Below are 72,089 nucleotides of genomic sequence, written 5' to 3'. Positions count from 1 at the left end.
AAAATAAATACTGGTTATAATTTTCCTTAATTGGTACGACCGATAATGATATCTAACTTATTTAGAGACAAAAATAGATTTCGTTTACAATATTGATGGCTATGGGTAATTGAATTAGATTCCACAATTATACGGCTAAGTTTATATAATATTTATTAATAATTAATAATTATAATTATATATAATAATCTAAATACAAATAATAATAATAATAATATCTATAATAATAATAAGAGTAATAATAATAATAATTCATATTATTCTTAATGAAATTAATAATAATAATATTACTTATAATAATAATAATACTAATTATATTGATTATAATAATACCTATTTTAATATTATTAAAAATAATAATATAACAATTTATATATATCAAATTTTATTTTCAAATAATAATAATAATAACATTATATAACAAATTACACGTATTAAATTTTATATTTATATGTAATATTGACATATTCATAATATTAATAAAGTAATGATAATATTAGTATTCAACTATGTTTTATCGTGTAGTCATCTTTATATATTAATATTACAATTTATTAATTATAATATTTTGTATTATATTACTCATTTGAATATTTAATATTTATACTTTTTATATATATTACAATATATATATGATCATCAATAATTTAATAAAAAATCATATATATATATATATATATATATATATATATATATATATATATATATATATATTCATTTTAATAGCAGTTTAATTACTCTGTATATTACTTTGACATTTTTAGTTCAAATAATTATATTATATTTTATTAATTCAAATTATTAGATATGCTTTATATTTGTTTTTACAATATATATATATATATATATATATATATATATATACAAACAATTGTTCCGGGGATAGTTAAAGGTCAGATGATTTCATAACATAGTCCAAACATTTTGAGATTCAGTTTTATAGGCTTTGCTTTTCGTATCGAAATCATATAAAGATTAAGTTTAAATTTAGTCGGAAATTCCCGGGTCGTCACAACCTTTTGGTTGACACTTTAAAGCATGTTTATTCTCAGGTATGAAAGAAATCTTCCGCTGTGCATTTGCTCATTTTAGAGATATTACTTGGAGTCCTTCATGACATATTTCAAAAGACGTTGCATTCGAGTCGTTGAGTTCATCAAGATTATTATTAAGTCAATTATAGTTGGCTATATTATGAAATGGTATGCATGCCGTCAACTTTCGATGTAATGAAAGTTTGTCTTTTAAAAACGAATGCAATGTTTGTAAAATGTATCATATAGAGGTCAAATACCTCGCGATGTAATCAACTATTTTGAATCGTTTATAATGTATATGAACGGGTCCTTTCATGTGTTCATCTGATGAGGAAGATGAACACAGCTACAGGTTTAACTCAAAATTCGCCATTTCTTACTCTAGAGCTCGTTTCTTACCTCAAAACTGACCAAATCGACTACACTATTCTTCAATAAACACAAACCCACAAGATTTTGACTCTAACAACATCACAATAAACCATTTTGACCTAATTTGCACTTTTAACAAACTTGACACAAAAATCTCAGTTTCTCAAAGATTAGAGCTTGAAACTCTTTGATTCTTACCTCAATAGACTCTGTAAATTGTAAAGAACGAGATGATACAGCCGATTTGAGCTCTAGAACACCAACTGGAAATCTAGGGTTTGAGAATGAAGAAGAAATGGGTACGGTTTGTTTTAGGAATTTTCTAGAGAGATAGAGAAAATAAGAGAAAAGAGCTGCACAATACACTTAATTGGGGTTAAAATCCCATACCTCATCACACACGGGTATTAACCAGTTATCTAATATCTTTCGTACTTAATTTGACTGCCCTAACGGAGTCCAAATTAAATAAACGAACCTGTTCTGTGACCTTTGTCACAAACTGGTCTTAACTAAATAATAAAATAATATTACACATACAAATAAAATAAAGGCATAAATAATCGCACAAATACGCCTAAGGGTACAATAGTCATCTTACTTCTAGGCCCGATCTGTGGATGTTACAATATTACTACCATAACTAAATCATATACTTTAAAGAGAACAGTTTAGCAGATTGTATGTATTAATAACTTTGACGTAGTAGATCGTAAGTTTTTCAAATTTACCAATCGACCACGTTTCATTTAACATCAGATGAAGATACTCTTAACTAATAATTGGAATTTCCTTCACAAATTATGAAGAAAAAAAACATAAAATAAAGAAATACTCAAGTTAAAAGCTTATGTTTCTATAAGCAGAGAACTTACTTCAAGTGCATAAGTATCAACTCTTTCAATCCTGAGTGGGATCAAAATGTGTGATCGAACATTAAATCTGACACTGTCTCCAACAGAACCTAGTGCAAGCACGCCGCTTTCCTGTATGTACCAAATCATCTAAAACATTAATAAAAATAAATATAAACTGACCCCTAGGATCAGTAGCATCCACAAAGCAGTCGTACCATTTTTCTCGCCATTTAACATGAGAAGATCTCCATTTGGGAGGTGTAAAAGGTCACCAATGACTCTTGACGATGGCATATTTTGTTCCTTACATTTTTTTCACCTTCTTGTGAACCTGTCAACCCAAATTGCGACTGCTACAGACGATGATATTCGTTTAAAATTTAAAACTTCAATGGTTAAGTAACTGAAAGAGATGAGATACTTATGTTAACTATAAAGTAGTGAAGAACGAACAACAACAACAAAAACGTAAAATAAATTCATAGATGACACATTTACCTATAAACTACAAATATACATGCGAATTTTAAATATAAAAGATCCTTATGAGCACTTATAATGTACTCCGTATTAATAATACATATAACGAAGCCATCATCATCATTTAAATTAAATCATTTCTTGATATATATCAGAACCTAATTTTGTATTGTTCAGACTTCAGAGTATTTCCTAAATTAAACTCAAAGTTCAAACTTAAATTATTCTTCAATTAATAAAACACTGATTACAATTTTCCATATTAATTTATCAATAAAACACAAAAACAACCATATTATCATTATCATCATAAACTAAACGGAGAATAAATACATCAAAAATGCAGTAGCAATACTAATAAAAATAAATATACAGCCTAAATCTCAACATTGCACGTAATATATTTGAAATACTTTTATAACCATATATTCTCCATCTTCAAAAGAAGATTGTAATAGTAAAACTAATACCTTTATTCGGTTGATGAACCGGGATAACCGCCTCGTCAGACATTCTCCTTTTTGATCTTGAATATTAAAGCGCTAACAGCGAGTGAAAATCCCTAAGGTTAGATGATAATCGCACAACAAAAAGCCACATAATCCAATACCTTAGGGTTAAATCGAAACCCCCGCTACAAAAAAAAGCGTCGGATCAAATGAGGGTTCACCCACGAATTCAAAGAAAGGCAAGGTTAATTCGAACTGTTTGGTAGGGGATTGAAAACCCTAGATTTAGCGGACAATCGGCTAGAGAAGAGAAGAGAGGAGAGGAAGAGACGATTGGGGGTGGGGAAGGTTGCTGTTGCTATTTTTTAGAATAAAAGGCGGAGTTGAAAATTGAGAAACAATTAAAGGGTTTTGAATTTTATAAATTGTTTTAGCAGGATTTTTTTTTTCGTTTAACAAAATTATTTACACCGTATATCTTTTACGTAAAATCTACGGGTGTTCAATATTTGGTTTAAAACCATTTACACCGTATACTGAACCGAAAACAATTAAAAACAAAAGAAATCAACCCGAATTTGAAATCGGTTTCTCGATTCGGTTTTTGATTTTGAACATTTCGAATTTGATAAACCGAAAACCCAAACGATGTTAAATAAATATGTGCGCGATATATGATTTGAATAGATAATAATGGACATAATACGTGATCATTGACTATCAATTAAAGGTAAGGAAAAGAATTAACGACACCAAAAAATAATTACAATATAGCAAGAAATCAATGAGAACAAATTTTTTGGAAGAAACTCACTTGGCGAAACAATAAACCATAGCGAAGAGGGTGACGATAAGGGTTTGAGAAAAAAACCTTTGATTTCGCCGAATCAGCAAACTAATTTTTTTAACATTTTATTGAATTTTACGTCGCTACAAATAAGTTATATATAATTTCAGTTTTGTTTCGATGTAAACCAAATATTAAAATATATAAATTGTTAATAATAAATGTAACTAATCAAGGTAAGAACTTATAACTTATAATAACTCACTGAAATAAAATGTTAAATATTACATTTAATTTTTTTAAATTTATCAAAAAAAGTACATAACCACCCGGGACCACCACCAACTACATCACCGCTACATCCCAATTACCACCACCACCTTCGACCACTACCACACCACCCATCACCTACCACCACCACCATTTTCCACCACCACACCACCCACTACCACCACCACCACTAATCACCATCCCTCACCACACCTACCAACTACCAACCACCACGACCACAAATCACCACCACCTACCAATAACCACCACCACCACTACACACCTCCTACCAACTACTAACCATCACGTCCACAAACCACCACCACTTACCACCCCCACCTACCCATAAGCACCATTTAAGCAATAAATCTGATAGCCTAAATTCATTCTCTATCACTATTTAAGCAATAAATCATTTATTTGTATTTATCTTACTCTAATACCCTTTTAAATATTTTAAAACAAAGTATTTACATTAACATCCCTGTTTAAAATTACAATGCCTAAATCCTAACTTTCTGATCGTGAACCCTAAATTAACTATCCATACTGTTCATATCTTATTCATTCTAAATCAACTGATCATCGCCTTTCTCTTTGCCTAAATTGTCAACCCTAACAATTGTGAACAGGTATGTTGTCAACAGAAATTACAATTAGGGTTTTCAGCTTGAGATGAAACAGCCTTAATCTTCTGATTTCTTGAAGAAATGATCTTTATAGTATCTGTAGATGAGTTTCTTATCCCACATATCTGTTTTTATGTATTATGATTCGATTTACAATAATAGATTCTTAAATCAAATTATTTTCATCTATTTAACCATTTATTGTTTTTGTTCTGTTGTTATAGTGACATCTCATTCGAATAATTCTTAAAAGTTCTTTTTTGGATGCTGGTGATTTTAGTGATGGTATAAATCTAGAACTGAGGTTAGTATGCCTTTATATTTGTTTTGAGGTTTCTATATCTTAAATTAATTTTGTAACTTGATTATATACATGTACTATGGTTTATTGCCTTAAGGTTATTTCGTCGTGAATGAGCTATTGGAGTCCAGTTGTTTGATTATTATTACATGCTAGAGACATGGTGTACTCTATAGATATTATTAAACTAATATGTTTCACTTTTTCTTAAATCAATACGGGAATTAATAATTTTAGTATGAATACCACATATATTATGAGGTTAAAGAACAGCTAGAATTTGTTAAGTTGGTTCAAATTATATTCTCATGGTGGTTTAGTACTAATTATCAATAGTTTAAGTTTTGGATCCAGTTTTAGATAATTTAGATATGTGGTGCGTTGCAATAACCACTTGTCGTATGCGAGTGGTTGCAGTTTTTTCTACCAATATCATCGTAGTTTTATGTATTATATGTATATGTATAAAGTCATTTTAAACCACAATTCTGAACCTTATGTAAACATAGTTTCTTATCAGATCCCAAACGTAATCGTGAACGGAAAAAAATGCTTGTGATCTTGACTGCTCTACTGTTGGAGACATAATAATCCCAAACGTATAGTTTCTACTGTTAGAAAAATAAGAAATCGATTAGCAGAGATTGAAATGTCCCGTTCTTATTGATTAAAAACGTTCCATATTAATTGATTTCGTTGCGAGGTTTTGACCTCTATATGAGATGTTTTTCAAAGACTGCATTCATTTTTAAAACAAACCATAACCTTTATTTCATAAATAAAGGTTTAAAAAGCTTTACGTAGATTATCAAATAATGATAATCTAAAATATCCTGTTTACACACGACCATTACATAATGGTTTACAATACAAATATGTTACATCGAAATCAGTTTCTTGAATGTAGTTTTTACACAATATCATACAAACATGGACTCCAAATCTTGTCCTTATTTTAGTATGCAACAGCGGAAGCTCTTAGTATTCACCTGAGAATAAACATGCTTTAAACATCAACAAAAATGTTGGTGAGTTATAGGTTTAACCTATATATATCAAATCGTAACAATAGACCACAAGATTTCATATTTCAATACACATCCCATACAAAAAAATCATTCATATGGTGAACACCTGGTAACCGACATTAACAAGATGCATATATAAGAATATCCCCATCATTCCGGGACACCCTTCGGATATGATATAAATTTCGAAGTACTAAAGCATCCGGTACTTTGGATGGGGTTTGTTAGGCCCAATAGATCTATCTTTAGAATTCGCGTCAATTAGGGTGTATGTTCCCTAATTCTTAGATTACCAGACTTAATAAAAAGGGGCATATTTGATTTCGATAATTCAACCATAGAATGTAGTTTCACGTACTAGTGTCTATTTTGTAAATCATTTATAAAACCTGCATGTATTCTCATCCCAAATATATTAGATTTTAAAAGTGGGACTATAACTCACTTTCACAGATTTTTACTTCGTCGGGAAGTAAGACTTGGCCACTGGTTGATTCACGAACCTATAACAATATATACATATATATCAAAGTATGTTCAAAATATATTTTTTACAACACTTTTAATATATTTTGATGTTTTAAGTTTATTAAGTCAGCTGTCCTCGTTAGTAACCTACAACTAGTCGTCCATAGTTAGATGTACAGAAATAAATCGATAAATATTATCTTGAATCAATCCACGACCCAGTGTATACGTATCTCAGTATTGATCACAACTCAAACTATATATATTTTGGAATCAACCTCAACCCTGTATAGCTAACTCCAACATTCACATATAGAGTGTCTATGGTTGTTCCGAAATATATATAGATGTGTCGATATGATAGGTCGAAACATTGTATACGTGTCTATGGTATCTCAAGATTACATAATATACAATACAAATTGATTAAGTTATGGTTGGAATAGATTTGTTACCAATTTTCACGTAGCTAAAATGAGAAAAATTATCCAATCTTGTTTTACCCATAACTTCTTCATTTTAAATCCGTTTTGAGTGAATCAAATTGCTATGGTTTCATATTGAACTCTATTTTATGAATCTAAACAGAAAAATTATAGGTTTATAGTCGGAAAAATAAGTTATAAGTTGTTTTTGTAAAGGTAGTCATTTCAGTCGAAAGAACGACGTCTAGATGACCATTTTAGAAAACATACTTCCACTTTGAGTTTAACCATAATTTTTGGATATAGTTTCATGTTCATAATAAAAATTATTTTCCCAGAATAACAACTTTTAAATCAAAGTTTATCATAGTTTTTAATTAACTAACCCAAAACAGCCCGCGGTGTTACTACGACGGAGTAAATCCGGTTTTACGGTGTTTTTCGTGTTTCCAGGTTTTAAATCATTAAGTTAGCATATCATATAGATATAGAACATGTGTTTAGTTGATTTTAAAAGTCAAGTTAGAAGGATTAACTTTTATTTGCGAACAAGTTTAGAATTAACTAAACTATGTTCTAGTGATTACAAGTTTAAACCTTCGAATAAGAGAGCTTTATATGTATGAATCGAATGATGTTATGAACATCATTACTATCTCAAGTTCCTTGGATAAACCTACTGGAAATGAGAAAAATAGATCTAGCTTCAAAGGATCCTTGGATGGCTTGAAAGTTCTTGAAGCAGAATCTTGACACGAAAACAATTTCAAGTAAGATTTCCACTCGAAATAAGATTGTTATAGTTATAGAAATTGAATTAAAGTTTGAATATGATTATTACCTTGTATTAGAAAGATAACCTACTGTAAGTAACAAAGGTTTCTTGATCTTGGATGATTACTTGGAATGGATTTAGAAAACTTGGAAGTAAACTTGCAATCTTGGAAGTATTCTTGATTTTATGAAACTAGAACTTTTGGAATTTATGAAGAACGCTTAGAACTTGAAGATAGAACTTGAGAGAGATCAATTAGATGAAGAAAATTGAAGAATGAAAGTGTTTGTAGGTGTTTTTGGTCGTTGGTGTATGGATTAGATATAAAGGATATGTAATTTTGTTTTCATGTAAATAAGTCATGAATGATTACTCATATTTTTGTAATTTTATGAGATATTTCCTGCTAGTTGTCAAATGATGGTTCCCACATGTGTTAGGTGACTCACATGGGCTGCTAAGAGCTGATCATTGGAGTGTATATACCAATAGTACATACATCTAAAAGCTGTGTATTGTACGAGTACGAATACGGGTGCATACGAGTAGAATTGTTGATGAAACTGAACGAGGATGTAATTGTAAGCATTTTTGTTAAGTAGAAGTATTTTGATAAGTGTCTTGAAGTCTTTCAAAATTGTATGAATACATATTAAAACACTACATGTATATACATTTTAACTGAGTCGTTAAGTCATCGTTAGTCGTTACATGTAAATGTTGTTTTGAAACCTTTAGGTTAACGATCTTGTTGAATGTTGTTAACCCATTGTTTATTATAACAAATGAGATGTTAAATTGTTATATTATCATGATATTATGATATATAATATATCTTAGTATGATATATATACAGTTAAATGTCGTTACAACGATAATCGTTACATATATGTCTCGTTTCGAAATCATTAAGTTAGTAGTCTTATTTTTACATATGTATTTCATTGTTAATACACTTAATAATATATTTAATTATCATTTAACATAATTAACCAAGTGTATCAATATCTTAATATGATTCATATGTACATAGTAAGACGTTGTTATAACGATAATTGTTATATATATCGTTTTCGAGTTTCTTAAATTAATAGTCTCATTTTTTATGTATATAACTCATTGTTAAAATACCTAATGAGATACATACTTATAATAAAATCATGTTAACTATATATATAACCATATATATGTTATCGTATAGTTTTTACAAGTTTTAACGTTCGTGAATCACCGGTCAACTTGGGTGGTCAATTGTCTATATGAAACCTATTTCAATTAATCAAGTCTTAACAAGTTTGATTGCTTAACATGTTGGAAACACTTAATCATGTAAATAACAATTTCATTTAATATATATATAAACATGGAAATGTTCGGGTCACTACAGTACCTACCCGTTAAATAAATTTCGTCCCGAAATTTTAAGCAGTTGGAGGTGTTGACGTATCTTTTGGAAATAAATGCGGGTATTTCTTCTTCATCTGATCTTCATGCTCCCAGGTGAACTCGGGTCCTCTATGAGCATTCCATCGAACCTTAACAATCGGTATCTTGTTTTGTTTAAGTCTCTTAACCTCACGATCCATTATTTCGACGGGTTCTTCAATGAATTGAAGTTTTTCATTGATTTAGATTTCATCAACGGAATAGTGAGATCTTCTTTAGCAAAACATTTCTTCAAATTTGAGACGTGGAAAGTGTTATATACAGCCGCGAGTTGTTGAGGTAGCTCCAGTTGGTAAGCTACTGGTCCGACACGATCTATAATCTTGAATGGTCCAATGTACCTTGGATTTAGTTTCCCCCGTTTACCAAATCGAACAACGCCTTTCCAAGGTGAAACCTTAAGCATGACCATTTCTCCAATTTCAAACTCTATATCTTTTCTTTTACTGTCCGCGTAGCTCTTTTGTCGACTCTGGGCGGTCTTCAATCTTTGTTGAATTTGGATGATTTTCTCGGTAGTTTCTTGTATTATCTCCGGACCCGTAATCTGTCTATCCCCCACTTCACTCTAACAAATCGGAGACCTGCACTTTCTACCATAAAGTGCTTCAAATGGCGCCATCTCAATGCTTGAATGGTAGCTGTTGTTGTAGGAAAATTCTGCTAACGGTAGATGTCGATCCCAACTGTTTCCGAAATCAATAACACAAGCTCGTAGCATGTCTTCAAGCGTTTGTATCGTCCTTTCGCTCTACCCATCAGTTTGTAGATGATAGGCAGTACTCATTTCTAGACGAGTTCCCAATGCTTGGTGTAATGTCTGCCAGAATCTTGAAATAAATCTGCCATCCCTATCAGAGATAATAGAGATTGGTATTCCATGTCTCGAGATGACTTCCTTCAAATACAGTCGTGCTAACTTCTCCATCTTGTCATCTTCTCTTATTGGCAGGAAATGTGCTGACTTGGTGAGACGATCAACTATTACCCAAATAGTATCATAACCACTTGCAGTCCTTGGCAATTTAGTAATGAAATCCATGGTAATGTTTTCCCATTTCCATTCCGGGATTTCAGGTTGTTGTAGTAGACCTGATGGTTTCTGATGTTCAGCTTTGACCTTAGAACACGTCAAACATTCTCCTACATATTTAGCAATATCGGCTTTCATACCTGGCCACCAAAAATGTTTCTTAAGATCCTAGTACATCTTCCCCGTTCCAGGATGTATTGAGTATCTGGTTTTATGAGCTTCTCTAAGTACCATTTCTCTCATATCTCCAAATTTTGGTACCCAAATTCTTTCAGCCCTATACCGGGTTCCGTCTTCCCGAATATTAAGATGCTTCTCCGATCCTTTAGGTATTTCATCCTTTAAATTTTCCTCTTTTAAAACTCCGTGTTGCGCCTCCTTTATTTGAGTAGTAAGGTTAGTGTGAATCATTATATTCATAGATTTTACTCGAATGGGTTCTCTGTCCTTTCTGCTCAAGGCGTCGGCTACCACATTTGCCTTCCCCGGGTGGTAACGAATCTCAAAGTCGTAATCATTCAACAATTCAATCCACCTACGCTGCCTCATATTCAGTTGTTTCTGATTAAATATGTGTTGAAGACTTTTGTGGTTGGTATATATAATACTTTTGACCCCATATAAGTAGTGCCTCCAAGTCTTTAATGCAAAAACAATCGCGCCTAATTCCAAATCATGCGTCGTATAATTTTGCTCGTGAATCTTCAATTGTCTAGACGCATAAGCAATCACCTTCGTCCGTTGCATTAATACACAACCGAGACCTTGCTTTGATGCGTCACAATAAATCACAAAATCATTATTCCCTTCAGGCAATGACAATATAGGTGCTGTAGTTAGCTTTTTCTTCAATAATTGAAACGCCTTCTCTTGTTCATCCTTCCATTCAAATTTCTTCCCTTTATGCGTTAATGCAGTCAAGGGTTTTGCTATTTTGGAGAAATCTTGGATGAATCTTCTGTAGTAACCAGCCAATCCTAAAAATTGACGTATATGCTTCGGAGTTTTTGGGGTTTCCCACTTTTCAACGGCTTCGATCTTTTCCGGGTCCACCTGGATACCTTCTTTGTTCACTATGTGACCGAGGAATTGAACTTCTTCCAACCAAAATGCACACTTTGAAAACTTAGCGTACAGTTTTTCTTTCCTCAATAGTTCTAGCACTTTTCTCAAATGTTCTTCGTGCTCTTGATCATTCTTTGAGTAAATAAGTATGTCATCGATGAAAACAATGACAAACTTGTCAAGATATGGCCCACACACTCGGTTCATAAGGTCCATGAACACAGCTAGTGTGTTAGTCAATCCAAACAGCATAACCATAAACTCGTAATGACCATAACGCGTCCTAAAAGAAGTTTTTGGAATATCATCCTCCTTTACTCGAATTTGATGATATCCAGAACGTAAATCGATCTTCGAATAAACCGACGAGCCTTGTAGTTGATCAAATAAGTCGTCAATTCTCGGCAGTGGATAACGGTTTTTGATGGTAAGTTTGTTCAACTCTCTGTAGTCAATACACAACCTAAATGTACCATCCTTCTTCTTGACAAACAAAACAGGAGCTCCCCATGGTGATGTACTTGGTCGAATGAAACCACGTTCTAATAGTTCTTGCATTTGGCTTTGCAGTTCTTTCATCTCGCTGGGTGCGAGTCTGTAAGGAGCACGAGCTATTGGTGCAGCTCCTGGTACAAGATCTATTTGAAATTCAACGGATCGATGTGGGGGTAATCCCGGTAATTCTTTCGGAAATACATCGGGAAATTCTTTTGCGACGGGAACATCATTGATGCTCTATTCTTCAGTTTGTACTTTCTCGACGTGTGCTAGAACAGCATAGCAACCTTTTCTTATTAGTTTTTATGCCTTCAAATTACTAATAAGATGTAGCTTCATGTTGCCCTTTTCTCCGTACACCATTAAGGGTTCTGCTTCTTCTCGTACAATGCGAATTGCATTTTTATAACATACGATCTCTGCTTTCACCTTCTTCAGCCAGTCCATGCCAACTATTACATCAAAACTCCCTAACTCTACTGGTATCAAATCAATCTTAAATATTTCACTACCCAGTTTAATTTCTCGATTCCGGCATATATTATCTGCTGAAATTAATTTATCGTTTGCTAATTCGAGTAAAAATTTACTATCCAACGGTGTCAATGGACAACTTAATTTAGCATAAAAATCTCTACTCATATAGCTTCTATCCGCACCCGAATCAAATAAAACGTAAGCAGATTTATTGTCAATAAGAAACGTACCCGTAACAAGCTTCGGGTCTTCCTGTGCCTCTGCCGCATTAATATTGAAAACTCTTCCGCGGCCTTGTCCATTCGTGTTCTCCTGGTTCGGGCAATTTCTAATAATGTTGCCCGGTTTTCCACATTTATAACAAACTACATTGGCATAACTTGCTCCGACACTACTTGCTCCGCCATTACTCATTCCGACACCATTTGTTCCTTTCGTTCGGTTAACTCCTGGTCCGTAGACCTCACACTTCGCCGCGCTATGACCATTTCTTTTACACTTGTTGCAAAATTTGGTGCAGAACCCCGAGTGATACTTTTCACACCTTTGGCATAGCTGCCTCTGATTGTTGTTGTTGTTGCAGTTGTTATTGTTGTTGGGATGATTGTTGTAGTTGCTGTTGTTGTTGTTGTTGTTGTTGTTGTTGTTGTTGTTGGGCCGTTTGTTGTAGTTGCGATTGATGTTGCAATTGTTGGGATAATTGTTGCGATTATTATTGTAATTGTTGTTGTTGTTGTATTGGTGATTCTTATCACCGTTTTCCTTCCACTTCTTTTGACTTGCTTCACATTGGCCTCTTCAGCCGTCTGTTCTTTAATTCTTTCCTCAATCTGGTTCACTAGTTTGTGAACCATTCTACATGCCTGTTGTATGGAGGCGGGCTCGTGTGAACTTATATCTTCTTGGATTCTTTCCGGTAATCCTTTCACAAACGCGTCGATCTTCTCTTCCTCATCTTCGAACGCTCCTGAACACAATAGGCACAATTCTGTGAATCGTATTTCGTACGTAGTAATATCAAATCCTTGGGTTCGTAACCCTCTAAGTTCTGTCTTGAGCTTATTGACCTCGGTTCTGGGACGGTACTTCCCGTTCATCAAGTGCTTGAATGCTGACCACGGTAGTACGTACGCATCATCTTGTCTCACTTGCTCTAGATAGGTATTCCACCATGTTAACGCAGAACCTGTGAAGGTATGCGTAGCGTACTTCACTTTGTCCTCTTCAGTACACTTACTTATGGTAAACACAGATTTGACCTTCTCGGTCCACCATTTCAATCCGATCGATCCTTCGGCTCCATCAAATTCCAAAGGTTTGCAGGCAGTGAATTCTTTGTAGGTGCATTCTACACGATTTCCTGTACTGCTAGATCCAAGGTTATTGTTGGTATGTAGCGCAGCCTGTACTGCGGCTATGTTTGAAGCTAGAAAAGTACGGAATTCCTCTTCATTCATATTCACGGTGTGTCGAGTAGTCGGTGCCATTTCCTTCAAAATAGTCAAATGGAACAAGTTAATTATACAGAATATTAAGAGTAGTTAATAGTATTTCGTAGCATAATATGAACTCATTTATAAAAGCTTTTTCTTCAAATTAGCGTTTTATAAGTTTAAATTCGGGTAGTACCTACCCGTTAAGTTCATACTTAGTAGCTAATATACAATTCAACTACTACAATTCTATATGAAAAACTGATTATAATAATATTTCGCGTTCAAACTTTTATACAATATTTTACAAACTTACAATACCGCTTATTTTACATAAAGCATGAAATATAGCACACAATAACTTTGATACAAGATAGTTGTGAAGATAATTCTAGCTAGTACACAAGTCGTTCAGCAAAGGCAATAAAGACACGTAATTCATACGTCCAGAAACAAGTCATGCATTCTGGTTTTACTAGGACTACTTCCCATCCTTGGTCTTGTGGAACATAACTGTTATGGCCGTTGATAAGACAGCGTGTTGTAATGTCGTCAAAGGGACGAGGGTTACGTAATGACCAACAGTCTCGTAATAACCTAAAAACCTCATTTCTTACCCCAATTACCGACTCCGTCACTTGTGGGAACGTTTTGTTTAATAGTTGTAGCCCGATGTTCTTTTTCTCACTTTGGTGAGAAGCGAACATTACTAACCCGTAAGCATAGCATGCTTCTTTATGTTGCATGTTAGCTGCTTTTTATAAATCATGAAGTCCTATATTCGGATACATTGTGTCAAAATAATTTCTTAACCCGTTGCGTAAAATAGCATTTGGGTTCCCCGCAATATATGCGTCAAAGTAAACACATCGTAACTTATGGGTTTCCCAATGTGATATCCCCCATCTTTCAAACGAAAGTCTCTTATAAACCAAGACATTCTTGGAACGTTCTTCGAATGTCTTACAAACTGATTTCGCCGTAAATAGTTGTGCCAAGAATTCTGACCGACTCTAGACAAGATTTCATCAAAGAATTCTGACCGACTCTAGACAAGATTTCATCAATCATGTCTCCGGGTAGGTCTCTTAAAATATTGGGTTGTCTATCCATTTTGTGTTTTTATACTGTAAAATAGACAAGAGTTAGATTCATAAAAAAAATACTTATTAATACAAGCAATTTTTACATATATCATAAAGCATAAGCACACTATATTACATATATTACACCACACGAATACAACTATATTATTCCGACTCGCTCGTTTCTTCTTCTTCGGTTTTAGTTCGTTTTGCCAAGTTTCTAGGGATATATGATGTTCCCCTAATACGAGCTGTCGTTTTCCACAACGGTTTAGAAAAACCTGGTGGTTTAGAGGTTCCCGGGTCATTGTTACAACTTAAGGGCTTCGGGGGTTGACGATACATATAAAGTTCATCGGGGTTGGAATTAGATTTCTCTATTTTTATGCCCTTTCCTTTATTATTTTCTTTTGCCTTTTTAAATTCAGTTGGGGTAATTTCTATAACATCATCGGAATTCTCGTCGGAATCCGATTCATCGGAGAATTGGTAATCCTCCCAATATTTTGCTTCCTTGGCGGAAACACCATTGACCATAATTAACCTTGGTCGGTTGGTTGAGGATTTTCTTTTACTTAACCGTTTTATTATTTCCCCCACCGGTTCTATTTCCTCCTCCGGTTCCTCCTCTTCCGGTTCGGATTCTTCTTCCGATTCTGATTCTTCTTCCGGTTCTTCTTCGGGAACTTGTAAATCAGTCCAATATATATTCGACTCTTCGTTATTATTAGGTGAGTCAATGGGATTTATGCTAGAGGTCGACATCTATCACACAATATCAAACATGTTAAGAGATTAATATATCACATAATATATACATGTTAATAATATATAGTTTCCAACAAAAATGTTAAGCAATCATTTTTAAAGAAAACACGGTCGAAGTCCAGACTCACTAATGCATCCTAACAAACTCGATAAGACACACTAATGCAAATTTCTGGTTCTCTAAGACCAACGCACTGATACCAACTGAAATGTCCCGTTCTTATTGATTAAAAACGTTCCATATTAATTGATTTCGTTGCGAGGTTTTGACCTCTATATGAGACGTTTTTCAAAGACTGCATTCGTTTTTAAAACAAACCATAACCTTTATTTCATAAATAAAGGTTTAAAAAGCTTTACGTAGATTATCAAATAATGATAATCTAAAATATCATGTTTACACACGACCATTACATAATGGTTTACAATACAAATATGTTACATCGAAATCAGTTTCTTGAATGCAGTTTTTACACAATATCATACAAACATGGACTCCAAATCTTGTCCTTATTTTAGTATGCAACAGCGGAAGCTCTTAGTATTCACCTGAGAATAAACATGCTTTAAACGTCAACAAAAATGTTGGTGAGTTATAGGTTTAACCTATATATATCAAATCTTAACAATATACCACAAGATTTCATATTTCAATACACATCCCATACAAAAAATCATTCATATGGTGAACACCTGGTAACCGACATTAACAAGATGCATATATAAGAATATCCCCATCATTCCGGGACACCCTTCGGATATGATATAAATTTCGAAGTACTAAAGCATCTGGTACTTTGGATGGGGTTTGTTAGGCCCAATAGATCTATCTTTAGGATTCGCGTCAATTAGGGTGTCTGTTCCCTAATTCTTAGATTACTAGACTTAATAAAAAGGGGCATATTTGATTTCGATAATTCAACCATAGAATGTAGTTTCACGTACTTGTGTCTATTTTGTAAATCATTTATAAAACTTGCATGTATTCTCATCCCAAATATATTAGATTTTAAAAGTGGGACTATAACTCACTTTCACAGATTTTTACTTCGTCGGGAAGTAAGACTTGGCCACTGGTTGATTCACGAACCTATAACAATATATACATATATATCAAAGTATGTTCAAAATATATTTTTTACAACACTTTTAATATATTTTGATGTTTTAAGTTTATTAAGTCAGCTGTCCTCGTTAGTAACCTACAACTAGTTGTCCACAGTTAGATGTACAGAAATAAATCGATAAATATTATCTTGAATCAATCCACGACCCAGTGTATACGTATCTCAGTATTGATCACAACTCAAACTATATATATTTTGGAATCAACCTCAACCCTGTATAGCTAACTCCAACATTCACATATAGAGTGTCTATGGTTGTTCCGAAATATATATAGATGTGTCGACATGATAGGTAGAAATATTGTATACGTGTCTATGGTATCTCAAGATTATATAATATACAATACAAGTTGATTAAGTTATGGTTGGAATAGATTTGTTACCAATTTTCACGTAGCTAAAATGAGAAAAATTATCCAATCTTGTTTTACCCATAACTTCTTCATTTTAAATCCGTTTTGAGTGAATCAAATTGCTATGGTTTCATATTGAACTCTATTTTATGAATCTAAACAAAAAAAGTATAGTTTTATAGTCGGAAAAATAAGTTACAAGTCATTTTTGTAAAGATAGTCATTTTAGTCGAAAGAACGACGTCTAGATGACCATTTTAGAAAACATACTTCCACTTTGAGTTTAACCATAATTTTTGGATATAGTTTCATGTTCATAATAAAAATCATTTTCCCAGAATAACAACTTTTAAATCAAAGTTTATCATAGTTTTTAATTAACTAACCCAAAACAGCCCGCCGTGTTACTACGACGGCGTAAATCCGGTTTTACGGTGTTTTTCGTGTTTCCAGGTTTTAAATCATTAAGTTAGCATATCATATAGATATAGAACATGTGTTTAGTTGATTTTAAAAGTCAAGTTAGAAGGATTAACTTTTATTTGCGAACAAGTTTAGAATTAACTAAACTATGTTCTAGTGATTACAAGTTTAAACCTTCGAATAAGATAGCTTTATATGTATGAATCGAATGATGTTATGAACATCATTACTACCTCAAGTTCCTTGGATAAACCTACTGGAAATGAGAAAAATAGATCTAGCTTCAAAGGATCCTTGGATGGCTTGAAAGTTCTTGAAGCAGAATCATGACACGAAAACAATTTCAAGTAAGATTTTCACTCGAAATAAGATTGTTATAGTTATAGAAATTGAATTAAAGTTTGAATATAATTATTACCTTTTATTAGAAAGATAACCTACTGTAAGTAACAAAGGTTTCTTGATCTTGGATGATTACTTGGAATGGATTTAGAAAACTTGGAAGTAAACTTGCAATCTTGGAAGTATTCTTGATTTTATGAAACTAGAACTTTTGGAATTTATGAAGAACACTTAGAACTTGAAGATAGAACTTGAGAGAGATCAATTAGATGAAGAAAATTGAAGAATGAAAGTGTTTGTAGGTGTTTTTGGTCGTTGGTGTATGGATTAGATATAAAGGATATGTAATTTTGTTTTCATGTAAATAAGTCATGAATGATTACTCATATTTTTGTAATTTTATGAGATATTTCATGCTAGTTGCCAAATGATGGTTCCCACATGTGTTAGGTGACTCACATGGGCTACTAAGAGCTGATCATTGGAGTGTATATACCAATAGTACATACATCTAAAAACTGTGTATTGTACGAGTACGAATACGGGTGCATACGAGTAGAATTGTTGATGAAACTGAACGAGGATGTAATTGTAAGCATTTTTGTTAAGTAGAAGTATTTTGATAAGTGTCTTGAAGTCTTTCAAAAGTGTATGAATACATATTAAAACACTACATGTATATACATTTTAACTGAGTCGTTAAGTCATCGTTAGTCGTTACATGTAAATGTTGTTTTGAAACCTTTAGGTTAACGATCTTGTTGAATGTTGTTAACCCATTGTTTATTATAACAAATGAGATGTTAAATTGTTATATTATCATGATATTATGATATATAATATATCTTAGTATGATATATATACAGTTAAATGTCGTTACAACGATAATCGTTACATATATGTCTCGTTTCGAAATCATTAAGTTAGTAGTCTTATTTTTACATATGTATTTCATTGTTAATATACTTAATAATATATTTAATTATCATTTAACATAATTAACCAAGTGTATCAATATCTTAATATGATTCATATGTACCTAGTAAGACGTTGTTATAACGATAATCGTTATATATATCGTTTTTGAGTTTCTTAAATTAATTGTCTCATTTTTTATGTATATAACTCCTTGTTAAAATACCTAATGAGATACATACTTATAATAAAATCATGTTAACTATATATATAACCATATATATGTCATCGTATAGTTTATACAAGTTTTAACGTACGTGAATCACCGGTCAACTTGGGTGGTCAATTGTCTATATGAAACCTATTTCAATTAATCAAGTCTTAACAAGTTTGATTTCTTAACATGTTGGAAACACTTAATCATGTAAATAACAATTTCATTTAATATATATATAAACATGGAAAAGTTCGGGTCACTACAGAGATTTTTTTGTTCGAATAAAAAAAACGCGATATTTATAAATGGGTCAAAAGTATATTAAAATGGTAGATGGTCTAAACGTGATTAGATGTCCCAAAGTATTTTATGTTTACCTTTGTTGTTAATGGCAGATGGCAGTTCAGAATTTGATTAAAATGTCTCAAAGTATGTTATGTATATAGCTTTGATGTTAAGGGTAGCCGAAAGTTGAGAAGTCGATTAAAATGTCCCAAAGTATATTATATTTATTGTACATCGTGAGTCATTAACAATTTGTAACTTCAGACATGGGTCAAAACTGCTCCGGTAAACATAAAGGCTATATGGGTCAGAGTCGTTTCATAAAGGCTATATGGGTCAGAGTCGTTTCATAAAGGCTATATGGGTCAGAATTGCTACATAAAGGTTATATGGGTCAAGATTAGTATTATTTTCTTTCAGCTTTTATATGGGTCAATATCAGAATCACAGTGATTCATGATTTTAACTCACAAACGCAAGCTCATAATCTCATCCCAAACACTATTAATCGAAACTTCAATCAGTTTATTGAAAACTAAAATAAAATGGAATCCATCATTTCTCAGTTTCACTCTCACATACATCCTATTTAATCTGTTTCAATTTGAGTTCTATATATAGTTAGTTTTTAAATTTTTATCATATTGAAGGTTACTAAAGGTGGAGGTGCATGAGCAATAAAAAGGCATTAAAGTAGAAACAAATTACTTCAGCGTGACAGATTTAATTGCTTTAATTATTAGTCTTCTTCTTCCTTTCTCGAGATTTCTCAGGTTAATTACATTAATTTATCTATTTATGACTTTAATTGAAAGCTTATTACACATAATGGAAGCCCAATTAGTTTGATACACACTACATAAAGATTATAATTCTCATTTTGGCTATGTTACAGAACTCCTATCAATACTTAAACCCTGTAACGCGACATCACTACAGCTGTGATTTTTTGCAAAGTTACCTACGTTTGTTGTGATAATGGTGAAAAGAATTAGAGTTTGAACATTAATGCGCACGGAATTAACTAATGATATAATTTATTACTATGTATTTTCCAGTTAGCAATCAATGAAGACACAAGACGTTAGGGATTGCAATGCCTTAGTTATGATTTTAGTAAACTGACATCATTTTAGTCTAGAACCACTTTAATATATAAGTTGATATATCATAGTATGAGTTTGTTAAATCTACTCAGAATGTTTTACATATGGTCTTTTCTGAACGCAGGGGTATATATCCTCGCCGTGTAAAGGAAGCGCTTAATCCACGTTATTTTTAACCATCGTCGAAGCAACGTGCGGCCCTTACCACTAGTATCAAAAAACTCATGATGATTATTATCAACCGACTACGAATCAATTCAATAAGCGAAATCCGGCGAAGATTGGTGTTCATTTGTGGATTGCATTCTATTTCTTACTTCATCGAAGGTTTAGTTTTTTTCCCCTGAATTCTTATTTTTTATTTTTTATTTTTTATTATTTGTTGTTGTAGTTCTTGTTTCTTAGGTTTTCCTTTGACTTATTGTGTTTGTTGTTTGATCTGATTTCTGCTGTTCGAAGCCCAAATATTTGAAGGTTTGCTGCAGTTTTGTTGTACATGCTGTCCAACTGGAAAGTATCTATTTCGATTCCAGTGTTACTTTATGTGATTTCTACCCTTTCATGATGTCAGAGGTGATTTTGCTTTTGGTGTGGTGACCTCCTGTTTCGATTGCAATTTCTTTGCTGTAATTTTGGCCTTTTGATGTATCTCAGCATCTAAATTTCATTTGTGATCTTCAAAGGTATTGGTCTTTGATTGATTTAAGTTGTGGCCTTAACTAACCTCATTCCTTGCTAAATATTGTTCCACCGATCCAAGTTTCTTATTTTTTTGGGTTTTCAGAAATATTGATGTTGTTCCCTTGACAAATCTTACTGATGCTCCTTTTTATGCAATTGATTTTTCATCTTCGAAGGTTTTGCTCTCTGTTTGATTTAAGTTTAACTTCATGACATATATCATTCCGGTACATCCATCGAACATGATATAAAAACTCGAAGTACTAAAGCATCCGCTACAACGGATGGGGTTTGTTGGGCCCAATAGATCTATCTTTAGGATTCGCATCAATTAGTAGACTAGTTTACTAATTCTTAGGTTACCAAGCAAAAAGGGGCATATTCAGCTTCGATCATTCAACCATGGAAATTAGTTTCATGTACTTGTGTCTATTTTGTAAAACATTTATAAAGCTGCATGTATTCTCATCCCAAAAATATTAGATTTTAAAAGTGGGACTATAACTCACTTTCACAGATTTTTACTTCACCGGGAAGTAAGACTTGGCCACGGGTTGATTCACGAACCTATAACAAATATGTACATATATATCAAAGTATGATCAAAATATATTTACAACATTTTATTACGTTTTAATGATTTCAGTTTGTTAAGTTAGCAGTCCTAGTTAGTAATCTAAAACTAGTTGTCCACAGTTAGATGTACAGAAATAAAGCAATATATATTATCTCGAATCAATCCACGACCCAGTGTCTACAAGCCTCAGACTCGATCATAACTCAAAGTATATATATATTATTTTGGAATCAACCTCAACCCTATATAGCTAACTCAAACATTACTGCATATAGAGTGTCTATGGTTGTTCCGAAATATATATATAGATGGGTCGATATGATATGTCAAAACATTGTATACGTGTCTATGGTATCCCAAGATTTCATAATATGTATAATACAATATAAATTAGTTGGGATATGTTTTGTCTAGATTTGTTACAAAATTTTCGTAGCTAAAACTAGCAAATTTATTCAATTTTGTTTTACCCGTCATTTCTTCGTTTCAAATCCGTTTTGAGTGATTCAAGTTGCTATGGTTTCATAATGAACTGAAATTTATGAAACTAAACAGAAAAAGTGTAAGTTTATAGTCAAAAATACAAGTTACAAGTCATTTTTTAAAGAGGTAGTCATTTCCGTCGAAAGAACGTCATCTTGATGACCATTTTGAAGAAACATACTTCCACTTTGAGTTTAACCATGATTTTTGGATATAGTTACATGTTCATAAGAAAAATCATTTTCCCAGAAGAACAACTTTTAAATCAAAGTTTATCATAGTTTTTAATTATCAAACCCAAAACAGCCCGCGGTGTTACTACAACGGCGTATGTCCGGTTTTACGGTATTTTTCGTGTTTCCAAGTTTTAAATCATTAAGTTAGCATATCATATAGATATATAACATGTGTTGAGTTGATTTTAAAAATCAAGTTAGAAGGATTAACTTTGTTTGCGAACAACTTTAGAATTAACTAAACTATGTTCTAGTGATTACATGGTCAAATCTTCGAATAAGATAGTTTTATATATATATGAATCGAATGATGTTATGAACATCATTACTACCTCAAGTTTAGTAGGTAAACCTACTGGAAGTGACAAAAATTGATCTAGCTTCAAAGGATTCTTAGATGGCTTGAAAGTTCTTGAAGTAGAATCATGACACGAAAACAAGTTTAAGTAAGATTTCCACTCGAAATAAGATAGTTATAGTTATAAAAATTGAATCAAAGTTTAAATATGAGTATTACCTTGTATTAGAAAGATATCTTACTATAAATAAGAAAGATTTCTTGAGCTTAGATGATTACTTGGATTGGATTAGAAAGCTTGGAAGTAATCTTGCAAACTCGATAGTATTCTTGATTATATGAAACTAGAACTTATAGAATTTATGAAGAACACTTAGAACTTGAAGATAGAACTTGAGATAGATTAATTAGATGAAGAAAATTGAAGAATGAAAGTGTTTGTAGGTGTTTTTGGTCATTGGTATATGGATTAGATATAAAGGATGTGTAAGTTTATTTTCATGTAAATAATTCATGAATGATTTATAATATTTTTTGTAATTTTGTGAGATATTTCATGCTCGTTGCCAAATGATGGTTCCCACATATTTAATGGCTCACATGGGCTGCTAAATAGCTGATGATTGAGTGTATATACCAATAGTATATACATCTTAGAAGCTGTGTATTGTACGAGTATGAATACGGGTGCATACGAGTAGAATTGTTGATGAAAATGAATGAGGATGTAATTGTAAGCATTTTTGTTAAGTAGAAGTACATTGATATATGTCATGAAGTCTTCCAAAAGTGTATTAATACATCTTAATACACTACATGTATATACATTTAACTGAATCGGTAAGTCATCGTTAGTCGTTATATGTAAGTGTTGTTTCGGAACCTTTAAGTTAACGATCTTGTTAATTGTAATTGATCCATTGTTATTACACTTAAATTAGATGTTAAATTGTTATGTTAACATGTTAACATGGTGTATTAATATATCTTAATATCATGTAAATATTTGTAAAATACTATTACAACGATAATCGTTACATATATGTATTGTTTCGAAATCCTTAAGTTAGTAGTCTCATCTTACTCGTGTAGTTCATTGTTAATACGCTTAATGATATATGTAATTATCATTTCATGATGTTAAACATAGTGCATTAATATCTTAACATGATACATATGTATTTAGTAAGACGTTGTTGTAACGATAGCTGTTATATATATCGTTTCGCGTTTCTTAATTCACTACTTTCATTTTATGTGTATAACTCATTGTTAATGTACTTGGTGAGATACTTACTCATCATAATATCATGTTAAATATATATATATATATATATATATATATATATATATATATATATATATATATATATATATATATATATATATATATATATATATATATATATATATATATATATATATATATATATATATCATGTTGTTTTTACAAGTTTTAACGTTCGTGAATCGCCGGTCAACTTGGGTGGTCAATTGTCTACATGAAACTAATTTCAATAAATTAAGTCTCAACAAGTTTGATTGCTTAACATGTTGGAAACATTTAATCATGCAAATATAGTTTTAATTTAATATATAATCATGGAAAAGTTTGGGTCACTACAGTATTAGGGTCGTTAAACTCGCTTGAGTGAGACCCGTATGATGTTGGTTGTGTTAGTGTATCTAATTGTGTTATGGTATGAACCAAAGAGCCGATAGTACCATAGCATGTGCGTGACAAATATTATGATGCGTACCAAAGAGCTGGTAGCATCATGGCATATGTGTTGTGGCATGAACCAAAGAGCCGGTAGCGCCATAACATGTGACGTGTGGTGTGAACCAAAGATCCGGTAGCACCATAGCATGGGTATGGAGACCATATTGTGCGAGTGATAGGTGCGTGTGATTGATTTATCGATTGCTTTACGACAAGTGCGGACGACCACTTTAGGGGTTAGTGTTACAAGGCGTATGTACACTTTCAGTCATGTGTGAGTACCAGCTATCATTGTGCGAGTACCATTCCCTTATGTGTCCAGGTTATTAGGTTAGTGTGTACCGGGTGTTATACTACCATGTGAGGGTACGTGACGCGTGTTCGTCTCTTTTAGAGCATTGTATTTTGTTGCTCGTTGTGAGTGAGGTGGCGAGTGACATCCTAACGGAAGGATTCACTCTTCATTAGCCACCTGATGCAGTGTGGTGAGTGACTTCATAAGATCTCACTCTTCGTTCACCATGAATGCGGTTTGAGGTGTGTGTGGCGAGTGTTGTCCACTCTTCGTCGGCCACTTTTGCGTGTGAGATGTGTGACGAGTGTTGTTCACTCCTTGTCGGCCACTTTTCGTGTGTATATCTGTGGTAGTGCCATTCGGGAGGCGCTTTCTTTGACCACGTACGTGTGTGGGTAGTGTCATGGTTGTTGACTAGCTGTGATGTGTGAAGGTAACTGTGAATAGTTGCAATGGTGTGCGAAATGGTGTAAGCCTTGGTGTTTACGATCTTCTCCTTAGTGATGAGTGGAAGGGTTACTAGGCTAGTGGTGCGGCCTAAGGATATTGTGACTAGCGGGTGTCGCTATGAAGTTGTGGGCGTTAAACCGTGACATTCATTGGATATGTGTGACTACGAGTCGTCGGGTGACGTGTGACACCAGAAGTAGACCCCGTAAGGGTCGAGTTCATGAATCTCGGTGGTAGTGATGGGAGTTACATAACACTACTTCAGGTGCCTTCTCATACTTTCTAGTGTAATTTATGACTCCGATGGTGTGATTACTTTGTACTTGGGTACTGGTGAGAAACCTGAAGATACAACTGTGATTAGTTGTGGTATTTAGCATGCGTTAATGATTTGACTGATATGAAAAATCGAGGTTCAAGTACCTTATAGTAAGTCCGCAGAGGATTGGTGTGTATGACCAATGTTGAGACCGATCGTGCGAATTAAAGAAGGTTGAATTCCCTGGGATGTTATCATATTGGCGGTGAGAGCGTAGTGTTAGAACCCTAAGTGGGGGAGTTAAGTACCCGGAGGGTACCGTGTTGCCTCTGTTTGATAGGCGTGTTCGAGCGATTTTACGGAAGTCATCCCATTTGGTGAGCGATCTTCGGGGCATAGGGTGTTGATTTCTGATTGTCTCATGTAGAGACATGTGGATGTTGATCGCATTCGAGAGTGAGTTCTCTAGTGTATTGAGAACTTGTACGTGCGAAGATTTGACGAGGCCATCCTTGATGGACGGTCAAAGCATGGTTCACAGAATAATGGTGAACGAGTTGTGAGTTGTGTAAGTTTGCGTGTCAGTTGGAGTTACCGAAGAGCTTGCTAGAAAATTTCATCACCGTGTGCGTGGTGCGGATGACCCAAATAGATTTTTGGTTGGCGATAATACTCTGAGTCGTAGGTTGGAGTGTGCCAAGAAATCTTAGAGGATTGTTGTATGGTTGGAACATTGCATAACAAGGAAGTGGGACTGACAGGATGCAATGGCGACATCGAAGGGTCCCGAATTTATTTGAGAACTCGAAGAGTTGAGGAAAGTGTACCTTCCTGATTGTCATGGGGTTTAGATCGCGAGGACGCGATCCAATTTAAGTGGGGAAGAGTTGTAAGACCCTGACTTCATTTTCAGAGTATCTGGGCGCCGAGCAAACACACGTGCGCCGCGCATAATTAGCTGGTAGCATGGATTCGTAATTTTGGTGTTTTAATGAGGGGCATTTGGGTCTTTTCACTTGGGTGCTGGATTTTAGGCCTCAAATCTGATCCATTGCTCATCCTTATCCTCATTTCACCATCTTTACACACTTCCACTTAGAGAGTGATAGAGAGAAAAGATGAGCTTAGAGAGAGAAAGCTTGAAATCTTGAAGGAGTTAGAATTTTGAAAAAGTCCAAGTATTAAAGTTGTTCATCTCGTTCCTAGCTACATTTTGGTAGTAGTGATAAGTCCTAACTCTGAGTTTCATTTAATTTGATGTTAGGGTTTGAACCTGCATGTTCTTGAGAAAACTCATCTAGCTAAAAAATGGGAGTTTGAAGCTGGTTGTGGGTATTGTTGATCCTTGTTGGTGGGTTTTGGGTTGAAGACTAATTGGCCATGTTAGGGCTTGTAATTTAGGTATAATCACTAATATTAGTGATTATGTTGGTGTTGAATCCCAAATTGGTGTGTTTGGAAGCTTAATTTTGAATTGGGTCAAAATTAGGGTGTGTGAGTTAATTTAGGGAAGACAGGTGTTTAACACTTGTGTTGTTTGTTATGTGATAAATGGAATACGTACATTCCATTGACGGATTACGGATTTGGTATTGCGTTCATCAAGGCGACAAGGTGAGTGTAAAGATATTATATGCGTATGTATGCATAGGATGGGTGCGGGTGTGGTAGAGTGATCCTTGTGCGTTCGGTTTCACTTTACATGTGTGTGGGATGATAGACCCCGTGAGTTTCGGGTCCACTTGGCGGTTTTTGTGTTTTTTGTTAACACACTTGGGGTAGTGAATCTCGTGAGTTTCGGATTCACATTGACAAGTAGGTCAACCCCGTTGACGTTGTTGAGGTGATTTGGGTAGTGAATCTCGTGTGGTTTTGGATTCACAATGTTGCGTGTGGTTTCAGACATTCCCATTGTTGTTTTGATGGATTAGGGAAGTGAATCTCGTGTGGTTTCGGATTCACAATGTCGTGTGTAGTTTCGGACATTCCCGTTATTGCTTTTATGACTTAGGGTAGTGAATCTCATGTGGTTTCGGATTCACTAGGGCGCATGTGGTTTCGTCCAACCCTATTGTCGTTGAGGTGAAGGTGATGAATCGCGTGTGATTTCGGATTCACTGGGGGCACATGTAGTTTCGGCCAACCTTCATGGATTTGAGGTTAAGGGGTTAACCTTAGGATTTTGGGTATATATATATATATATATATATATATATATATATATATATATATATATATATATATATATATATATATATATATATATATATATATATATATATATATATTGTTGTGTTGTAGCTAATCATGTGGATGTGACATGGTGGTACGTAGTATATAGCTTGCTTAGTTATGCATGAATGCGGTATGTGTTTATTACTTGTGTTGATGAAACCTATTCATTTTAAGCATATGTATGGATATAATATGTTTACATTCACTAAGCTTTATAGCTTACCCTCTCGTTGTTTACATTTTTATAGATTCGCAAGGTGGAGGCGGCAAGGGTAAGTACGATGATTAGTGGACTACCGTGTATTGCTTTACAAGACTTTGCTTTTGTATTTGACTTAGGATTGGGTAGTGCAATCCCAATCACCATGCTCGATCTTTAGATGTAATTAAATGAAATGGGTCGAAATTGTCACGTCATTGTATTTACGGGTCGTTGGAGTCCCGAGGATCTTTTGACAATTAAAATCCGTTTATTTAATGTTCGAAAAGTGTTAAATTTAATTTTGGGCTAATGAAACTTGGTTGGCAAAAAAAATAGGTGGTTTTGTACTAAAGATGGGCTGACCCTGTCTCCTGCTTTAGAGCACGCTGCGCACTGCCTTGCGCGCCGCGCAAATGCGCAAGAACTGGGGGTGAGGCTTGGTGGTAATTTCTGTTTTGAATTTTTGCTATAAACCGCGCAGCCATTTGCACGCCGCGCAAATGTGTCTAGTGTGCAAAACTGTTTTGTTTAAAAAAAGTTTGTTATCTCGTAAAGAGTTTTGGGTCGTTATAGCAAAACTAGTCTTATGGGCGTTATTCGCGTTAGCGGCGATTATGTATCAAAGTAATCTAGATCATCTCGTTGTTTATACCCTTTGATCACCAACTTTTCCTTGTATTTATCAATGGTGCCATCAGGCTTCATCTTCTTCTTGAAGATCCATCGATATCCAAGTGGTTAACATCCCGGAGGAAGATCCACTAGCTCCCAGGTATGATTTTGTAAAACAGAATCTAATTCACTTTTTATGGCCTCCCTCGATTGAGGACCTTCGGAGGAAGATACCGCTTCACGGTACCTTTCAGTTTCTACCCTATAGGTGTAGAAATCAGGACCAAAAGACTTTTCTGTCCTTACTCTTTTGCTTCGCCTAAGCTCAAGCTCTTTTTTCTAGGATTGTTCTAGTTCTTCTTGAACTAGCTCATTTTGATGTCTCATCTGGGGCACCTTCATGTAACGACCCCAAAATATAATACGAGAAAACATGTTTTTTTTTTTACAACAACAACATTAATTTATGCCTGACCAAATGCGCGGTGCGCATTTGAGTGCGCGGCGTGCTTTACAACATGAAACAAGGTCAGTAGTTGACAACAAAACTGATTACCAGCATACGGCCATTTGCGCGACGCGCAGGCCTACATGCGGCGCGTGCTATAGCTGGGAAAAACACTGCAGCTTATTTTAAAACATAACAAACCGTTTTCACCCAAACCGAGATTAACAAATCCCCAAACCAAATCCAACACTTTCATAAAATTAAATAATCCGAGTTTTAAATCGTCAAAAGTACATTACGACCCTTGGGACTCCAACGACCCATAATTACATGAAAGTGCCAATATCGACCCATTTATTATATATTTTAACGGATTAGGACTCTACAACCCAACCCGATACCAAGAGCATAATCCCGGGGACTAACAAATCCCCAATCCGCGTTTAATATCCAAAAGCTAATCCTCCAAGCTTAAGCAACGTCTAACAATCCCTATTCTAGCAACTAGGTAAACTCCGTAAAAATGATACCTATAAAAAGGTAAACAACGAGAGGGGTAAGCATAAAGCTTAGTGAGTGCAATAGTTATTTATATATAACCTACTTACTTGCAACCACTTACACAATACCTCATACAAACTTGTAACTCAAATAGCATGTCATCATACTCGTATTACTACCAAGTTGTACAATATCACAAAACCGCATTAGCATATACTCAACATAATATATATATATATATAATATGCTAAACAATCAACAAACCCCCATATGGTTAACCATAAACGCTATGGTACTACCGGCTCGATGGTTCACACCATACGCATTTGAGTCATACTCTATTATAGTGCTACCGGCTCGTGGTTCACACTTTGTTTTATAGTGCTACCTGCTCGATGGTTCACACTTGATGCTACCGGCTCGATGGTTCACATCATGATTTTATAGTGCTACCGGCTCTTTGGTTCACACTTCGGCGCTACCGGCTCGATTGTTCACGCCTCATTTTATAGTGCTACCAGCTCGATGGTTCACACTTTCACACTCGTCACATACATGTTATGGCACTACCGGCTCTATGGTTCATACCATAACATTCACAAATAAATACGTCATATACACATACGTATAATTACTCCACTCACCTTGGAATGCCGCACAAGTCATGTATAATATGATCTCCGTCCTCAAATCCGAGCAAGTAACCACCTATATCACACATAGGTACAATACACACATAAATAGTCATTCTCTAAACGAGAATCTGACACAATCATCCCTTAGCCGAGGGATCACACCTTGCTTACCAAAACCCGCCCATTTAACACCTAATGGACACAACCCAATTACCACTTCGGGTGGTAATTCAAACCCACTTTACAAAGTACAATTTAACTCAAATTATACTTGACACCAATTATACCAACCTAGGTCTTAACACTAAATTACTACATAGGTAGTAATCATTTCAAACGCCAATTACACCAAAAACCCCAACACGTGCAATGTTGACCCATATTGCTTTTGACCACGTTTGACTTATGTCAAAATATCATTTTAACCCAAAATTACTTCTCGCGAGTAATTACATCCAAAAACATTATTTAACACTTTAACAAAAGTGTTTAACATCCATTTAACCAAAACTTGATTCGAATCTTAGTTTGACACATAAACCCTAATTTTGACCCATTTCAAAATTAGTCAACCCAAATACACCCAAAAGGGTTCCAACACTTCCAAAATCACTAAACTAAGTGATTACACCTAAAACCGAAGCTTAAACATGGCCAAAACGTCAATCAACCCAAAACCCGCCATGTATCAAAATAACTAGATTCCATAAACCCACTTCATCACCTAAAAGGGTTTTACAACTAACAAACTCAAAACCCTAACTTGAATATCAAATCATAAAGATGAAATTCGGAGTTGAGACTTACCAATACTACCAAAATGATGCCGTTGATGAGATGAACAACTTTAACACTTGGACCTTTGATCGATTCATGCTTCTTTTTCCCCAAATCGAGCTCTCTCACTCCTAAACTTGTTTCTCTCACTAGGGTTTGAAAAGAGATGAGAAAGAGATGAAAATGAGAATGAGATAAGCTTTGACCAGATTTGTGGCCTTAAAACCGGCCCCAATGCGAAATACCCAAAATTCCCCTTTTAAAATATTTAAAATCACGAATGGGTCTGTCAGCACGTTTTGCGCGCCGCGCACTTCAACTGAAATCGAAGTCAGCCAGTTTTTTGAAGTTCAGGGACTAAAATTGACTAAGTCTGATTCTGATGCAAAATCTGAAAATGCATAAGTGTTAGGTCCACTTTTAGTGGCACTTTCTGATGCACACATTTACTGACACTTTCAGGAACATTTTCTAACGCACAAAAATCAGGATCTTACAACTCTCCCCCACTTAAACTGGATCACGTCCCTGTGATCTCCATCACTTAACCAACCAAACCCACACTCTATGGTCCTCCGACACACATCCAAACTCGATGTCCATAAAATTTGAATTAACCTGAATATCTCACCACACGCTAATAGTCACTAGCGTGCATTACCGTAACCAACGGTATCTCATGCGCTCAACGTCCAGAATGCCACTTAGAAAATACAGAAAACACCAAATATTCCTTCAAATTCTCTTGGCTACAACTCGCAACAAGCTACACCCACATCTACATCATCAATGCGATCTACTAAATTCACTACGCCATGAACCAAGTCTTGCATTAATCCAAGTCGAGAAGGATTCATGCTGCGTCAAACTCCGTACTTCAACGACTCGTAAACCAGCAATCAATCCGCACACGACCATCGGTCTCTAGATTAATCCAGAATGACAACAATACACCACGAGTTAGACGAAACATCAACACTTCATCACTGGGTTTCTCTCTTAAACCCTACAACATTTATACAATACGGCTTCCTAGTACTAGCATGAAGACTATTCGTATATTAGAATCTCGTCAACAACGAATTATCACCACAATAATTCGCAATTCGTCACACGTCCCACAAAAATATCCACCAACTCCTGGTGAATCCTCTTGCCTCGACCGTCCGTTAAGGATGGCCTCGGCATCTCAATGCAACTAACGGGTTGCCTCACTAGGGAACACACACTCGCAAACAACAACATCCGCGTGTCTCGACGTGAGACAATCAGAACCGGCACCCTCCGCCTTACAATCCTCCATAAAGTGGGATAATCCACTGACAATTTCCACAACCACGTTTCCCGACAGGGAAAATACAGTATTCACCACGATATCGAACTCGTTCTCATTCAATAATACTATTCAAGTTTCACGACAACCCATGTTTTTCACTACGAAGGCACCCGCAATGGCAGCTTCATTCTCTCACTCCGGGATCTCAAACTTCACATTTGGTCTCATACCGCACATTAGTACTACATGACCACCTGACATAGGAAGTCTTACACTTCCTTCGATCCCATCATCACAATCTTCGCGCATAACACTCCAGAATTGTAACACACAATCGTAATGCACGATCTCAAGTCGACATCAAAAACCCGTCACTCTTCCTCGTTAGGAACTCCGAATACCTATTGAAGCTTAGCACGGTACACTTCAACGTTTCACTATACATAACACCACCGGAGTTTTCCTTGGGCGGCAAAAATACTCCCCCACTCAGAATTCAGCTCCACATTCTCACCGCCAAGATGATAACATCCCGCAGAATTACCATTCCGTAACACACACATGATCATTTCATCACTGATCATGATCACTGAATCACCGTAAATTTACTCTAGGCTCTCAGAGACGTCATACACAATCACTAGAGATGTCGTACACGCGACGACATCGCACCTTCATACCACAAATCACAACCAATAGCCCTTCATCGTTCGCAAAGCGAACTCCACCCAAGTCTTACATACACCTATAAGCCTAGGCATATTCCATTTCGCTTGATTAGTCGTGCTTCTTAGTCGAGATCACCCGACCTTCCATTTAATGAACCGTTATCAACAATTGCTCACTCTCATGGAGAAGAGTGACCAATCCGACACAATAATTGCATCAACCGCAATATCAACACTTCATCATAACCTTAGGCCTAACCTACCATTAAGTCCATCACCGGCTCACCGGTCATTGTTACTCGTCTAACACTAAAGAGCAGCGAGTTCGGCTCATCTGTCACTTCATAAGAAGCATTTACCGCAATGCTCTTAAACTTTGACTTTCGCAACTGTCGAATTACTATCGCCCTTCGATCACTATGGTAATCTCCACTGCTCCCAAGGGCATCTCACGGTCACCCTGAGCACAAAGTGATCACACCACTACTTGAGTTGAACATTACACTAGCAGGTATAAAGAGGCACCTGACGTAGTGTCATGCAGACTCCCACCACAATCAACCGAATTTTAGAAACTCGATCTTTAGGTTCCATACACCCGATGTCACCCATCTTTCTATAATAATGACCCAAAGTCATAACTACCCGACAAACCTCACGGTTTATTGTCTTATCGAAAGCTCCTAGCGATCACACGCTACCCGCAATTTCCACATGGCCAAAAGATATAGCCTCACGAAACCTTCCATCTAACACTAAAGAGATGCTTGAAACCACCAAGTCTTACACTCTTCCACACATCGACACAACCACATCAACAAGGGGTATTCCGTTAGGAATGTTACCCTATAATCCACAACACGCTAACACACTGCGCAATCATCGTCACACGGGTCCCACTCCCATGAGTTTAATGACCCGAAGACTCCTCGATTCGCCAATTCCAAGGCGACTCATCGCTGGAATCCTTACACAATTCCCTAACCACACACATTCTACCGAGTGTAACCCAATACCACTATCATTAGACTTGTTGCATCCCATTACGGAATTCAAGTCCTCGACGCACACACACGCACACATTAATCAGTCATCCAAGTTACGATGGGTAACTACAACCATTCACAATCTCAACAATGCACCCACTACTTAGGGTTACTAAGTACGCACGAAACTCGTGAGTTTGCTCACTCACCTTAGCTAACCGGAACCATCGTAACAATTCCCGACTCACAAAGAACCCGATGTGACAACAAGCACATCACTCGAGACTACTATATCCTACGAACCAATAAAAGATTCCTAATTCATCCCGAATCTAGCCCAACCATGCCACGTTTCCTCCGCTTGGTACTCGTCATGTCATGCTCGATGTCAAGATACACTTTCGTAATAATGGTGATCTGTCACTATTACAAATGCGTACCTTACCATTTCCACATGGTTATGCAAAGTACTTTACCCGGATTGATGCAACATTTACACAAATAACACGCGATAACTCCTAGTACCCGAATGACCATAGTCCTTATCGTGAACTTGATCAATCAACCGCCAAATATCTGAATCTCCCCGATAGATTCGTCCCTAGGAAATCGCACCAAAAAGGTACTTGTATATATACACAAATATACAATATAATAATAAATGTACACAAGTACACCGCCACGACAAGTCAACCTACAACCTAGGTGACTATCATTAAAATAACGTTCAAGTCCGCCTACTTACATTAGGCACTAGCTATCTAAGGCACTAATTTACACACGAAATAAGGCCCCACATAATCATACTTGGACAAACGCAAGCCCTAGTTAGTCACCTACTCTAAGGCACTAACAAATCTCAATCCGACCCGTATTCCAACAAGTCCCGCAAATAATACATAACCCCCAATAAGTCTAAGACTAGGCACATATTCCAAGGTTACCTAATTACCTTAGACTATGCTCTGATACCACTTGTAACGACCCCAAAATGTAATACGAGAAAACATGCTTTTTTTTTAACAACATTAATTTATGCCTGACCAAATGCGCGGTGCGCATTTGAGTGTGCGGCGTGCTTTACAACATGAAACAAGGTCAGTAGTTGACAACAAAACTGATTACCAGCATACGGCCATTTGCGCGACGCACAAGCCTACGCGCGGCGCGCGCTATAGCTGGGAAAAACACTGTAGCTTATTTTAAAACATAAGAAACCATTTTCGCCCAAACCGAGATTAACAAATCCCCAAACCAAATCCAACACTTTCAAAACATTAAATTATCCGAGTTTTAAATCGTCAAAAGTACATTACGACCCTTGGGACTCCAACGACCCATAATTACATGAAAGTGCCAATATCGACCCATTTATTATATATTTTAACGGATTAGGACTCTACAACCCAACCCGATACCAAGAGCATAATCCCGAGGACTAACAAATCCCCAATCCGCGTTTAATATCCAAAAGCTAATCCTCCAAGCTTAAGCAACGTCTAACAATCCCTAGTCTAGCAACTAGGTAAACTCCGCATCAACGATACCTATAAAAAGGTAAATAACGAGAGGGGTAAGCATAAAGCTTAGTAAGTGCAATAGTTATACATATATAACCTGCTTACTTGCAACCACTTACACAATACCGCATACAAACTTGTAACTCAAATAGCATGTCATCATACTCGTATTACTACCAAGTTGTACAATATCACAAAACCGCGTTAGCATATACTCAACACAATATATATATATATATATATATATATATATATATATATATATATATATATATATATATATATATATATATATATATATATATATATATGCTAAACAATCAACAAACCCCCATATGGTTAACCATAAACGCTATGGTGCTACCGGCTCGATGGTTTACACCATACGCATTTGAGTCATACTCTTTTATAGTGCTACCGGCTCGTGGTTCACACTTTGTTTTATATTGCTACCGGCTCGATGGTTCACACTTGATGCTACCGGCTCGATGGTTCACATCATGATTTTATAGTGCTACCGGCTCTTTGGTTCACACTTCGGTGCTACCGGCTCGATGGTTCACGCCTCATTTTATAGTGCTACCGGCTCGATGGTTCACACTTTGACACTCGTCACGTACATGTTATGGCACTACCGGCTCGATGGTTCAAACCATAACATTCACAAATAAATACTTCATATACACATACGTATAATTACTCCACTCACCTTGGAATGCCCGCACAAGTCATGTATAATATGATCTCCGTCCTCAAATCCGAGCAAGTAACCACCTATATCACACATAGGTATAATACACACATAAATAGTCATTCTCTAAACGAGAATCTGACACAATCATCCCTTAGCCGAGGGATCACACCTTGCTCACCAAAACCCGCCCAATTAACACCTAATGAACACAACCCAATTACCACTTCGGGTGGTAATTCAAACCCACTTTACAAAGTACAATTTAACTCAAATTATACTTGACACCAATTAGACCAACCTAGGTCTTAACACTAAATTACTACATAGGTAGTAATCATTTCAAACGCCAATTACACCAAAAACCCCAACACGTGCAATGTTGACCCATATTGCTTTTGACCACGTTTGACTTATGTCAAAATATCATTTTAACCCAAAATTACTTCTCGCGAGTAATTACATCCAAAAATATTATTTAACACTTTAACAAAAGTGTTTAACATCCATTTACCCAAAACTTGATTCGAATCTTAGTTTGACACATAAACCCTAATTTTGACCCATTTCAAAATTAGTCAACCCAAATACACCCAAAAGGGTTCCAACACTTCCAAAATCACTAAACTAAGTGATTACACCTAAAACCGAAGCCTAAACATGGCCAAAACGTCAATCAACCCAAAACCCGCCATGTATCAAAATAACTAGATTCCATAAACCCACTTCATCACCTAAATGGGTTTTACAACTAAGAAACTCAAAACCCTAACTTGAATATCAAATCATAAAGATGAAATTCAGAGTTGAGACTTACCAATACTACCAAAATGATTCCGTTGATGAGATGAACAACTTTAACACTTGGACCTTTGATCGATTCAAGCTTCTTCTTCTCCAAATCGAGCTTTCTCACTCCTAAACTTGTTTCTCTCACTAGGGTTTAAAAAGAGATGAGAAAGAGATGAGAATGAGATAAGCTTTGGCCAGATTTGTGGCCTTAAAACCGGCCCCAACGCGAAATACCCAAAATGCCCCTTTTGAAATATTTAAAATCACGAATGGGACTGTCAGCACGTTTTGCGCACCGCGCACTTCAACTGAAATCGAAGTCAGCCAGCTTTTTGAAGTTCAGGGACTGAAATTGACTAAGTCTGATTCTGATGCAAAATCTGAAAATGCATAAGTGTTAGGTCCAAATTTAGTGCCTCTTTCTGATGCACACATTTACTGACACTTTCAGGAACATTTTCTGACGCACAAAAATCAGGATCTTACACTTCATTGTCTATCCTAAACGAACTCACATTTTCTTTTTTACTGCATGGGAATACATTTTCAATGAATGATGCATTTCTTGATTCCATTATCGAACCTTCGTGTTTGTACGGAATCTTGGATTCATGCACGAGGAAGCAATAAGCACTACTATGTTCAGCATATCTAGTAAATTTGCAGTCAATAGTCTTTGAACCTATCTTTTGTGCCTTAGTTAACGGAACAGCTACCTTTGCTAGGCACCCTCACAATTTGAGGTATTCATAAGATGGTTTTCTTTTCTACCATAACTCATATGGGGTTTCATATCTTTTCTTGTAGGGTATCTTATTTAAAAGATAGTCTGCAGATACGATGGCATCCCCCCACATGTTCTGACTTACACCAGAACTTACTAACATGGCATTCACAATTTCTTTCAAGGTTCTATTCTTTCGTTCAGCAGTCCCATTCGTTTGGGGTGAGTAAGGTGCAGTAAATTCACGTCTAATGCCATTTTGTGAACTATAATGACCCGCCAAAATCCTTATTGACGTAGCTCGTTATCATCGGTCCAAAAAGCACGGTCATGACCTCTATTAACAACGGAATCAATATCTAGGTACCTGAGAATAAAACATGCGAGTAAACTGTTAACATAAAAATGTTGGTGAGATATAGGTTTAATAAAACAATTGGATTTCATTAGACCACAAGATTTAATGTTGAGAAACATCTTTAAAATATTATTACATCTATCCCGTGAGCACCTGGTAACCCAACTTAACTCGTTTTATCTACCCTTTTATGGACCTTACACTGTACAGGCGTATCTTCTACGAAGGACTAAACATTCCCCTGAAAACTAGCGCGACTAGGAAGGAATGGGGCGATCAAGCCCGATAGATCTATCATTAGGATTCGTGTCTACGGTACAGAGCTCGTAGTTATGAGTTACCAAACTAAGGTATATTTCCTTACAACCCACAGATGAATAATTTACCATTTTTGATTACTTGTGTCTAACATGTAAAAACAAAAAACATGTATTATCATCCCAAAAAGAATTTAAAAATAGTAGAAAAATGGGACTATAACTCACCTTAGAAAGCACTAAAGATAATTCACAGATATAAGAGTAACAGAGATCAGAGATGATCTAGACTTCAACCTAGTTAATAAAAATAGGTTAGGATATATCTAACTTAGGTCAAGTCAATGTATGATAGTCTTAGTACTTGAAGTGGCTTTGGATTTATGTGACAAAGATTTGACATACATAAGTATTTATTTTTGATATATTATAAGGTTAATTAAATTAGATTAATAAATTTATCATAATCTTAATGACATAGTAGATATATCATAAGTACTTAATTAATAATTAAATATTAATTATATTATAAGTATTTTTAATTAATAATGAGCTATTAATTATAGTATAAGTATATTAATTAATATTAGAATATTAATCATAACCTAAGTTTTTAATTAAATTGTTGTATCATAAGTATTCAAATATATTATTAAATTTCATAAGCATTTAATAATTAAATTATATCATTAGTATTTAATTAATTAAATAATAATAAATTTATATCATACGTATTTTATAATTGATTATTGGAATAATTGAATTCTATAACATAAGTATTAAATTAAAAGATTCATTAAATACAAATCATAAGTTTTAAATAGCAAAAATTATTAATTATTATAACCTAAGTATTGGATGATATTAAGAGATATTACTTTATCCTAAGTTAATTCAAAAAGTTTTATTCAGAAAGTCAACAGTCACGGTCAACGGTCAACTTCAAAAATTCAACAATCAACGTTAAAAGTCAACATGACCCAAAAGTGATCTTTAAAACTCATACACACTCATTATAATGATGTTGCTATAGTATAGGTCCCGATAGTTGATATACTTAACTATAAAACAAAACTTAAAATTTTACAAAAATGACTAAACTGTCCACTTCGGCATTTTCAGTAAATATCAGCGGGTTTCAATTTGACAATTGGACAATGCTTAGAGCTTCTTTTTATAGCAAAGACTCTACAGAAAAATCCACAAAGGTTAACTCGGCCTAATAAACTCAGAGACGATTTTGACATTTCAATGATTTTCTATCAGATTTTCGGAAAACATGTAAAAATGACTAAGTGACTAACTTTGGTGATTTTTAGAAAAAAATATTAGGCCTCGAATTGAAGAACGAAAAATTGCAGGATTTTCTATTTGCATCAAAGATAATTCACAAAAATCATGAAAAGTTAATTCGACTTAGGCAAGGTGTAGTGAATGTAGTGGTTTTTTACTTTGAGTTTCTAATTTTCAGCATTTCAAGAAAATGTACAAATGCGCTCAGGTGACCCACTTTGACAATTTTTACAAAAATCTACAAACCTCGGTAAGACAAACGGGCAAAACCCCGAACCTCTCCTTACTACAAATTTATAAGATGATTTCTTTCAGAAACCCATTCTCATTGAAATGATCATGGCGACTGAAAAGATTTTGACAAATCACACTCTCTGCTTCAGCACTTGCAACTAATATATTTTTTTATAAAATTTTAAAAATTCATAACTAATTCAAGAGAATTGCAAATGACGTGATTCAAAAACCTAAACTTATTAATTTTTCGACGCGCACACAACCGTGAATCCAGAAATTTGATATCGGATCGCACACATACCAAGACTACCCGAACAGACCTGGTTGATTTCGTATTTATTAATATTTTTATTCAAAAACTTGTTTTAATCGTATCTTACAAACCGTTCATCAGATTTTAACGTTCTTCATATATTTGTGATTCGCAAACACAATCCTGACATGATGGTGATGCTATAACAGCACAAAAACATCACGTTTTTCGAGGTCACATCAGCTATAACTATTATTTTATATTTTTAGTTTTTATAAACTTCAAAGATTCATATCTTATCTTGAGTTCTATACATCCGTTTAACACGAATCCTAAACGAAAATCGCACTACTCATCGAGAGGAACACAATGAGCTACGAATTTTCATCAAGAAAACGTGGCACGATTCTCGAAATCAGTGATTCAGTTCTGTCCGAATTATATATTAACCGAAAAACACGTTTTTAACATATTTTAATTATTCAAACAACGCCACAATTAATTTCAAGCACTATAACTACACATGCAATCATAATATCAATATAATTAAGTAGAATTGAAAAATATGGAGTTTCATGACTACCTCAAATCAAGAAACGAGAATAAGAGAACGTAGAGAATCGCGAGATGAATTCAAATATCCAATATGTTTTGAAAGAGGGTAAGGAATGATGAAGTTGATGGAAGTCGATGTTTTTTAAGGTTTTGGATTTTTTTTGGTCGATTGAAAAAACACAGAGAAATATCGATGTATATATATATTTATTTTTTGATAAAGTGAGATAATAAACAATTTTTAGGGATGAAAATTAAATAAAAGAAAATCACCAAAATTTTTGGGAATAAATCCCCTAGAATAGCCTACCCCATATCTATTCTTATTATTTTTATTTATTTATTTTTTTAAATCTTATCTACATATAATTTTCTTGATGATATCTTAATTAAATTTAAATATAAGATTTTAATAAATTTAAAAATGGAAAAATACCAAATTTGCAAAAATTTTGGGGATCACCCCATACGGCCATCCCATATTTTGTGTTTTTTTTTTTACTAACTCATACTTAAACATATTTATCTAGTTAATTAATTATATTAATGAATTAGACAAATAAATAGGAAATTATAAAGTCCAATAGGCCACCAGAATGGTTAGGCCAAATAGGGCTAAAATGGCCCAATTCATTGGCTTGGACCTTGACCCATGCCCGAACGATAAAAAGAACACTATGCGATGAATAAGACGTTACGCGATTTATAATAGGCGAGAAGAATAATAATTCATGAAATAAAACATAAGAATATTTTTCTATTTCGAATGACATAGAAATGTCGTATAAAAGAATTCGGATTTGGAAATCACGAATACATAATCGTTGGTTTGAAAACCAAGACGATTCATCGAATAAAATCGTTATACGTAGGAACATACTAACACGTAATGACACATTTTCATTTAACATGGGAATGCTATTTATATTATATATGATATAATTAATCATTTAGAAATGGCGTGGCAAGAATGCCAACTAACGATAGTTGAAAAAATTAATTACGTTGCAGTTACTTAAATGAATACACACACACACACACACATATATATATATATATATATATATATATATATATATATATATATATATATATATATATATATATATATATATATATATATATATATATATATATATATATATATATATATATATATATATATATATATATATATATATATATATATATATATATATATATAATAACACCTAACAGCATAACCAGGAGTAGTTTTATATATCATAACTCATATTGATTTAAAAAAAAAAATTGGCGTAGAAAAGCATAGTATTTAACTAACGATCGTCAAATATTTAACATAAAGTTAACGAAAAAAGTCAGGTTGTTACATGAACAAAATTCAGTAAATGGTGAGACATATTCACCACCTCTATCACTTCGAATAACCTTGATTTTGCATTCAAGTTGATTCTCAGTTTCGTTCTTGTAAGCAATAAACGTTTCAACAGCTTCATTTTTACTTTTCAACATGTAAACGTAGTAATACTTCGTATTATCATAGATAAACGTAATGACTTAGTTGATTCCATTAGTCGTTGGAATAGACTTTAAATCACACACATTTGATCTGATAAACGTAATGACTTAGTTGTTTCCATGTAATGACTTTTCAACACACACATAGATAAGCGTAATAACTTTTCAACATGTAAACATAGTAATACTTCGTGTTATCATATATAAACGTAATGATTTAGTTGTTTCCATTTCACAGTTATAACACATGCCTTGAAATTTCTTCTTCAAGACACCACCTTTAGGTTTAAGCTTAGACCCTTTCCCCTTGTACTTTTTCTCAGCCCTTCCTTTGACTTTGTTACCCTTAAAGGATTGACCATGTTCAATAATATTAACTTTGGCTGAATTCGGGGTGAAACTCTTTTTCAAAGCAACTTTGTTGTCCTCCTCAATACGAAGACGTACCACAAGATCTTTAATGGTCATTTCCTTTCGCTGATGCTTGAGGTAGTCCTTGAAATCAACCCAGCTGGGCAGCAATTTCTCAATCATAGCAGCAACTTGGAATGTCTCGCTGAGTATCATTCCTTCTGCATGTATGTCATGAAGAATGACTTGCAGTTCTTAGATTCGACTCATAACAGTCTTTGTGTCAATCATTTTAAAATTCAAGAATTCAGCCACCACAAATTTCTTTGTGCCCGCATCCTCAGATTTGTATTTTCATTCCAAAGACTCCCATAATTCTTTGGAACTCTTTATCTTACAATACACATTATAATGTGAGTCCACCAATCCATTAAGGATATAGTTGCAGCACAGGAAATCTGAATGATTCCAAGCCTGAACCGCGCTCACAGTTTAAGCATCCATTTCTCCTTCAACAATTGGGGAACCGTTTTAGTCAAGAACCTCGCAAGGTTCAACGTTGTCAAGTAAAAGAGCATTTTTTTGTTGTCAACATTTAAAGTTCACACCTGTGAACTTCTCGAGTTCGTGTTCGACAGCGCGGCAACCAGCATAGGGGTAACAACAGTAGCATATGTCATCGTTGCAGACATAGCAGTAACCCCAGAAGTAGGATTTGACTAAGATTACATTCTGGCCGAGAATCAATAACACAATTGAGTAAAATATTAATAATGGCTCCTCATTTAGAGGAGGTCAGGAGTTCGATCCCCGTTGGCTACATATTAAAAACACAATTTTATCTCTGCCATGAAGTATCCACCAATGGCACATTTCTCATATCGTTTGGGGGGTAAAGGGGATGGGGGTTTTACTTGGCCATGCCCTTGGATCGGTTTTAAGGTTTCTCCCGGGTAGCGATGGGGCGGAGTTATTATCGCTGTATCGGCATAATCGAAACAGAAGATGATCGCAATGGATAGTTTAGTTCTCCTGGGGTGATCCCAATTGCTGTAAAAAAAAAATTAAATCTCGTATTCAAAACATTCACGTATACAATTTTAGTACTGACCGAGTTGACCAAATTATATTATTCATCATATACCAGTTCAGTACATAAGTTAATTTGATATCACTATTATACATTAAAAGAGAGTCTCGATTAGCTAATAATTGTTTTCAAAACCCCCTTAATTACCGTTAGATTAGAAAATTACAGCTTAATACCCCTGAATTCAACGGTCCCTAATCATCCACTTAAAATATTAGCTAATAAATCATACTTAATCAAAATTATACCCTATATACCCTTAAAAAACACGCGGACCTTAATTCTATTCGGATCCTTACCCGGACTAAATCTCTAAATCAATTCATCTTCTTCATCCATCCTTCGATTCTTCTTCCATCATAGAACAAAATTAGGGTGATTGCATATTCACTTCAAATCCCAAATCGCCGTATCCTTACTACCGCCACCCAAATCCTCTATTCTTTCCCAACTTGTTATCTTCCTTCAATTGCCGATATCATCAGTGTTTGTAATGGTGTGATTATAGGGTTTGGTTAAATTAGTTATCGCATCGACAAATTAGGTTTCATCGATTGGATGACGGTTCCATCGCTGCTAATGGTACACAATATTGGAGAGTCCGACTTACTCACTCAGAAAAGTCGCATACAATCAAAAATTGACTCCAAGATCAACGTGAACAGTTAGTCCTAATATAAGATTCGCGTGTTAGCTTTAATTCGGGATGAAGAACGGTATAATCGATTAATAGTTTAATCTATCGAATCATGTAAATGAAGATGCGTATGATCACTGGAAAAGATATATCTCAAAAAAGTTTATTATATATGTAAACGAAGATGCGTTTGTTGGGATTTTTCAGAAACGAAAAAAGGATGATGGAAAAATGGTTTGCTTCGTTTTTTAGATGCCACCTGTTTTCTTCTAGGTACCAAGTTCATTGATTTGTAATCTTCATCTACAATTCTTATTGTTCTTGGGAAAAAATGTGATTTTTAATTAGGATTAGGATTGCTGCTTATTTGAATGTGGTTCTTTTTCAGGTAGTCAAGGTAATTCATGTAAACATGTAGTTACTGCAATGTCAGCAACTAATGTGATTGTTTTTACTTTAATCAAAGGTTGGTTCTACTTAATATCCTCAACATAGTAAGTTTGGTATTGGATTAGTATTATCATTTTTATATTTAAAGTTGTATGTGTTTGAATGTCATGAACTAATAGGAGTAAATATACAGCAATATGTCAAATCTGAAAATAATCACTCACATGTGCCTGCTGTTTGCAAAAAAAAGTGGATATATAGCAAAGAAGGGGTGAACTTCCAATTCCAGGTGCTCAAAAAAAAAGTGATGATTCTGAAGAGGTAATGTATATTATTTCTCATCTTTGTTTTTTGTCAGCATCAACTAAAAATTGGCTTTATAATTTACTCGGCTAAATTGAATCATACACAACTATTTTGAAACCATAATACAATTCCTCATTGTTGACATTTGAGGTTTAGTCATTTTGTTTTATGCACTGAAAGTGTAACCTTTTTTTCTTTAGTCAAATGGCTTTTGTTGCATCTATGTATTAATTTCAAGTTGCAATCTGAGAATAATACAGGCATCTGCAAACTATGAGGAATTAACTGAAGAGAAAGAAACGTTGCAGCTTTCATATACATATACATTATGTTCAAATTGATGCTACTATACAAACCTTAGAGATGTCGTAAAGTAGACCATAACTAAAAACAATGAAATTTTGCACACCGGATCAAAACAGGCTTCAAATGTTGAAATCAGTTAAGTACTTGCAATGAAAATTCGGTGTTAGAACACATATTCACGAAACAAGTGGTATAGTAGCCATATCAATTTTCAATCTTAAGCTACTATCCAACAAATTTGACCCGCCCATTTTGCAACATTTGTATTTATTTGCTGCAGTGAACACCTAGCATTTCTTGCTATCTAATATGTCATATACAGGTTCTGAATTCTATCCATGGTAGAGATTTATAAGATATTAAGGCAAGAAAAAGTGCAAGAACGAAAAAGACAAAGGGTATGTAGTACGCTGTAATTGTATCACTTAAAATAAAATTAAAGATGCATTGCCTTGTGACTGTTCACTGTAGTTGAGTGTGGGTCATATGTGTGTGGGTCATGCTTTCTTTTCTCGTGGGATTTATATGGGTTTTGGTGATATAAGTTGGAGATGGGTAGAGTCTGAAATATCCCGTCCATATTGATTATAAACGTTCCATATTAATTAATTTCGTCGCGAGGTTTTGACCTCTATATGAGACGTTTTTCAAAGACCGCATTTATTTTTAAAACAACCATAACCTTTATTTTATCGATAAAGGTTTAAAAAGCATTACGTAGATTATCAAATAATGATAATCTAAAATATACCATTTACACACGACCATTACATAATGGTTTACAATAAGAATATATTACATCAAAAATAAGTTTCTTGAATGCAGTTTTTACATAATATCATACAAGCATGGACTCCAAATCTTGTCCTTATTTTAGTGTGCAACAGCGGAAGCTCTTAATAATCACCTGAGAATAAACATGCTTAAAACGTCAACAAAAATGTTGGTGAGTTATAGGTTTAACCTATATATTATCAAATCATAATAATAGACCACAAGATTTCATATTTCAATATACATCCCATACATAGAGATAAAATTCATTCATATGGTGAACACATGGTAACCGACATTAACAAGATGCATATAAGAATATCATCTATCATTCCGGGAAATCCTTCGGACATGATAAAAACAACATCGAAGTACTAAAGCATCCGGTACTTTGGATGGGGTTCGTTAGGACCAATAGATCTATCTTTAGGATTCGCGTCAATTAGTAGATTGGTTTACTAATTCTTAGGTTACCAAGCAAAAAGGGGCATATTCGGCTTCGATCATTTACCCATATAATGTAGTTTCCTTTACTTGTGTCTATTTCATAAAACATTTATAAAACTGCATGTATTCTCATCCCATAATATTAGATTTTAAAAGTGGGACTATAACTCACTTTCACAGATTTTTACTTCGTCGGGAAGTAAGACTTGACCACTGGTCGATTCACGAACCTATAACAAATATGTACATATATATCAAAGTATGTTCAAAATATATTTACAACATTTTTAATACGTTTTACTGTTTTCAATTTATTAAGTCGGCTATCCTCGTTAGTAACCTACAACTAGTTGTTCACAGTTAGATGTACAGAAATAAATCGATATATATTATCTTGAATCAATCCACGACCCAGTGTATACACGTCTCAGGCTAGATCACAACTCAAAGTATATAAATTTTTTGAATCAACCTCAACCCTGTATAGCTAACTCCAATATTACTGCATATAGAGTGTCTATGGTTGTTCTAAATAATATGATTTGTATACAATTGTTACAATATTCCCCGTAGCTACAACAATCAAAAAATATCCAATCTTGTTTTACCCATAACTTCTTCGTTTTAAATCCGATTTGAGTGAATCAAATTGCTATGGTTTCATATTGAACTCTATTTTATGAATATAAATATAAAAATTATAGTTTTATAGTCGGAAATATAAGTTACAAGTCGTTTTTGTAAAGGTAGTCATTTCAGTCGAAAGAACGACGTCTAGATGACCATTTTGAAAAACATACTTCCACTTTGAGTTTAACCATAATTTTTGGATATAGTTTCATGTTCATAAGAAAAATAATTTTCCCAGACGAACAACTTTTAAATCAAATTTTATCATAGTTTTTAGTTAACTAACCCAAAACAGCACGCGGTGTTACTACGACGGCGTATATCCGGTTTTACGATGTTTTTCGTGTTTTCCGGTTTTAAATCATTAAGTTAGCATATCATATAGATATAGAACATGTGTTTAGTTGATTTTAAAAGTCAAGTTAGAAGGATTAACTTTTGTTTGCGAACAAGTTTAGAATTAACTAAACTATGTTCTAGTGATTACATGTTCAAATCTTCGAATAAGATAGTTTTATATGTATGAATCGAATGATATTATGAACATCATTACTACCTCAAGTTTAGTAGGTAAACCTACTGTAAGTGACAAGAAATGATCTAGCTTCAAAGGATCTTGGATGGCTTGAAAGTTCTTGAAGTAGAATCATGACACGAAAACAAGTTTAAGTAAGATTATCACTCGAATTAAGATAGTTATAGTTATAGGAATTGAATCAAAGTTTGTATATGAGTATTACCTTGATTTAGAATGATATCTTACTTTAAACAACAAGGATTTCTTGAGGTTGGATGATCACTTTACAAGATTGGAAGTGAGCTAGTAAACTTGAAAGTATTCTTGATTTTATGAAACATAGAACTTTTAGAATTTATAACGAACACTTAGAACTTGAAGATGGAACTGGAAAGAGATCAATTAGATGAAGAAAATTGAAGAAAGAAAGTGTTTGTAGGTGTTTTTGATCGTTGGTATATGGATTGGATATAAAGGATAGGTAATTTTGTTTTCATGTAAATAAGTCATGAATGATTACTATTATTTTTGTAATTTTATGAGATATTTCATGCTAGTTGCCAAATGATGGTTCTCACATGTGTTAGGTGACTCACATGGGCTGCTAAGAGCTGATCATTGAAGTGTATATACCAATAGTACATACATTTAGAAGCTGTGTATTGTACGAGTACGAATACGGGTGCATACGAGTAGAATTGTTGATGAAACTGAACGAGGATGTAATTGTAAGCATTTTTGTTAAGTATAAGTATTTTGATAAGTGTCTTGAAGTCTTTCAAAAGTGTATAAATACATATTAAAACACTACATGTATATACATTTTAACCGAGTCGTTAAGTCATCGTTAGTCGTTACATGTAAATGTTGTTTTGAAACCTTTAGGTTAACGATCTTGTTAAATGTTGTTAACCCATTGTTTATTATATCTAAAGAGATGTTAAATTATTACATTATCATGATATTATGATATATTCATATATCTTAGTATGATATATATACAGTTAAATGTTGTTACAACGATAATCGTTACATATATGTCTCGTTTCGAAATTCTTAATTTAGTAGTCTTGTTTTACATATGTAGTTCATTGTTAATATATATAATGACATGTTTACTTATCATTTATCATGATTAAACATAGTATAACAATATCTTAATATGATTCATATGTAATTAGTAAGACGTTGTTATAACGATAATCGTTATATATATCGTTTCGAGTTTCTTAATTCAATAAACACAATTTTATGTATATAACTCATTGTTAAAATACCTAATGAGATACTTACTGATGTGCGTAGAGGTGTATACGAAATAGTTATATATTTATTATGAAATACTATTAAATACGATACAATTTTACACAAATTATTTATTTATTTATAGAGTGGATACACCTAAACCTTGCTACAACACTTATAGGCAGTGTACCTAATCATACAGTAGTGTAGTTTTTAGTAAGTCCGATTCATCCACGGGGAACTAGTCAAGTTTAACGCTATATTTTTAAAACTATATTTGTATAAATATAAATATATATATATACATATATATATATATATATATATATATATATATATATATATATATATATATATATATATATATATATATATATATATATATATATATATATATTAAGAGGGGGTTTTTACCGTTTAATGACCGGTTTGTCGATTTTAAAACTTTAGTCGCAGTTAAAACCTAATGTGAAATATTAAAAATAAAACTTAATTTAAAGCGTAAAGTAAATGACAATAATTAAAATGCGATAAATTAAAGTGCGATAAATAAAACGACAATAAATAAAATTGCAATAATTAAAAAGTACGATAATTAAAAGTACAATTAAATAAAGTGACAGTAAATAAAAGTGCGATGAAATATGAAATAAAGGAATTATGCTTATTTAAACTTCCGTAATCATGATGTTTGACGTGTTGATTTTAGTTTATTACCATGGGTTAATTGTCCTTTGTCCTGAATTATTCAATATGTCCATCTGATTTTTATCCATAACAGTCCATCAGTCATAAATATAAAGTGCGAGTGTCCTCGTCAAATTATCCCGCCCATCATTTCTGATCTAGTGTATGTGGTTATTTATAGATACCTCAAATTGTAAATCTCTATATTAAATTAACGAACTATCATTCAGTTAAACAAATATAAAGCCCATTAATAGCCCATAGTCCAATTTTCACAAGTGTCGATCTTTTGTCTAAACTCCAATTATGGTCCAAAGCCCAATAACCCCGTCTTAATATTTAGTCCAACATCACGATTACTTCGGCTTAAATAAACATAATAATAACTTAGCTACGAGACATTAATTTAAAAAGGTTGAACATAACTTACAATGATTAATAATAGCGTAGTGTTACACGGACAGAATTTCGACTTACACTCTTACAACATTCACTAACATACCCTTATTATTATTAAATTAAAATTAAAATTAAAATTATAAATTATATATATATATATATATATATATATATATATATATATATATTACGTAGAGAGTGAGAGATAGATTAGAAAAAGATGTGAATTTTCGTGCAGAATTCGATGCCTTTTATAGGCCCACGTTGTACTGTAGAGCTCCGCGAGTGCGGATGTTTCTTTCACAAAAGCTCCGCGAGTGCGGAGGTCTGGAATCCAGCTCAAATATTTAATCCAAAACGTGGGCTGCGTAAAATTATATTATATAATAATATATATAATTAATTATATATTATATTTTATTCTTATGCATAGTTGACTTGTAATTTTTGGTCCGTTGCGTCACGTACTGAAAGTTGGTTTATGTCTCGGTTCCGGATTTTCGAACGTCCTTGCGTGCTATTTAATATCTTGTACTTTGCGTTTTGCGTCTTGTACTCTTGTAATTTTGAGACGTTTCTCATCAATAATTTGAACCACTTTGATTGTACTTTGTACTTTTTAGCTTTTTGGTCGTTTGCATCTTCAATTCGTCGAATCTGTCTTTTGTCTTCACCTTTTATTATTTAAATGAATATCACTTGTAAATAGAACAATTGCAACTAAAATCTTGTCTTTCTTGAGGGATAATGCAATGAAATATATGTTCGTTTTTAGCATTATCACTTACTTATCATAATATCATTTAAACTATATTTATAATCATATATATGTCATCATATAGTTTTTACAAGTTTTAACGTTCGTGAATCACCGGTCAACTTGGGTGGTCAATTGTCTATATGAAACCTATTTCAATTAATCAAGTCTTAACAAGTTTGATTGCTTAACATGTTGGAAACATTTAATCATGTAAATATCAATTTTATTTAATATATATAAACATGAAAAAGTTCGGGTTACTACAGTACCTACCCGTTAAATAAATTTCGTCCCGAAATTTTAAGCAGTTGGAGGTGTTGACCTATCTTCTGGAAATAAGTGCGGGTATTTCTTCTTCATTTGATCTTCTCGTTCCCAGGTGAACTCGGGTCCTCTACGAGCATTCCATCGAACCTTAACAATTGGTATCTTGTTTTGTTTAAGTCTTTTAACCTCACGATCCATTATTTTGACGGTTTCTTCGATGAATTGAAGTTTTTCGTTGATTTGGATTACGTCTAACGGAATAGTGAGATCTTCTTTAGCAAAACATTTCTTCAAATTCGAGACGTGGAAAGTGTTATATACAGCCACGAGTTGTTGAGGAAACTCAAGTCGGTAAGCTACTGGTCCGACACGATCAATAATCTTGAATGGTCCAATATACCTTGGATTTAATTTCCTTCGTTTACCAAATCGAACAACGCCTTTCCAAGGTGCAACCTTAAGCATGACCATCTCTCCAATTTCAAATTCTATATCTTTTCTTTTAATGTCGGCGTAGCTCTTTTGTCGACTTTGGGCGGTTTTCAACCGTTGTTGAATTTGGATGATCTTCTCGGTAGTTTCTTGTATTATCTCCGGACCCATAATCTGTCTATCCCCCACTTCACTCCAACAAATTGGAGACCTGCACTTTCTACCATAAAGTGCTTCAAACGGCGCCATCTCAATGCTTGAATGGTAGCTGTTGTTGTAGAAAAATTCTGCTAACGGTAGATGTCGATCCCAACTGTTTTCGAAATCAATAACACATGCTCGTAGCATGTCTTCAAGCGTTTGTATCATCCTTTCGCTCTGCCCATCAGTTTGTGGATGATAGGCAGTACTCATGTCTAGACGAGTTCCTAATGCTTGCTGTAATGTCTGTCAGAATCTTGAAATAAATCTGCCATCCCTATCAGAGATAATAGAGATTGGTATTCCATGTCTGGAGACGACTTCCTTCAAATACAGTCGTGCTAACTTCTCCATCTTGTCATCTTCTCTTATTGGCAGGAAGTGTACTGATTTGGTGAGACGATTAACTATTACCCAAATAGTATCAAAACCACTTGCAGTCCTTGGCAATTTAGTGATGAAATCCATGGTAATTTTTTCCCATTTCCATTCCGGGATTTCGGGTTGTTGAAGTAGACCTGATGGTTTCTGATGCTCCGCTTTGACCTTAGAACACGTCAAACATTTCCCTACGTATTTAGCAACATCGGCTTTCATACCTGACCACCAAAAATGTTTCTTGAGATCCTTGTACATCTTCCCCGTTCCAGGATGTATTGAGTATCGGATTTTATGAGCTTCTCTAAGTACCATTTCTCTCATATCTCCAAATTTTGGTACCCAAATTATTTCAGCCCTATACCGGGTTCCGTCTTCCTGAATATTAAGATGCTTCTCCGATCCTTTGGTTATTTCATCCTTTAAATTTTCCTCTTTTAAAACTCCTTGTTGCGCCTCCTTTATTTGAGTAGTAAGGTTAGTGTGAATCATTATATTCATAGCTTTTACTCGAATGGGTTCTCTGTCCTTTCTGCTCAAGGCGTCGGCTACCACATTTGCCTTCCCCGAGTGGTAACGAATCTCAAAGTCGTAATCATTCAACAATTCAATCCACATACGCTGCCTCATATTCAGTTGTTTCTGATTAAATATGTGTTGAAGACTTTTGTAGTCGGTATATATAATACTTTTGACCCCATATAAGTAGTGTCTCCAAGTCTTTAATGCAAAAACAATCGCGCCTAATTCCAAATCACGCGTCGTATAATTCTGTTCGTGAATCTTCAATTGTCTAGACGCATAAGCAATTACTTTCATTCGTTGCATTAATACACAACCGAGACCTTGCTTTGAGGCGTCACAATATATCACAAAATCATCATTCCCTTCAGGTAATGACAATATAGGTGCCGTAGTTAACTTTTTCTTTAACAATTGAAACGCTTTCTCTTGTTCATCTTTCCATTCAAATTTCTTCCCTTTATGCGTTAATGCAGTCAAGGGTTTTGCTATTCTGGAAAAGTCTTGGATGAACCTTCTTTAATAACCAGCTAGTCCTAAAAACTGGCGTATGTGTTTCGGAGTTTTCGGGGTTTTCCACTTTTCAACGATTTCAATCTTTGCTAGATCCACCTGAATACCTTCTTTGTTCACTATGTGACCGAGGAATTGAACTTCTTCCAACCAAAATGCACACTTTGAAAACTTAGCGTACAATTTTTCTTTTCTCAGCAACTCTAGCACTTTTCTCAAATGTTATTCGTGCTCTTGATCATTGTTCGAGTAAATAAGTATGTCATCGATAAAAACAATGACAAACTTGTCAAGATATGGCCCACACACTCGGTTCATGAGGTCCATGAACACAGCTGGTGCGTTAGTCAATCCAAACGGCATAACCATAAACTCGTAATGACCGTAACGCGTCCTAAAAGCAGTCTTTGGAATATCATCCTCCTTCACCCGCATTTGATATTATATATTATATTTTATTCTTATGCATAGTTGACTTGTACTTTTTGGTCCGTTGCGTCAAGCACTGAAAGTTGGTTCTTGTATCGGTTCCGGATTTTCGAACGTCCTTGCGTGCTATTTAATATCTTGTACTTTGCGTTTTGCGCCTTGTACTCTTGTAATTTTGAGACGTTTCTCATCAATAATTTGAACCACTTTGATTGTACTTTGTACTTTTTAGCTTTTTGGTCGTTTGCGTCTTCAATTCGTCGAATCTGTCTTTTGTCTTCACCTTTTATTATTTAAACGAATATCACTTGTAAATAGAACAATTGCAACTAAAATCTTGTCTTTCTTGAGGGATAATGCAATGAAATATATGTTCGTTTTTAGCATTATCACTTACTTATCATAATATCATTTAAACTATATTTATAATCATATATGTCATCATATAGTTTTTACAAGTTTTAACGTTCGTGAATCACCGGTCAACTTGGATGGTCAATTGTCTATATGAAACCTATTTCAATTAATCAAGTCTTAACAAGTTTGATTGCTTAACATGTTGGAAACATTTAATCATGTAAATATCAATTTTATTTAATATATATAAACATGAAAAAGTTCGGGTTACTACAGTACCTACCCGTTAAATAAATTTCGTCCCGAAATTTTAAGCAGTTGGAGGTGTTGACGTATCTTCTGGAAATAAGTGCGGGTATTTCTTCTTCATTTGATCTTCTCATTCCCAGGTGAACTCGGGTCCTCTACGAGCATTCCATCGAACCTTAACAATTGGTATCTTGTTTTGTTTAAGTCTTTTAACCTCACGATCCATTATTTCGACGGGTTCTTCGATGAATTGAAGTTTTTCGTTGATTTGGATTACGTCTAACGGAATAGTGAGATCTTCTTTAGCAAAACATTTCTTCAAATTCGAGACGTGGAAAGTGTTATGTACAGCCACGAGTTGTTGAGGAAACTCAAGTCGGTAAGCTACTGGTCCGACACGATCAATAATCTTGAATGGTCCAATATACCTTGGATTTAATTTCCCTCGTTTACCAAATCGAACAACGCCTTTCCAAGGTGCAACCTTAAGCATGACCATCTCTCCAATTTCAAATTCTATATCTTTTCTTTTAATGTCGGCGTAGCTCTTTTGTCGACTTTGGGCAGTTTTCAACCATTGTTGAATTTGGATGATCTTCTCGGTAGTTTCTTGTATTATCTCTGGACCCGTAATCTGTCTATCCCCCACTTCACTCCAACAAATTGGAGACCTGCACTTTCTACCATAAAGTGCTTCAAACGGCGCCATCTCAATGCTTGAATGGTAGCTGTTGTTGTAGAAAAATTCTGCTAACGGTAGATGTCGATCCCAACTGTTTCCGAAATCAATAACACATGCTCGTAGCATGTCTTCAAGCGTTTGTATCATCCTTTCGCTCTGCCCATCAGTTTGTGAATGATAGGCAGTACTCATGTCTAGACGAGTTCCTAATGCTTGCTGTAATGTCTGCCAGAATCTTGAAATAAATCTGCCATCCCTATCAGAGATAATAGAGATTGGTATTCCATGTCTGGAGACGACTTCCTTCAAATACAGTCGTGCTAACTTCTCCATCTTGTCATCTTCTCTTATTGGCAGGAAGTGTACTGATTTGGTGAGACGGTCAACTATTACCCAAATAGTATCAAAACCACTTGCAGTCCTTGGCAATTTAGTGATGAAATCCATGGTAATGTTTTCTCATTTCCATTTCGGGATTTCGGATTGTTGAAGTAGACCTGATGGTTTCTGATGCTCCGCTTTGACCTTAGAACACGTCAAACATTCCCCTACGTACTTAGCAACATCGGCTTTCATACCTGACCACCAAAAATGTTTCTTGAGATCCTTGTACATCTTTCCCGTTCCAGGATGTATTGAGTATCGGGTTTTATGAGCTTCTCTAAGTACCATTTCTCTCATATCTCCAAATTTTGGTACCCAAATTATTTCAGCCCTATACCGGGTTCCGTCTTCCCGAATATTAAGATGCTTCTCCGATCCTTTGGGTATTTCATCCTTTAAATTTTCCTCTTTTAAAACTCCTTGTTGCGCCTCCTTTATTTGAGTAGTAAGGTTAGTGTGAATCATTATATTCATAGCTTTTACTCGAATGGGTTCTCTGTCCTTTCTGCTCAAGGCGTCGGCTACCACATTTGCCTTCCCCGGGTGGTAACGAATCTCAAAGTCGTAATTATTCAACAATTCAATCCACCTACGCTGCCTCATATTCAGTTGTTTTTGATTAAATATGTGTTGAAGACTTTCGTGGTCGGTATATATAATACTTTTGACCCCATATAAGTAGTGCCTCCAAGTCTTTAATGCAAAAACAACCGCGCCTAATTCCAAATCACGCGTCGTATAATTCTGTTCGTGAATCTTCAATTGTCTAGACGCATAAGCAATTATTTTCGTTCGTTGCATTAATACACAACCGAGACCTTGCTTTGAGGCGTCACAATATATCACAAAATCATCATTCCCTTCAGGTAATGACAATATAGGTGCCGTAGTTAACTTTTTCTTTAACAATTGAAACGCTTTCTCTTGTTCATCTTTCCATTCAAATTTCTTCCCTTTATGCGTTAATGCAGTCAAGGGTTTTGCTATTCTGGAAAAGTCTTGGATGAACCTTCTGTAATAACCAGCTAGTCCTAAAAACTGGCGTATGTGTTTCGGAGTTTTCGGGGTTTTCCACTTTTAAACGGTTTCAATCTTTGCTAGATCCACCTGAATACCTTCTTTGTTCACTATGTGACCGAGGAATTGAACTTCTTCCAACCAAAATGCACACTTTGAAAACTTAGCGTACAATTTTTCTTTTCTCAGCAACTCTAGCACTTTTCTCAAATGTTCTTCGTGCTCTTGATCATTCTTCGAGTAAATAAGTATGTCATCGATAAAAACAATGACAAACTTGTCAAGATATGGCCCACACACTCGGTTCATGAGGTCCATGAACACAGCTGGTGCGTTAGTCAATCCAAACGGCATAACCATAAACTCGTAATGACCGTAACGTGTCCTAAAAGCAGTCTTTGGAATATCATCCTCCTTCACCCGCATTTGATGATATCCAGAACGTAAATCGATCTTCGAATAAACAGACGAGCCTTGTAGTTGATCAAATAAGTCGTCGATTCTCGGTAGTGGGTAGCGGTTCTTGATGGTAAGTTTGTTCAACTCTCGGTAGTCGATACACAACCTAAATATACCATCTTTCTTCTTGACAAACAAAACAGGAGCTCCCCATGGTGATGTGTTTGGTTGAATGAAATCACGCTCTAAATGTTCCTGTAACTGACTTTGTAATTCTTTCATTTCACTGGGTGCGAGTCTGTATGGAGCACGAGCTATTGGTGCAGCTCCTGGTACAAGGTCTATTTGAAATTCAACGGATCGATGTGGGGGTAATCCCGGTAATTCTTTCGAAAATACATCGGGAAATTCTTTTGCGATGGGAACATCACTGATTTTCTTTTCTTCAGATTTAACTTCCTCGATGTGTGCTAGAATGACGTAACAACCTTTTCTAATTAGTTTTTTTGCCTTAAAACTACTAATAAGATTTAATTTCGCGTTGTTCTTTTCTCCGTACACCATTAAACGTTTTCCTTTTTCACGCATAATGCGAATCGAATTTTTGTAACAAACGACCTCTGCTCTCACCTTTTTCAACCAGTCCATGCCAATTATTACATCAAAACTTCCTAACTCGACAGGTATTAAATCAATTTTAAACGTTTCATCCAGCAGTTTAATTTCTCTCTCCCGACATATATTATCTGCTGAAATTAATTTACCGTTTGCTAATTCGAGTAAAAATTTACTATCCAAAGGCGTCAATGGGCAACTTAATTTAGCACAAAATTCTCTACTCATATAGCACCCGAATCAAATAAAACATTAGCAGATTTATCATCAATAAGAAACGTACCCGTAACAAGCTCCGGGTCTTCCTGTGCTTCTGCCGCATTAATATTGAAAACTCTTCCACGGCCCTGCCCATTAGTATTCCCCTGATTCAGGCAATTTCTAATAATGTGGCCCGGTTTTCCACATTTATAACAAACAGCGATGGTATTACTTGCTCTGACACTATTCGTTTCGGCATTACTTGTTCCGACATTATTTGTTCCTTTAGTTCTGTTAAACTTTTGTCCATAGACTTCACACTTTGTCGCGCTATGACCATTTCTTTTACACCTGTTGCAAAATGTCGTGCAAAACCCTTGATGATTTTCTTCACACCTATGACATGGCTGTTTTTGGTTTTTGTTGCCGTTGTTGTTATTGAGGTTGTTGTTGGGATTGTTATTGTTGTTGAAACGGTTGTTGTAGTTGTTGTTGTTGTTGGGATGTTTGTTGTAGTTATTGTTAGGATTGCGGTTATTGTTGCAATTGTTGTTGCGGTTGTTGGGATAGTTGTTGCGATTGTGGTTGTAATTGTTGTTGTTGTTGTTGTACTGGTGACTCTTGTCACCGTTTTTTCCTCCCACTTCCTCTTGAGTTGTTTCGTGTTGGCTTCTTCGGGCTGCCTACTCTTTAATTCTTCCCTCAATCTGATTTATGAGTTTATGAGCCATTCGACTTGCCTTCTGTATAGAAGTGGGCTCGTGTGAACTCACATCTTCTTGAATCCTTACTGTAACCCTTTTACAAACGCGTCGATCTTCTCTTCTTCATCTTCGAATGCTCCCGGACACACTAGGAACAACTCTGTGAATCGTCGTTCATATGTGGTAACATCGAACCCTTGTGTTCGTAACTCTCTAAGTTCTGCCTTGAGTTTATTGACTTCGTTTCTAGGACGGTACTGCTCGTTCATCAATTGCTTGAATGCCGGTCACGGTAGTGCGTAAGCAGCATTTTGTCCTACCTGTTCAAGATAGGTGTTCCACCATGTTAACTCAGTACCTGTGAAGGTATGCGTAGCGTACTTAACTTTGTCCTCTTCAGTACACTTACTTATGGCAAACACCGATTCGACTTTCTCGGTCCACCGTTTCAATCCAATTGGTCCTTCGGTTCCATCAAATTCCAAAGGTTTGCAGGCAGTGAATTCTTTGTAGGAGCATCCTATACGATTTCTTGCGCCGTTAGCTGCATTGCTAGATTCAGAGTTATTGTTGGTATGTAGCGCAGCCTGTACTGCGGCTATGTTTGCAGCAAGAAAGGTACGAAATTCCTCTTCGCTCATATTCATCGTGTGTCGAGTAGTCGATGCCATTTCCTTCAAAATAGCCAACTGAATCGAGTTAATCATACAGAATATTAAGAGTAGTCAATAGTATTTCGTAGCATAATATGAGCTCATTTATAAAAGCTTTTTCTTCATATTAGCGTTTTATAAGTTTAAATTCGGGTACTACCTACCCGTTAAGTTCATATTTAGTAGCTAATATACAATTCAACTACTACAATTCCATATGAAAAACTGATTATAATAATATATCACATACAAATATTCTTCAAACTTACAACTTCACTATATTACATATAACATGAAATATAGTACACTATGATACAGGACAGTTTTGAAGATAAATCTACTTAATACGCAAGTTGTTCAGCAAAGGAAATAAAGACACGTAATTCATAAGTCCAGAAACAAGTCATGCATTCTGGTTTTACTAAGACGACTTCCCATCCTTGGTCTTGTGGAAAATAACCGTTATGACCATTGGCTAGGCAGCATGTTGTAATGTCGTCAAAAGGACGAGGGTTTTGTAATGTCCAACAGCCCCGTAATAATCTAAAAACCTTGTTTCTCACCCCAACTACTGAATCCGTCACTTGTGGGAAGGTTTTATTTAAAAGTTGCAATCCGATGTTCTTTTTCTCACTTTGGTAAGAAGCGAACGTCTCTAAACCGTAAGCATAACATGCTTCTTTATGTTGCATGTTAGAAGCTCTTTCTAATTCACGAAATCCTATGTTGGGATATGTTGAGTCAAAATAGGTTCTTAACCCGTAGCGTAAAATTGCATTTGGGTTCCCCGCATTTAATGCTTTAAAGAAAACACGGCGTAACTTACGGTCTCCCCAATGTGATATACTCCACCTATCAAAGGAAAGCCTTTTATAAACTAAGGCATTTCTGGAAAGTCTTTCAAATGTTTGACAAGTTAATTTTGCCATAACTAAATGTGCTGATGAATTCTGACCGACTCTAGACAAGATTTCCTCAATCATATCCTCTGGTAGGTCTTCTAAAATATTCGGTTGTCTACCCTTAACGTCCATTTTGTTTTTATACTGTTAAATAGACATGGATTAGATTCGTAATAACAAACAATACAAGCAATTTTTACATAGAACATAAAAGTACAAGCACACTACAATACATATAATACACAACATGATTACAACCCTCTAATCTGAATCACTGGTTTCTTCTTCTTCGGACTTGGTTCGTTTTCCTAATTTTCTAGGAATATATGGTGTTCCTCTAATACGAGCCGTCGTTTTCCATAACGGTTTAGAAAAACCTGGTGGTTTAGAGGTTTCCGGGTCATTGTTACATTTTAGGAAATACGGATGTTGCCGATACATATAAAGTTCATCGGGGTTGGAATCGGGTTTCTCTATTTTTATACCTTTTCCCTTATTATTTTCTTTCGCTTTATTAAATTGGGTTGAGGTAATTTCTATAACATCATCGGAATCCTCATCGGGATCCGATTCATCGGAAAATTGGTAATCTTCCCAATATTTTGCTTCCTCAGCGGAAACACCATTGACCATTATTAACTTTGGTCCGTTGGTTAAGGATTTTCTTTTATTTAATCGATTTACTATAGGTATCAATATTTCTTCCTCCAGAACCTCTTCTTCTTCTGGTTCCTCCTCTTCCGATTCCTCCTCTTCTGGTTCCTCTTCTTCCGGTTCCTCCTCTTCCGGTTCCTCCTCTTCCGGTTCCTCTTCGGAAATTTGTGAATCTTACCAAAATATATTCGACTCTTCATTATTATTAGGTGAATCAATGGGATTTGTACTAGAGGTAGACATCTATCACACAATATCAAACACGTTAAGAGATTAATATATCACATAATATTTACATGTTAATAATATATAGTTTCCAACAAAAAAATGTTAAGCAATCATTTTTTAAGAAAAACACGGTCGAAGTCCAGACTCACTAATGCATCCTAACAAACTCGGTAAGACACACTAATGCAATTTTCTGGTTCTCTAAGACCAACGCTCAGATGCCAACTGAAATGTCCCGTTCATATTGATTATAAACGTTCCATATTAATTGATTTCGTCGCGAGGTTTTGACCTCTATATGAGACGATTTTCAAAGACTGCATTCATTTTTAAAACAACCATAACCTTTATTTTATCGATAAAGGTTTAAAAAGCATTATGTAGATTATCAAATAATGATAATCTAAAATTTACCGTTTACACACGACCATTACATAATGGTTTACAATAAGAATATATTACATCAAAAATAAGTTTCTTGAATGCAGTTTTTACATAATATCATACAAGCATGGACTCCAAATCTTGTCCTTATTTTAGTTTGCAACAGCGGAAGCTCTTAATAATCACCTGAGAATACACATGCTTAAAACATCAACAAAAATGTTGGTGAGTTATAGGTTTAACCTATATATTATCAAATCATAATAATAGACCATAAGATTTTATATTTCAATATACATCCCATACATAGAGATAAAATTCATTCATATGGTGAACACCTGTTAACCGACATTAACAAGATGCATATAAGAATATCCCCTATCATTCCGGGAAATTATTCGGACATGATAAAAACAACATCGAAGTACTAAAACATCTGGTACTTTGGATGGGGTTCGTTAGGCCCAATAGATCTATCTTTAGGATTTGCGTCAATTAGTAGATCGGTTTACTAATTCTTAGGTTACCAAGCAAAAAGGGGCATATTCGGCTTCGATCATTCACCCATATAATGTAGTTTCATTTACTTGTGTCTATTTCGTAAAACATTTATAAAACTGCGTGTATTCTCATACCAAAATATTAGATTTTAAGAGTGGGACTATAACTCACTTTCACAGATTTTTACTTCGTCCGGAAGTATGACTTGGCCACTGGTCGATTCACGAACCTATAACAAATATGTACATATATATCAAAATATGTTTAAAATATATTTACAACATTTTTAATACGTTTTACTGTTTTAAATTTATTAAGTCAGCTGTCCTCGTTAGTAACCTACAACTAGTTGTCCACAGTTAGATGTACAGAAATAAATCGATATATATTATCTTGAATCAATCCACGACCCAGTGTATACACGTCTCAGGCTAGATCATAACTCAAAGTATATATATTTTTGGAATCAACCTCAACCCTGTATAGCTAACTCCAACATTACTGCATATAGAGTGTCTATGGTTGTTCCAAATAATATATATACATGGGTCGATATGATATGTCAAAACATTTGCATACGTGTCTATGGTATCCCAAGATTACATAATATATTAGAATATATGTATAACACAATATAAGTTAGCTAGGATATGATATGTATAGAATTATTACAATATTCCCCGTAGCTACAACAATCAAAAAATATCCAATCTTGTTTTACCCATAACTTATTCGTTTTAAATCCGATTTGAGTGAATCAAATTGCTATGGTTTCATATTGAACTCTATTTTATGAATATAAACATAAAAAGTATAGTTTATAGTCGTAAATATAAGTTACAAGTCGTTTTTGTAAAGGTAGTCATTTCAGTCGAAAGAACGACGTCTAGATGACCATTTTGGAAAACATACTTCCACTTTGAGTTTAACCATGATTTTTGGATATAGTTTCATGTTCATAAGAAAAATTATTTTCCCAGAAGAACAACTTTTAAATCAAAGTTTATCATAGTTTTTAATTAACTAACCCAAAACTGCCCGCGGTGTTACTACGACGGCGTATATCCGATTTTACGGTGTTTTTCGTGTTTTTCAGTTTTAAATCATTAAGTTAGCATATCATATAGATATATAGCATGTGTTTAGTTGATTTTAAAAGTCAAGTTAGAAGGATTAACTTTTGTTTGCGAACAAGTTTAGAATTAACTAAACTATGTTCTAGTGATTACATGTTCAAATCTTCGAATAAGATAGTTTTATATGTATGAATCGAATGATGTTATGAACATCATTACTACCTCAAGTTTAGTAGGTAAACCTACTGGAAGTGATAAGAAATGATCTAGCTTCAAAGTATCTTGGATAGCTTGAAAGTTCTTGAAGTAGAATCATGACACGAAAACAAGTTTAAGTAAGATTATCACTCGAATTAAGATAGTTATAGTTATAGGAATTGAATAAAAGTTTGTATATGAGTATTACCTTGATTTAGAATGATATCTTACTGTAAACAACAAGGATTTCTTGAGGTTGGATGATCACTTTACAAGATTGGAAGTGAGCTAGTAAACTTGGAAGTATTCTTGATTTTATGAAACATAGAACTTGTAGAATTTATGAAGAACACTTAGAACTTGAAGATGGAACTTGAGAGAGATCAATTAGATGAAGAAAATTGAAGAAAGAAAGTGTTTGTAGGTGTTTTTGGCCGTTGGTATATGGATTAGATATAAAGGATATGTAATTTTGTTTTCATATAAATAAGTCATGAATGATTACTAATATTTTTGTAACTTTATGAGATATTTCATGCTAGTTGCCAAATGATGGTTCCCACATGTGTTAGGTGACTCACATGGGCTGCTAAGAGCTGATCATTGGAGTGTATATACCAATAGTACATACATTTAGAAGCTGTGTATTGTACGAGTACGAATACGGGTGCATACGAGTAGAATTGTTGATGAAACTGAACGAGTATGTAATTGTAAGCATTTTTGTTAAGTAGAAGTATTTTGATAAGTGTCTTGAAGTCTTTAAAAAGTGTATGAATACTTATTAAAACACTACATGTATATACATTTTAACTGAGTCGTTAAGTCATCGTTAGTCGTTACATGTAAATGTTGTTTTGAAACCTTTAGGTTAACGATCTTGTTAAATGTTGTTAACCCATTGTTTATTATATCTAAAGAGATGTTAAATTATTACATTATCATGATATTATGATATATTAATATATCTTAGTTTGATATATATACAGTTAAATGTTGTTACAACGATAATCGTTACATATATGTCTCGTTTCGAAATCATTAAGTTAGTGGTCTTGTTTTTACATATGTAGTTCATTGTTAATACACTTAATGACATGTTTACTTATCATTTATCATGATTAAACATAGTGTATCAATATCTTAATATGATTCATATGTATTTAGTAAGACGTTGTTATAACGATAATCGTTATATATATCGTTTCGAGTTTTCTTAATTCAATAAACTCAATTTTATGTATATAACTCATTGTTAAAATACCTAATGATATACTTACTTATCATAATATCATGTTAACTATATATATAATCATATATATGTCATCGTATAGTTTTTACAAGTTTTAACGTTTGTGAATCACCGGTCAACTTGGGTGATCAATTGTCTATATGAAACTTATTTCAATTAATCAAGTCTTAACAAGTTTGATTGTTTAACATGTTGGAAACACTTAATCATATAAATATCAATTTCATTTAATATATAAAAATATGGAAAAGTTCGGGTCACTACAGAGTCAATGTTGTGGTGCTCTTTCTTTTTGAGTCAACTTATTTGCTTATTTATTATTAAAGGCTGAATGTCTGGTCTGGAGTCAAAATCGGTCTTCTTATGACACCACAAGCATAGGGCTGGAAAAATTGGTGTATACGTATGGGAATGGGTCGCATACTCTTTTTAAAGGTGTTATAAGGGGGTCTAAAAAGGGTTTCACTTTTTCCCTATGAAGATTAATTCTAAATATGATAATGTTTTACCCTACAAAAATATGATAATTGTCAGCCTTTTTGAGCTTTGTGTTTACAAATTAATCTGGAGGATTCATTGTATGAACAGCGATATATGGTTTCGGTTTATGGGTATTGTGTTGAGTGTGCTTAGTCAACAGGCCATGTATTGTTATTTTAATATATTTGCCAAGGCAAAAGTAAGATAGTGCAAATGGACTGGGTAGTGCTACTACATGTATATACTTTCTGATGGATTTGTTCAAGGTTTGCACTTTAGTATCATGGGTGGTAATTTGACTATTAAAAGTCAACGGGCGAGACTTTTGAAGTGTGGTTATGATGCTTTGGACTATGGGGTTACGGTTTGGGTTATGGTTGAAGACACATGGAGTAATGTTGCTGAAAGTATTACGGTTTCCACAAGAGATGCGGATTTATTCAAGTCACATATTTATTTATCATTCTTTGGTGTTTCAAAGTGTAGCGTTTATAAGTATATGTATTATGCACTTGTCATAAGTCATTTAGAATTTGGTGTTTGGAACCGGGATGTCTATTAAGCATTTTTTTTTTTTTTTTTTGTATTTTGGTCATTTGTATTATGGTCATTCACATGTTTGTTTGGAACTGAGATGTCCATTAAGTATAGGTATTGTAAGTTTTTTAGGTGTTCACTAAAAACTCCCCCCTCGAGTATGCCTGTTGTACCATCTTTTTCTTTCTAATGGATTTTTTCGGGTGATTGTCCTCTTATCCAAAAATAAAAAATAATAATAGTTTTAGGAAGTGATGTGTAAAGTTAAAGATCGCATACTGATATATTTAAGGACCAGAGAAACTCTAGGGGCAATTGATAGTTGAACATGAAGCACTATTTGGATCAAATCGAGCCCAATGGAGTAGCAAAGTGCTAAAAAGGGGGAGGGGGGAAGGAGACTCTCAATTGGTGGTTCGGGTGCAACCACCAACAGAACACGATGAAGAAAATGTGAGGTTTTTTTTTTTTTTTTTTTTTTGAAATTTCTTAAAGTCATTATATCTTGGTGAAATAAAGTCTTATAAGAAGGTGTTTGTTGTATGAACTGATATTAATTAATTCTATGTTAAGTGTATATAACATATATGTTCTTTAATTTTTATGTATGTATGTTGTTAGTAATTTGTAATGATAAGAAGAATCTTACAGTCTTATTTAACACAAACATAACATTGAACAGTTTGTGGATTGTATTAACGTTGAGAGTTAATGGTTTAAGGTTTAGGAATTGCTATTTAGGGTTTACGGTTTATGATTTACAGTCTAGAATTTAAGGTTTAAAGTTAAGAATTTAGAATTTATGCTTTAGGGTTTCGGGTTTAGTGTATAGGGTTTACTGTTTAGTGTTTAGGGTTTAGGGTTTAGAGTTTAGGCTTTAGAGTTTAGTTTTTAAAATTTATGGTATAGAGTTTAAGGTTTAGGGTTTTATGGTTTATAGTTTAGGGTTTAGTGTTTAGGGTTTAGATATAGGGTTTAGGGCTTAAGGTTTAGTATATAGGGTTTAGTGTATAGGGTTTAAGTTTTGAATTTTGGGGTTTAGGGTTTAGATTTTAGAATTTATGGTTTAGGATGTAGAAACCCGTCCTAATCCATCCGGACGAAGTCCATATCGATTATAAACGATTCACAACAGTTGATTACATCGCGAGGTACTTGACCTCTATATGATACATTTTACAAACATTGCATTCGTTTTTGAAAAAAACAATCTTTCATTACATCTAAGGTTGACGACATGCATACCATTTCATAATATATCTTACTATAACTGACTTAATAATAATCTTGATGAACTCAACGATTCGAATGCAACGTCTTTTGAAATATGTCATGAATGACTCCAATTAATATCTCTAAGATGAACAAAAGCACAGCGGAAGATTTCTTTCATACCTGAGAATAAACATGCTTTAAAGTGTCAACCAAAAGGTTGATGAGTTCATTAGTTTATTATAAACAAACCTTTCATAACTTTAATAGACCACAAGATTTCATATTTCAAATTCTCATAAATAAACGTCCCATGCATAGAGACAAAAATATCATTCATATGGATTGAACACCTGGTAACCGACATTAACAATATGCATATAAGTATATCCCCTATCATTCCGGGACACCCTTCGGATATGATATAAATTTCGAAGTACTAAAGCATCCGGTACTTTGGATAGGGTTTGTTAGGCCCAATAGATCTATCTTTAGGATTCGCGTCAATTAGGGTGTCTGTTCCCTAATTCTTAGATTACCAGACTTAATAAAAAGGGGCATATTCGATTTCGATAATTCAACCATAGAATGTAGTTTCACGTACTTGTGTCTATTTTGTAAATCATTTATAAAAATTGCGCATGTATTCTCAGCCCAAAAATATATAAAGGGTAAAAAGGCAAATGAAACTCACCTAATGTATTTTGTAGTAAAAATACATATGACTAAATTGAACAATGCATAGTTGACCTCGGATTCACGAACCTATAACATTTTGTATATATTAAAACATATACTTGTAATTGAACAAAGATATATATATATATATATATATATATATATATATATATATATATATATATATATATATATATATATATATATATATATATATATATATTATTAGCGATACAATTTTTTTTATATTAATATCTTATATTCATTTTATATAAAAATATTAAGTTTCGTTATGTTATATGTAATAAATATATTTATATATTTATATATATATTATTTGTTAATTAAAACAGTACTTTAGTAATACTAGGTAATATTTGAAATAATAATAGTGTTAATACTAATATTAATAAAAATGATAATATTATCTATAGTCCTATTAATAACTATACTAATGGTAGTTTTCTATAATCAAACTCATAATAAATATGAATAATTTAATGATAATGATTATGAAAATATAAATTTTTGATAGAATACTTAATTCTTAATAATAATGATAACCACAAAATATCTAATTTGTTAATTATGATAATAAGTTTAATTATAACCATACTAATAATCATATTAACAATAATAATGATATTGTTACTAATACTTTTGTGGATAATAACACTAACAATAACAACAATTATAATAATAATCATAATATTAATAACGATACCTAAAATGATAAAATTAGTAATAATTATATAAATAATATTTTACTAATACTAATGATAATAATGATTATAATACTTACAAGTATGGTAGTAATAATAATAATAATAGTAATCATAATAATAACAATAATAGTTATATTTATAATAATAATAACATTAATGATAATAATAATAATAATGAAAATGATAATATTAATAATAAAAATAAAAAGTGAGCTACCTTCAAAGAATGAAGCCTAAAAAAAATAAGCTGCCTCCCCAGGGACTCGAACCCAAGACCACCCGCAAACTCGACACTCCTTTGTACCATTGGGCTGTTGCCCTTTTTCTGAAATAATACCGGAAATAAATATATATATACCGTATCTAATTAACTGCATTTTCTTCTTCTTCATCATTTTTTCAATCGACCAGGATAAAACCAAACATCAAAACAAAGATTCGAATACATCCACAATATAATAACCAATTAATATCAAATGTTTTATTAATTGAAAACAAAAAAAATAAAATTAAAAAAATTAAAACAGCCACTGCTGGCGACAGTTTGAAAAGGAAAAAAAAATTGATTTCACTTTTGAAAGCGTTTTAGACAAAGATCAAAGCACGAAATATATTTCAAATCAATCCTATAATCTGTTGGAACCGTCAATTTAACTCGAAACATCAAATACAACCCGAATTTAACCAAGAACAAATCTGTTGACTTTTGAATTTAAAACTTTGACTCCTGAATTCGTACTCGTTACAATGAATTAGCTTTTGAAAATTTGTAGATAGCTTGAACGAAAAATTCCTAACAAGACCTCATTTAAGGATTTTTAAATTTCGTTCAATTTTATGATTTGGTTAAAAAGTAGAATGTACAGAGGTATCGAACTGTATATCTTGCTTTTCTGTTTTTATTTTTCACAAAATGGAGTAGTATACATATAATGTGATTGTTGTTGGTTGTTGAAAGATTGAAATTAGAATCAAAGGACGATTGTTAAAATTATTATGTGCCCACAGAATGATTTGAATAATAATAAAGCCAGGAGAAAGAAAATAAAATTAGATGGAGACTGATATAGACATATAATAATCTCAAAGACAGATACAAAAAATAGCAACAGGTTGTTAATTGCTTTACACTGAAACTCGATCACCTTTTCTAATTTATATAAATTATATAATTAGTTTTTAATTAATTAATAAATATGTATTAGAAATAATAATAATAATAATACTAATTAATAATTATTAATATACTGATTTGTACTAACAGGGTTATTAATAATAAAATACAAATTTTATTAATGATATCACTAATAGATTGTATTATTTTCTAATAATAATAACTATAATAATATTAATGATATAAATAATACTAATATTTATAAAGACCGTAATAATAATACATATCTATTAATAATAGCTAAAGTTGTAATCTTACTATTAATTATGATAGCAATAATACAAATAATAATAGTAATAACATAACAAATCACTTGTATCAACTTTCATAATTAGGTAATATACATAAAAATTATAATAACACTAATATTAATAATAATAACGATATGATTAAAATACAGATAATAATAACTATAAAATTTTATATTAATAATATTGTTATTAATAATAATAATAATAATGCTAGTTATAATACTACTATGTCGATTTATATATACCCATTATCATATCTATATATTATCTATTGATAATAATAATCTATCTAATACTGATTTCAATAATGATAATAAAAATGTTTAATATTATTAATGGTACTAATAATATTATTAGCTATAATGTTAATTGTTTTTGATAATAATATAATTAACAATAATAATACAACAACTTATGCTTATCAAATTTCATATGTATGTATATACTTATAATAATATTAATGATATAAATATAAATTTTTCAATATTATTGTTGATAATAATATTAATGAAAGTAATGATCATAATTTTAATATAATATTATACTTAACTTATAAATACATATAATACCCTAACCTTATATTTCATATTTATTTATATAGTGATCTATTTGAATATTTTATACATCTTACAATGTACATATAATATTACTGATACATAGTAATCATATATATTTATATATACATAATTGTTTTAGATTACACCTAATTATCTTGTATCTTAATTTATGTATTTGGTTCTATGTTTATTTTATAATTTTAAATTATTATATATACAAACATTCATATACACACATCTTTATTTACAACAGTTGTTCGTGAATCGTCGGGGATGGTCAAAAGGTAATTTAATATATGAACATAGTTTCCAAAATTTTTGAGACTCAATATATAGACTTTGCTTATCGTGTCGGAATTATATAAAGATTAAGTTTAAATTTGGTTGAAAATTCCCGGGTCATCACAGTACCTACCCGTTAAAGAAATTTCGTCCCGAAATTTGAGTGAGGTGGTCATGGCTAACAATAAATATGTTTTCATGACGCATACGAGTTAGAAATTAGAGTTTTATCATCATTGAGTAATATAGACAAAACGATTCGATTATGTGAAGCGTACAAGTGAAAATTGAGATAGAGATTTAGCTTTTGACGGAGTCACATTTGAATTTCGGACTTCAAGGGATATAAAGAAAATCTTAGAAATCTAAAAGATTTGATTCTTCGGCGAATAAGGAAATTAAGATCTCCATAATTAAATACGATGATCTGCCTTGATTACACTGTCTGATATTTCCATTATAAATTAAACTCTTCCGTTCCATTATTCTCACCATTCCTATACTTTCTTTCTTAGTTCTTACATCCAAAAGATTGTGAAAATGCTTAATCCAGTTCTAATTCTTAATATTTTCTAATTATCTTTTCTGTCATTCTTCTTTTCAATCTTTCACCAGAAAAATCTGTTTACTTCTACTATTACCTTGGGGTGATACTATTCTTAATTATACCGTATCTTTATATTGCTATTCGTATTAATATTCACAATTTGTAATCTCCGTGTTGTTATTGGGCTTTATGTTTTCTCTTATATTTTGGAGCTCTTTGTCTTTTTATTATCTTCCCGACCTCTAGTAAAGCGAGTGATGGTTCAGAATTTGTAAGTATGGAGTTTTGAATGAACTTAATGTTCTAAACAAGAAAGATCGTAATAACTCGATTTGATTTATCAAATTACCAGAATCACTGAGAATAGAACTATCAAGAATATATTTTCTTGATATGTTCATCAGTTAAGTAGGATGAAAGAGTTATGTAACATGGTACATGATGACGTTATGATCTGTGAATCATCATGTCCCATTAGAAACTCAGCATGACTTACTGTAATATAATCACGTTGATCAAGTGTCATTATATTATACCAACTCATGCTTCAATTTCCAACACTACTCCAGAAGTCATTCATAATTTAAACTCGAATTTTAAAGAAAATTTAGAAACTAAAATGGTTTCCTTATTGATGTAATACGGATAGCACGAAAAGATAACTAATTTCGGACAAGAAGAGTTATGAAAATATCCTCAGAAATATCGAAGATATTTATGATGATATTTTAGGATTTCTAAGTTCGATGGTTGATGAAGAAAGATTGTTCGCAAGATTTTAACATGAGTACGGAGCAAGATATTCGTTGAAGGTTTCATCGGATCCGGAATTACCTAGTTTCTTTGAATATAGGGTATGGTCCTTGCATTTGTCCTTGGTCTCCTTTGTGGTTAACTCAACCAGTTTTCCAGTTCCAACTTTTCTGAGCTTTTCCAACATTCTATTCTTTATCATAAAACTTCCGACGATTAAGGTCGTTTACGGTTTTTGCTGCTTCATCAGCATTTCGAAGACTAGTTTGCAGTTCGGGGTGTTTTTCAGAAACTTCACGTTCAAACATGTAATTCCAGATGATAGACGTTATATGTAAACATATAACTATTGGCATAGGCATGCTGCGAGATTTCAAAATACTGATTGCTAATTCCCGATGATTCGTATGGCAATTCTTGTTATAAGATGCATATGAGTAAATGATGGGGTTTTGATAAATATAATGATTTTTTTGAAAAATCCTAGATCATTACAGTTGCTGATAAGTTTACTGCTAATATGGTGGAATATAAGCGGTTCTTCGGTAATGGTGACGAAAGGTAAACTTATATATCAAGGTTATAATAAGACTTATTCGAATGAACAGTCGAAGTTGACTTGTTGGAGTTGTGACAAAATAGGTTAATCCGAATGAAATTCGAAGTTGATTTGCTAAAGCTGTGACAAAATTGGCTACTTTGAAGAGGGATTGTAAAGTTATTTTCAGTAATAACAACGACAGAGGAGCTAGCACAGATATGTGTTAAACATTTATTCAGTTTCTGAGTGTTTTCAAGTGCATAACTATATGCATCAATATTTTCTTCCCTAGATGAAGTGCGGTTGGTTCATCCTCTCGATTGAGTTGTTTTCAAGAATTATGAAAGGTTTAAACGCAGATTGTAACCGTCAAGATACAAATGAGGTTTAAGATGAAATCAAGTGGCAAACTTGAAGAATTGTTTAGTTTCATATGTTATAATCAATATTTTAATTCATTTTAATTGTCCAATGTTATTAGTCCACAGTTGATAGTCCACAGTTAACAGTCCACTAATTCATATATAGTTTAATTTATAATATTCGTATTAATTAATACGTATCGTGACCCGTATACGTCTCAGACTCGATCACAACTCAAAGTACATATATTATTATAGAATCAACCTCAACCCTGTATAG

Source organism: Rutidosis leptorrhynchoides, chromosome 9, assembly GCF_046630445.1.
Source record: "Rutidosis leptorrhynchoides isolate AG116_Rl617_1_P2 chromosome 9, CSIRO_AGI_Rlap_v1, whole genome shotgun sequence".
NCBI lineage: Eukaryota > Viridiplantae > Streptophyta > Magnoliopsida > Asterales > Asteraceae > Rutidosis > Rutidosis leptorrhynchoides.
Note: the sequence above shows the minus strand (reverse complement) of the source record.